Source organism: Abrus precatorius, unplaced genomic scaffold (genome assembly GCF_003935025.1).
Source record: "Abrus precatorius isolate BTA unplaced genomic scaffold, Abrus_2018 Scaffold6, whole genome shotgun sequence".
Taxonomy (NCBI): Eukaryota; Viridiplantae; Streptophyta; class Magnoliopsida; order Fabales; family Fabaceae; genus Abrus; species Abrus precatorius.
In genome coordinates this window covers 2,115,589-2,187,677 of record NW_020874406.1, presented here as the reverse complement: position 1 = coordinate 2,187,677, position 72,089 = coordinate 2,115,589, and the positions used below count along the sequence as shown (strand labels likewise).

At 31.4% G+C, this 72,089-nt stretch overlaps 2 protein-coding genes, 1 non-coding gene and 1 pseudogene across 3 annotated transcripts; 2 read left to right on the top strand and 2 right to left on the bottom strand.

Annotated features, from left to right (window-relative positions):
* Positions 1 to 12,730: 12,730 nt before the first annotated feature.
* On the top strand, positions 12,731 to 12,837 carry LOC113870576. Its single transcript, XR_003505597.1, has one exon. It is a non-coding gene; the product is annotated as a small nucleolar RNA R71 (small nucleolar RNA).
* A 40,201-nt stretch (positions 12,838 to 53,038) lies between these two features.
* LOC113869283 (auxin-responsive protein SAUR64-like) lies at positions 53,039 to 53,452 on the bottom strand. The gene has a single exon (XM_027505528.1). The coding sequence runs from the start codon at positions 53,450 to 53,452 to the stop codon at positions 53,039 to 53,041; it is 414 nt and encodes a 137-aa protein (XP_027361329.1).
* A 192-nt stretch (positions 53,453 to 53,644) lies between these two features.
* LOC113869282 lies at positions 53,645 to 58,324 on the top strand (annotated as a pseudogene).
* Positions 58,325 to 59,288: 964 nt separating this feature from the next.
* On the bottom strand, positions 59,289 to 59,717 carry LOC113869280 (auxin-responsive protein SAUR68-like). The gene has a single exon (XM_027505525.1). The coding sequence runs from the start codon at positions 59,715 to 59,717 to the stop codon at positions 59,289 to 59,291; it is 429 nt and encodes a 142-aa protein (XP_027361326.1).
* Positions 59,718 to 72,089: the final 12,372 nt, after the last annotated feature.

Sequence of the window (72,089 nt, the reverse complement as noted above, 5' to 3'; positions counted from 1 at the left end):
CGTCCTAGATTCATAGTCCAAGGGTATTGAAGGGAAGGCTGCTCTGTAAAGACTATAAATGTTTGAGAAATTGTACTATCTTATTCAAATTGTAATTTGTGATAACTAAATTATACAAAGGATTTTAAAGGCAGGATTTAGAATTTATGGTACTTGGGTCAATTTTGCTGAAATTATTTCATTATCGTCCTTAGTAAAAATTCCAATTTTATATGTATTCGTAGTGAGCTACATATTTTGTTAAAAATAAAGTTAAACTTTATCTAATTATCTTAAGTTTCAAAATTTTACTCTTGGAATAATATGAAATTTTCACAAGAAGAAATTTGTAAATTTTGTTATTATGTTACTATGGAGTTTAAGAGTGAAACTAAGTAAATTATTTTTTATTCATATAAAAGTTTGTTTATTTAAATAAAGAAAATGAAGGTGTTACAATATGCTTCTTTCTGTTCCAAAACGCATGAGGAAGGTTGTAACACCTTAATTTAATTTTCTAAATAAATAAATTTCACAAAATTGGGAATAATAAAATTTCATACAAATAATTTCCCAATGCATAAGTTCAGTAAAGTCTTTCAAAATAAGGATGGATTACAATTCATATCAAATCAACACTACAAGACTAATTTAAATATATCAAAATTTTCAAATAAATTTCTAAGTCCTACAGCAGTCTCATCTATCCCTTTACTGAGCCTAGTGCTGATCATCTTGGTCACTTGAAAAATAAATGTAAGGGTGAGTACTCTACATTATCACACACATAAATAAGCATAGTCTCACCTTGTCTATTTCATACAAAAGCAATTTCTAACATATTTTAAATCAGGCATCAACAAGTACAAAGCATTAGTTCCATCATTTCATTCTCATTCACACATAGCTGCGTTCACTGCACCATCAAACAATCCATATACACACGTGCGCTCACTGAACGTTAGCCACGCTCACTGTAGCACTATGATCTCAGAGGAAACTGCACTCTGGTTTTTGCAGAATCTCGCTACAGCGAGACTGCACGCAGAAATGCACCCCTCTCTATCACTCTCTCGCTGCAACGAGGGACCTGTCACTATAGCGAGAGTGCAATAAATTCACGCCCTTCTCCTAGGCCTTCTCGCTACAGCGAGAACACCCCTGCATTACACACTTAGCCAAATTTTCAATCAATTCTAGCCTAATCACAAATCCACATCACATTTCAACCACACTATACAGACCTTTTTACAATCATATTCATATATTCATACACGTCCATGTCATCACACATATACACATCACCATATATATATATATATAAATCAAACATACAAACATATGAAAATTCTATATATACTCTTATATTAATATATTAAAATATTATTACAAAAATCTAGGACATTACAGAGGTCAGAACAAATAGTATTTTGTATGGAATCTAGAAGAGATTGAATCTTTTTCTGAATTGATGAATTCTTCAGCTGTCTATCAATATTAATAAAAAAAAACTTCTTCTTTCAGAAAATTTATTTGATTAATTTTGTTTTGGATAAAATTGATATTTCTAGTAAAAGGTTTACTATAAAATTTGAAAGTTTTGTTTACATAAATGGTAACTCAAAATTCCTTCTTTTGAAATTTGAAGTGGAAAAAGAGCTTTTATAAACAGTGTTCCCAAAATAACCTCTTTTTTCAAATTTTTAACAAGGAGAAAGTTTGTTTCTACCTTAAAACCTTGGTTTTCAATAATAACTTTAAATAATTTGTAATTAATCTTAAGGTTTGAACTATTTGCAGTATTGAGTTTTTCAGAAGATTTTTCACAGTATTTTGTAAAAATTAATCCTTCTAAATTACAATTTGAATCAATCTTGTATCAAAGTGTCAAGAACAAAAACATCAATAAATATTCTAATATTAATGTAAAATTTTTGGATTTTGACCTTGTTGGATCAAATTCATGAAAATTTCTTCTTCAGGTAATCATCCTTTTCAAGAAGTTGTTCTTTCACAACTTCAGAGTCATTATCATCTTCAAGTTGTGAAAGAATAACTTGATGAATTTATTGTTGTTCTTTGATTTCATGAATCTCTTTCTTGAGATTGTTAATCTCAATCTGGAGATCCTGCATTGTGGTTGGTGTTACTTGTAATTTGATAGAGATACTAACTAGCAAGTGTACTAGGTAGTTGTAGCAAGTAATAAAAATAGGAATTCGATATGAGCCCCAAGTATCGTCCACAAGGATCTTATTTCAATTACTACTTCACAATTTAACAATTAGTTGAGCAAAGAAATTCATTTGAGAGGTTTGTAACATGTAAAAGTAAGAAATAAAAACAATAAAAGGTAATAAACTTGTTGTAAAAACAGAATACGAATTTTGTATTAAGAATGCTAAAAGTAAGAAATAGTTAGGAATCACTTCACCAGATTTTCAATTGAAATGTAATCATGTTTTGAACTCTTGAGAATTTTAATTGATTGATAATCAATTTCACTTCTTTAACCAAAGGACAATTCCTTGCCTCATTGATCCTAATACCTAATTAAACCTCCCTAATTCCTTAGGTGAAATTCAATCAAATATTGCATTAAGTTCTGGAAATTATAGGATTACTAGATTATGATACTTATTCCTAAGATCTCAATAACCTAGGCATATAATTCAGATCTGAGAAATAAACTCAATTTCCATTGATGAAAATTCCTCTAAATTCAATTGAATGAAGGATTAGTTCACAACCGCATTAAGAACATAATCATATACTCAATTCAATTAAAATCTCAAGATTCAATTCACAATTATATCACAACATCAAATCTGGATCCATAGATCCCTAACCAAAAAGGTGTAGAACAACATTACAATGGAAAAAGGAGAAATAAGAGAAGAAGAAGACAAGAAGCAAAAGAACATCTTCCAAGACCCAATCTTCACACTGATTCCTCTAGCAATGAAGCTTGAAAGTCACTCCCCATCTCTCTCTCTGACTTCCCTTGGAGGTTAAAACAGTTACAAAGTAAAAAATAACGAAAATGAACTAAAGTCCCATTTTCTAAACCTCTAACTTCTATTTATAAGGTTTTTCCCGCCTTTTTCCTGTCTACACATTAATCCCTGAGAATTCTAGCATCAAAGGTCTTCTAGAAGCTTTTAAAACTGATTTAAGAACTCAAATCGTTCAAAGTTGACATTTAGAAGTGATATTTAAAATTCTGTTACTTTTGCGTAGATACTTTAAGTGGTTGAAGTGTCTACGCGCAAGTGTTCTACATGGGAGGATCCTCACACATAGCTACTCTGAGCACTTGAAGTGGCTACGCGCTTACTGCGTAGCTACTCTGGGCACTTGAAGTAGCTACGTGCTCAATTGTGTAGCTACTTTGAGCACTTAAAGTAGCTACGCGCACTGTGCAATTCTGAATTAGCCTTGGGCGTAGCTACTCTGGGAACTTGAAGTGGCTACGCGCTCAATTGCGTAGCTACTCTGAACACTTGAAGTAGCTACTCTCTTGATCTTCATGAATTTTCTTCTTCAAAGTGTTCACTCTATGTACTCAGAGTGATTATGCCCTACACATAACACTTGATTCTTCATCTTTTAAGCTCAAATCCTCTACTTTCTTCACTTCAATCTTCAACTCAAATTCTCAGCTCAAGTTTCTGCACAAGGATTAAGTCATTTTAAGTCAAATTGTTCAGAATTGGACTAAAAATCTAAAAATCAAAACTATTTACACAATTATGAATATTAATCCAATTTTTATGATATTTTCAAGTTTATTTACTATTTAACTCTTATTTATTAACAAAATTATACTAAAAATTATTGTAAAATGTGTATTTATCACCACTCCAAACTTAGAATTTTACTTGTCCTCAAGCAAATTAAATCACATAAAGGGGAAAAATTCATCCACTAATTGAAATCAAGCAACAAAACTGACTTCTTCTTTTTTTCCAAAAATTTTCTATCTTCCAGTTCTATGTTTTCTAATTTCTCATTCTCAATCAAGTTATTGATCCATTCAATCATCATGACAATCACACTGAATTAATCACACAACCAACAAAAACTTGTCATCTGAGTTCAAGTAATTCAGTAAAGTTTCATGTGAGCAAAATTAAAAAACATGATTCACAGCTCACAAGTAGTATTTCCCTCATCACTCAGCAGTGTTTAGGCTTAATGTTTACTCTCAAAATCATCATTTTTACCACACTCTACCATAGGCTTACAAATATTCTCAATCTCCTCTGCAAATATACAGCAAGTCATATATCAAGAGGACTTTTTCAGGTATAATTGAAGTTAAAGGACAGGTAGGTGTTCAATCAATTAAGAAAACAATGTGGTTACCTCCAAACAGAAAATATGCAATTCAAGTAGATGAATATTCAAGACATAAATTGAGGTTACCTCATCTTTGTCATTCATCTAAATCTGCACAGAATTTTTAACTTTATGCAGCAGTTAAAGAATTATCATTGCATCAATTATGCATAGAGTTTCTTTTTCAATTCTTTTCTATTTTTCACATTTATTATTTCTTCTTTTCAACACTTTGCTTTTCATTTTTCTTTTTCGAATACTCAGAACTTTGTTGCTACCCACTCCAAACTTAGAACTTTGCTTGTCCTCAAGCAATGCAAAATAAGATGTCCACCCCAAACTTAGTTTTAAAAATTCATCTTTGATTAAACTCAAATTGCCTCTTTCTAATTTGGATAAGACTCATGGTTTTTCAGCAAGGCTTATATTGAGGTTTTTCAAAGAAACAGCTAAAGGCACAATAGGGCAAACTAGGATTTTCTCAAACATACGGGAGGTTCATTTAGGCTAGCTAAGCATAATCAAAGAAGGCCTCCATCATATATGTAAGATCTGCAAATTACATATTCAATCAAGAAACAAAGCAAGTTCTAGAAGTGCAGCAACAAATGAGATTAATTTTACATAACAAGAATTGTTATTCATGAGGCTCAATTCTCACCAAGGTATTTTAAAGTGAACATGTCAAACAATCAAGCTTACAATCAACTTTTTTAGAGCTAAATGCACAAAGTGGCAAGACTACCTCATTTTGAAAATTATAAGGGTGACAATCATGTGAGAATGGGAAAAACAACTTAACAAAATAAAAATCAGAATTCATAGAATTGCAATCAAATGCAGTGTATTCATAGAAGTCAGTTCATGATCTAATATAATATTTTTGTATTTTTTTTGGGAAATTTTCAGTGTATGTGAAGCTAAACTCATGAATAAGAGGTACAAAATTCACCCCCGCTTTCATGGCAGCTTGTGCAAGTGTCAAATCCAAGTGCTTGGGTGTTGTGTAATGGTGACATATTTTGCACAAAACACCAAGATTCCCATCAATAATGCATAAAAACATAATAGTCAAAAAAACAGAAATATAAAACTAAATGAAATTTGTACTCCATTACTACTAAAATAAGTTCAGAACAGCTGAAAATTAACTACTAAACTTGCAGAAATTAAAGTTCCTAAATGCTAAAAATTACATAATCTGAAAACTAAAAGAAAGCTAGTGAAAACTAAATTCCTAAACTACTCTTCTACATCCTCTTCATCTGAACTCTCTTCTTCTTCATCATCTTCTTCTTCACTCTCATTATTTTCTTCCATTTTAGCTCTTGGGGAAGTGTTGAAGCAGGTGTTAAAAAGAGGTAGATTGTTGAATGTGGTGGCTTTAAGGCATTGGACATTTTCTACTTTTGACTCATAAAGTTGCTCTTTTGTCATGCCCATCTTTTTACCAATGTTTAACATTATATTTTCCATCAACAGAATTCTAGCCTTGTTGCTCTCATGTAAGGCATTCTGCCTCTCAGCCAAGGAGGCTTGTTTGGCTAAAATTTTCTGCAATTGAGCATTGAGTTTAAGAGGAGAATCCTTCTTAAACTTGGTAGGAATTGATGAGGCAGCAGTGACTGGTGTGGTGGCATATATTTCCTTTATTATAGTTGTTGTAATAGGAGGATTGTCCTCACTCTTCTCATAATATTCCCTAAAATTTACTCCAGCATCTTCACAAAGTAGAGTAATCAACCCTGGAAATCCCAATGAGTCCTTTTTTGTTTTCAGAATTGTTTTCATGCAGCTGTTGATCACTTCCCCCACACTGTGCAATGCTCCTGAATCTAGGATCATGATCAGGTATAGTCCTTGAAGAAGGACCAGCTGAGAATCTTCCCCTCTTAGATCTTGGAGTTCCTCTAGGTGTGCTTACCATGCCTTTTGCTTAAATCACAAAGTAATATAAAAGATATGAATTTCAGAACTTGATAAAATTGTAACAAGTATTACAGCAATCTCAACAATTTTTCTAATTTGAAGCACAGAGAATATTGTGTCCAGGGATTACATACAATTTAAACAATTCATCAACAACTGTAATTCATCAACAATTCATTACAATTGCAGCAATGTATAGGTGCAAAATATATGTTCATGCTCAGCTCAACCCCTATTTTTCATGTGCAGTGTATTAATATGCAGAGTGATACGATCAACATGTGCAGAATCAACATCTATTGATAAAAATGTGAAATTTGGAACTAATCAGTGTAGTGTATTAGATGAAAAATTTTAGAACAACCAGCTCACAGATTTTAACTGCTAAAATTCACATTAGTAATTATAAAATTCATTCTGAAAACTCTTTTCTGCACAATTCATTAATCAAAAATTATTTTAGAACATTTCCAGTAATTTCAAACATTATTATGCAGAAATTTCACAAGAATTTGCTTCAGAAATCAGGTCTCACAGTTAAGTACAAGTGCAGCAACATTTCATACGAAAATCCTTCATACAACATTAATCTTCCATTAAAAACTATAATTTGAGCATGGAATCAACCTTATTAACCTTCAATTTCATATTCGAATCAATAATTTCACAGAAATTGTCGCTAATTTTAAATTCCCAAATTTTCCCCAATTCACGGTCTGAAGAATCCTAATTGGAAATTTCAAAATTGGAGACAGAATTACCTGGAATTGAAGTGCAGAAATGATGTAATCCTACTTGCAGATGATGAAGGAACAAATAATCAACAAAAATTCAGTGAATACTGAGTAGGAAAATCAAATCTTTAGAGCTGGGTTTCAGGGTTAGGGTTTGGATGCTTCTGCATTATCACTCTGAGCATAGACACGCTGGAAATTTTCTAGTGAATTAAACTTCAGCGTGTTTACTCTGAGCATTCAGAGTGTCTACTTAAATGGAAGTGTGTAAATCACGTGACCACTTTAAATAATTGAAGTGAAAACTTAAACTACTGACCTGTGCGCGTAGCCACTTCAAATGGATAGTGTAGTTGCGCCTTTTCTTTGTTCAAATGCACGTAGCTACTTCAAATAGATAGAGTAGCTGCGCCCTTGCTTCGTTCAGATGTGCACAACTACTTCAAATGGATAGAGTAGCTTCGCAAACATGTGCGTAGCTACTTCAAACGCCTGATGTAGCTACGCAGCAGCCACTTTTTTAGCTTTCTCTCTATAGCCTTGCGCGTGTCCACTTCAAGTGGATAGAGTAGCTACGCGCATGCTTCACTTCAAAATTCAAAATTCATGGACTTTTGCGTAGACACTTTATGCACTTGAAGTGTCTACTTGAATGATCAACTTCAGGAATGGACTGTTGCGCTTCAATTCTTCTTCCTCAAAATGTTAACTTACTTGATGAGCATCATTCCTACTACAATTCCACACATTGATCTTAATTGAATTAAAATCTGCAAACACAATTAATAATGTGATTCATTATGAAAATCATATTCCACCATTACTTTCAACTAAAAATTCAGAAAATGCAGAATTTTTAAAATTCAAAAATAACTAAAAGTAAAAAATCCTAAACTAGATTCTAACAAAAGTAAAGGGTTAGAAATGTGAGTTGCCTCTCACAAGCACTCTTTTAACGTCACTAGCTTGACGCCTCATATTTCTCATTCAAGAGAAATCAACTTAACACAAGAGATGTTCTTTGTGAATGCCTCTTCATGATAAACCTTCAACCTTTGGCCATTGACTTTGAATTCTCTCCCTGTTTTCTGATCCTCAATTAAAATTGCTCCAAAGGGATATACTTCTTTGATTAGAAAAGGTCCAGACCACTTGATCTGAGCTTTCCTGGAAATAATTTCAATCTTGAATTAAACAATAAAACTTGTTGTCCAGGCCTGAGCACTCTTTTCAGAATGAATTTATCATGGATCCTCTTAGTTCTTTCTTTGTACAGTTTGGCATTTTCATAGGCCTGTTGCCTAAATTCATCCAGCTCATGTAGCTGTAAAATTCTCTTTTCTCCAGCACTAGCTAAGTCAAAACTTAGCCATTTAGTGGCCCAATATGCTTTATGTTCCAGCTCCAAAGGTAAATGACTTGCCTTTACAAAGACTAATTGGTAAGGTGACATACCAATTAGAGTATTAAAGGAAATTCTATATGCCCACAAAGAGTCATCTAACTTCTTTGGCTAATCCTTTCTTGAATTATTCACCACTTTTTTCAGAATTTGTTTAATTTCTCTATTTGACACTTCAACCTGTCCACTTGTTTGTGGATGATATGGAGTAGCAACCTTGTGTTTTACATTATACTTTGCTAAAACTGATTCAAGATGCTTGTTGCAGAAATGAGCACCTCCATCACTTATGAAAAATCTAGGCACTCCAAATCTAGCAAAAATATTCCTTTTTATAAAAGAATTTACCACCTTGGCTTCATTTGTCCTTGTTGGAATGGCTTCCACCCACCTAGAAACATAATCAATGCCACAAGAATATATTCATGAGAGAAAGATGTGGGAAAAGGTTCCATGAAATCAATCCCCCATTCATCAAATAATTCCACTTCCAAAATATTTGTCAAAGTCAGCTCATGTTTCCTAGAGATGTTGCCTGTCCTTCGGCACTTGTCATAGCTCTCAACATAATTCTTGGCACCTTTAAAGAGTGTAGGCCAAAAAAATCCTGCTTGCAAAACTTTTGTAGCAGTTCTTGAACTCCCATGGTGGCCTCCATAGTCTGAATTATGACAATGCCATAATATCTCAGCTTGTTCATTCTGTGGGATACATCTTCTAAGTAGACCATCCACCCCAATTTTGAACAGATAAGGGTCTTCCCACACATAAAATTTGCTGTCATGTAAAAATTTCTTTCTTTGTTGCCAAGTAAATTTCTTTGGAATGAGTTGAGTGGCCTTAAAGTTTGCAATATCAGCAAACCAAGGCAGATCTTCGACAGCAACTAGTCTTTCATCTGGAAATTCTTCATTAATGTCTAAGGAATTAGAGGTTAAATTGTCCAATGGAAGCCTGAACTGATGATCAGCTACCCCATTTTCCTTTTCCTTTTTCTCTAATTTCCAATTCAAACTCCTGCAGCAACAAAATCCATCTCAATAATCTTGGCTTGGTCTCCTGTTTGGACAACAAATATTTAAGTGCAGAATGGTCAGTATAGACTATGACTTTGGAGTGTAATTTACTTGTGCAGAATTTAAGACTTTGCTGAAATAGTAAATGACATGCAATTTCCTATTCTTTTTCTGTCCTAGAACAGCACCTACTGCATTATCACTTGCATCACACATTAATTCAAAATGTAAATTCCAATCAGGTTTTGCAAGAATAGGTGCAGAGATAAGTTTTTCCTTCAAAACAGAAAATGCATGCAAACAAGAATCATCAAATACAAAGTCAGCATCTTTAACAAGTAAATCACTAAGAGGTTTTGCAATTTTTGAAAAATCCTTAATAAACCTCCTATAAAAACCTACATGACCCAAGAAACTCCTAACTCCCTTAACATTAATTGGTGGAGGCAGTTTACTAATAACTTCAATTTTTGCTTGATCCACCTCTATTCTTTTTTCTGAAATTCTGGCCAAGGACTATTCCCTCTTGGACCATGAAATGACACTTTTCCCAATTTAAAACAAGGTTAGTATCTTGACATCTCTGCAAAATAGTGGACAAATTAGGTAAATAATTATCAAAAGAATTGCTAAAAATAGAGAAATCATCCATAAACACTTAAATAATTTTCTCTACTAAATCAGAAAAAATGGACAGCATACACCTTTGAAAAGTAACAGGAGCATTGCACAATCCAAATGTCATTCTTCTATATACAAAAACTCCAAATGGACATGTAAATGCAGTCTTCTCTTAATCCATAGGGTCCACCGCTATTTGATTGTAGCTGAAATATCCATCAAGAAAACAATAATACGCATGTTCAGCTAGTCTTTCCAACATCTAATCAGCAAATGGCAATGGAAAGTGATCTTTTCTAGTTGCATCATTTAATTTTCTATAGTCGATACACATACACCAGCCCGTGACAGTCCTAGTAGGAATTAATTCATTCTTTTCATTAGGCACAATTGTTATCCCTCCTTTTTTGTTGACAACTTGGACTGGACTAACCCATTGGCTATCCGAAGTTGGGTAAATAATCTCTGCATCCAACAACTTCATTACTTCTTTTCTCACTACTTCTTTCATGGCTGGATTTAGTCTTCTTTGTGGCTGTACTACCAATTTAAAATGCTATTCAAACAGAATTCTATGCTTACAAAAAGCTGGATTGATCCTCTTTAAATCTGAAATATGCCAACCAATTGCAGACTTATGAGATCTTAAAATTCTCAGCAATTTCTCTTCTTCTTCTCCCTTGAGATCATTGCTAATAATCACCAGATTTTCATGTTCTTGATCTAAGAAAAAGTATCTCAAGTAAGAAGGCAACTATTTCAGCTCTAGTTTCTCAGTCCTCTCTTCCTTCACTTCATTTTTCAGTTCTTCCTTTGCTGGATTTTCCGAAAAAGGAACAATTGGCAAGGTGTCCAGCTACTGCACATATTCTCTCAAGTGTTCTTTTTTTACAGCAGCAGAATGATTCCCTGTAACTATTGTTTCCTTTAACAATGAAATTTCATCAGCATTATCAATAAAATGAAGGAAAGTAATAGAATCTAGAATATCGACCCTCATACAAGTAACATCATCATTGGGATGTTTGAGTGCCTCAAATACATTAAAAATAACCTTCTTATCCTGCACTATCAACATAAGTTATCCCTTTTGAACATCAATTAAAGCTCTCCTTGTAGCTAAGAATGGTCTGCCCAAAATTAAAGGAATGTCAGCATCCACTTCCATGTCCAAAATTACAAAATCTGCAGGAAAAATGAATTTGTCAATCTTAACTAGCAAATCCTCCACAACACCATAGGGATATGTATAAGATCTGTCCGCAAGTTGTAAAGTTATGCTAGTAGGCTTGACTTCTTCTATTCCAAGTCTCTTCATGATAGCAAGAGGCATGAGATTAATGTTGGCCCCAAGATCACATAAAGCTTTCCCCACAGTGCAATTTCCAATAGAACATGGAATGCTAAAAGATCCTGGATCTTTTAATTTTTTAGGGAGCTTCCTTTGTAAGATACACTGCATTCTTCAGTCAAAAGGACTGTTTTATCATTCTCAAGCTTTCTTTTCTTAGATAACAGCTCCTTCATGAATTTAGCATAGGAGGGCATTTGCTCAAGTGCTTCAGCAAACGGAATATTTATTTGAAGTTTTTTGAAGACATCTAGAAACCTCTCAAATTGTTTTTCTTGTTTTGGATTGGGCATTCTTTGAGGGTAAGGAAGTCTCTTATATTTTTCCTCATCAATAGGTTGATTAGCTTCCTCAAGTATTTGCCTCTTTGTCTTCCTTACAGCCCTTGGAGAACTCTCTTTTCCTGAATTTTCTCTTTTCAGTAAGGTAAAATTACCTTCATCTAGATCAGATTTTAATTTCTCCTTTGTAGCAGGATTATTTCCTCTTTTTTCAGCAGGTTTGGGACTCCCCACAACAGCTCCACTCCTAGTCATTACAGCTTGACATTATTATTTTGGATTAACAACTGTATTGCTAGGAAATCTCTCCTCTTCTCTGTTGGATAATTGTTCAGCCAGCTGTCCAATTTGAGTTTCAAGCTTCTTCATGGAAGATTCTTGATTCTTGAAGCTTGTTTGGGTTACTTTCATAAATTGTAGCATGGTTTCCTCTATCTCATTCAACCTTTTAGTCATAGGCTTGGAGAATTTTTTTATTCCTTTGAGGTTGAGTAGCTGGATTCCCTTGAAAATAGGATTGTTGTGATGTTGGACCTGCACTAGAAAAAGGTAAAGCAAAATTAAAATTCTTTGCAACAGAATATTGAGTGTTCCAATTGGAGTACTGCTGACTTCTGCTATTAGGATACTGAAAACTAGGTGGGAATGAAGGTTGTTATCTTTGAAAATTTTCCATATAATTAATTTGCTCTTGAGGTTCATTGGTAGATGCATCACATGCTCCATTAGCATGATTTCCTCCACAAAAATCACAAGTAAGTTGAGTATTCTGAATTGGAGCAGCATGTAAGTTGCTTATTTGTTGAGTTAGTGCAGCAATTTGTTTTGAAAACATTTGACTTTGCAGTTTGTTTTGTGCAAGAAAAGTCTCAAGAATTTTGGTTTCATATCCTCCACTCCTTGTAGAGTGTCTAGAATTAGAATTTTGATACATAGATGAAGCCATCATCTCTATAATTCGTTGAGCTTCTTCCAATGATTTAGTATTCAATGATCCTCTCGTAGCTGCATCAATCATGGTTCTAGTGGCTAGACTCATTCCATTATAGAAAGTTTCTAGCTGCATCCATTCCAGTATACAATAGTGTGGACATTTTCTCAATAATTCTTTATACCTCTCCCAAGCTTCATATAAAGATTCCCCTTCTTGTTGCATAAATGATGTAATTTCTCCTCTTAGTTTGGCAGCTTTAGATGGTGGAAAATACTTGGTAAGAAATTTATTAACTAGATCTACCCAAGTGGTGATGCTTCCTTGTGGTTGAGCTTGCAGCCAACATTTAGCTTTATCTCTTAATGAAAATGGAAATAGTCTCAATCTAATTGCATCCTCGCTAACTTCATTCATCCTTATTGTATCACAAAGCCGCAAAAAGTTAGAGAATGTAAGTTAGGATCATCCGAAATTAAACCATAAAATTGATCTTGCTGAACTAAATAAAGTAAAGCTGGTTTTATTTCAAAATGGTTGGCTTGTATGGTAGGTCTGACTATAGAGGAGTTGTATCCATGCATGTTAGGCACTGCATAATCCCCTAAAGTTCTCATCATGTTCTGTTCAGCCATTATCTTCTGTTGAGGTGTTGGTGGTGTAGGAGAAGGAATTTGAAGTTCTTCCGATTTAGGAGTAGAGGTGTAGATTCCAATTCTTGCTCTTTCCTTGCTAAATTTTCTGCTCTTAATTCGTTTCTCAGCCTCCTCAATGTTCTGTCTATGTCCGGATCAAATATAAGAGCAGTCTTGTTTTTTATTTTTTCCACGCATATAACACTAAGAAAAATTGAACACAGCAAAAATAGTAAAGGAAAATGATGAAAATACATAACAATATAGTGCAGAAAATTTACTAGCAGAATATCCTATGAAGAATTAAGAAAGAAACATAATATCTAAACATGTAACTACACACAAAATACAGTGGCACAAAAATTATACAAAACTGGACAGCAAAGGTGTACAGGAAAACTAGCAGAAAATGTAATACGAAATTCAATGGATAAAAATAAAATTTTCAAAAAGAAAATAGAGAACAAATAGCTCAATCTAGTTGTCTCCTTGCTACTAATGATATTGAAAATAAAGATCCCCGGCAACGGCGCCAAAAACTTGTTACTTGTAATTTGATAGAGATACTAACTAGCAAGTGTACTAGGTAGTTATAGCAAGTAATAAAAATTGAAATTCGAGATAAGCCCCAAGTATCGTCTGCAAGGATCTTATTTCAATTACCACTTCACAATTTTACAATTAGTTGAGCAAAGCAATTCATTTGAGAGGTTTGTAACATGTAAAAGTAAGAAATAAAAACAATAAAAGGTAATAAACTTGTTGTAAAAACAGAATACGAATTTTGTATTAAGAATGCTATATGAAAAATAGTTAGGAATCACTTCACCAGAATTTTAATTGCAATGTAATCATGTTCTGAACTCTTGAGAATTTTAATTGATTGATAATCAATTTCACTTCTTTAACCAAAGGACAATTCCTTGCCTCATTGATCCTAATACCTAATTAAACCTCCCTAATTCCTTAGGTAAAATTCAATCAAATATTGCATTAAGTTCTGAAAAATATAGGATTACTAGATTATGATATTTATTCCTAAGATCTCAATAACCTAGGCATATGATTTAGATCTGAGAAATAAACTCAATTTTCATTGATGAAAATTCCTCTAAATTCAATTGAATGAAGGATTAGTTCACAACTACATTAAGAACAGAATCACATACTCAATTCAATTAAAATCTCAAGATTCAATTCACAATTACATCACAACATCAAATCTAGATCCATAGATCCCTAACCAAAAAGGTGTAGAACAACATTACAATGGAAAAAGGAGAAGTAAGAGAAGAAGAAGACAAGAAGTAGAAGAACATCTTCCAAGACCCAATCTTCACACTGATTCCTCTAGAATTGAAGCTTGAAAGTTGCTCCCCATCTCTCTCTCTGACTTCCCTTGGAAGTTAAAACAGTTACAAAGTGAAAAATAGCAAAAATGAACCAAAGTCCCATTTTTTGAACCTCTAACTTCTATTTATAAGGTTTTTCCCGCCTTTTTCCTTTCTACACATTAATCCCTGAGAATTCTAGCGTCAAAGGTCTTCTAGAAGCTTCTAAAACTGATTTAAGAACTCAAATCGTCCAAAATTTGACACTTAGAAGTGATATTTAAAATTCTGTTACTTTTGCATAGACACTTTAAGTGGTTGAAGTGTCTATGCGCAAGTGTTCTACATGGGAGGATCCTCACGCGTAGCTACTCTAAGCACTTGAAGTGGCTTCGCGCTTACTGCGTAGCTACTCTGGGCACTTGAAGTAGCTACGCGCACTGTGCAATATTGAATTAGCCTTGGGCGTAGCTACTCTGAACACTTGAAGTGGTTACGCGCTCACTGCGTAGCTACTTTGTGCACTTGAAGTGGCTACGCGCTCAATTGCGTAGCTACTCTGAACACTTAAAGTAGCTACTCTCTTGACTTTCATGAATTTTCTTCTTCAAAGTGTTCACTCTATGTACTCAGAGTGATTATACACTACACATAACACTTGATTCTTCATCTTTTAAGCTCAATTCCTCTACTTTCTTCACGTCAATCTTCAACTCAAATTCTCAGCTCAAGTTTATGCACAAGGATTAAGTCATTTTAAGTCAAATTGTTCAGAATTGGACTAAAAATCTAAAAATCAAAACTATTTACATAATTATGAATATTAATTTAATTTTTATGATATTTTCAAGTTTATTTACTATTTAACTCTTATTTATTAACAAAATTATACTAAAAATTATGGTAAAATGTGGATTTATCAGTTGGTTTTGTGCATGAACTATTTTCTAATTTTTTGAAAATACTATTTAGATCAAACTTTTTTGTTGTAAAAAGTTCTTTTGGTTTCTGTCTTGTTTCCAAAACATCTTTAAGTTTATTGAGAAAATCTTTCTTTTTATGAGGGTCAAAAAGAAGATCTTGCTTTTTTGTTAAAACATTGACTTCTAGAATTTCATCACTATCAGAAGAAGATATTTGATCATCTTGTTGGATTTGCTTGATTTCCTCATTAGATTCTTTAGTAGAATTTTCTTCAGAGGATTCAATGAGGAGGTTGTTGATTTGATCTTCTATAGAAATATCAAGATTAAGATTACTAATCTTGTTCCTAAGCCTACAGTATTTGCTGATATGGTCAGGTTCTCCGCAGTTGCAACAGGTTACTCCTGTTTTGGGTTTTTAGAAATATTTTTGGAAATGACATCCTCACCAGGTTTCCTAAAAGGTTTTCTCTTGTATTTTCTTTTATAAGGTTTCTTTTTGGTTTCAACCTTCTTCTTAGGATAATGTTTCTTCTTTTGGGTTGGACAAGGAGGTAGACCAAATCGCTCACAGAAAGACCCTAACTCTCTCTTATTCTAGGCTTTCTCTTTGGCAAGTTGCCTTTAAATCTTGTCTTCTTGACAGATTTTTAAGGTCATCTTCTGGATAATGGAAATGAGTTAACCATAGCTAAGACTATCATAGAGGATTTCCCCATTGACAGAATGACTTCAGAGCTTATTTATAACTACTTAGGGAGGCTAGCTAAGAATTTTTCTTTCTAGAAAGATTGTTGGCTATCTTCTTTCGAGAAAACCCTAGACATGAAGGTATATTTATACTATCTGAAGTCACTTCAAGTTCTACACTTAAGATTGGACAACAATTCAACAAATCTATCTTTCTATAAAGATGGATTTCCTATGAAATGTTGGGCAATGGTAAAGAGGAGTATATTGATAGCATCAGAGATTTGCCCATCATTATCAGAGAATTCTCTCTTTCTCAGTTTCAGTGAGATAATTATTCTACCAATCTTTAAGTTGTCCAAAAAAACTAATAACAAGACAAGAATATTGATAATTGTATCTTCAGTACAATCATGAGAAGTTACATAGGCAGTGGCTACCATGGACATATGGTGCAGAGAAGTAATAATATTATACTCTAACTTACCATCTATGTTCCATTCATAGATGTTGTTGGCACTAAAACTCGAGAAACTGTGCTCATTGTTTTCTTCTATAAGAAGATCTGGAGCAGTAGCCTTATTATAATAAAGCTTGGAAGAAGATCTCTAGTTCTTACCAATAGTAATAACTAGATTGTGTAACATCCTTGTTTTTATTATTGTTATTATAGTATTGAATGTTGATTGTATGTATGAAATTAATTGAGTTTTAGAGAGTTTAAATCGTGTGAGCTGCAAGATATCTCGCGTTAGGGAGATACCTCTTGTTCAAGCGAGAAATCAGTGTCCAGAATCAGGCTCTCTAATGCTCTCTCGCTGTAGCGAGGATGTTCTCGCTGTAGCTAGAATGACAGACAGCAAAGTACAATTTTGTCTGATTTTTTCACTACAGCGAGAGGAGGGCTCGCTACAGCGATAATTTCTTGCTGTAGCAAGGATATCATGAGTCAAGGGGTATTTAAGGGTTTTCAAGTTAGAAAACTTGGATTACAATCGAAGTTTTGAGCTCTTCCTCTATTCTCTCGGCCTCTAACCCTTTCTTCTTAGAAAATCTCCCCAAAACCTCAACCTTTTTTTTGAATCCGAGCTTGGGAATTTCATCAATCAACTCCAAGTAAGTTCTTGGAGCTTTATTCTCTCTTTTTGGTTGTTTTCTATGTTTTCTCTTCTCAAAATGTTCTCTTTTGTAATATATAGGAAGATCTTGGTTCTTTCACCAAAACCTTCACAAACCCTCTTTCAAAACTTCGTTTCAAGGTAAGGAGGGCTCTATTTTTTAATTTTAAGCATAATAACTATTTGTAATCATGAGAGTACTTTATGTATGTGTTCTTGTATGATTTTTATGATTGATTGACATTGGATTGTTGTGAAAAGTATGTCTGATTGTTTTGGGGTGTTAATGATATATTCAAATAGTATATTTGTTTGGATCGTAGTCCGGAAGTGCTTTACTAAGCACGATCTTTCACTTGAGTAACGAGTTTAGTACGAAAGGGAGTATGGAATAAGTATAAAAAATTGAATGAATTTAGTGTGAATAGTTACAAAGATACACTGGGGTATAGAATTTGGAGATGATGAAAAATTTGGGAGAAATGTAGAATTGTGAGCGACATTCGCGCATATATATACACATTCTTTCTAAGAGTGAATGTGCCACATGGCCTCACACTCGTTTCTTGACTAGACTTTTGACTATACCTTTGCTAAAGGGCTCGTTATTGTATATGTTGTATCCGTATGCATGGGCTAAACAGCGACTATTTACCTAGTTGTGTAAGACCTCAAGAACTGCGGGAGGTATCGCATAATTGTTTTGTAATGTAATGATTTGTACTGAAAGATATGTATAGTTGATATATTGCTTTGAGATTCATGTTATTATGATTCCTTGTGTTCCATGACCATAATTGTGTTGTGATGTTAGTTTTTAAAAGTAATATTATGTTTAAATGATAAGATAAATGCTCATCCTTACTAATATTTATAGGAAAACTAGATGATGGAGTCTCAAGGAAGAGTTAGATTAATAGATAGTTCATTACATAATAGGCTTAATTATGTATTTAATGAATATCAAAGGTTATGTTATTTTAAGTTTACTGTTCTTGTGAAAAATGTACCTAGGACCTTTGTTATGTTAGAAATGGATTTCTTTTATAGAATCCCTTTTGATTTTCCTAGGAATAGAATACATCAGATCCTATGTATCTATATCTATAGAGGTATTGTTAGAACTCTAGCAGCCTTCACATATCTATTTACATATCATGACTACAATCATCTCAGAAGACCGTCCAGATGGACATTTGAGCGTGTTACTGGTACAGAGGTCACAGCTAATTCAGGTGATCATTACCTTAGGTTAGACAATGATCTTGATTCTGAAGATATGGTAGAGATTGAGAGCTGGCATGGGAATGAATAGCATCAACTTCTCAGTGTTAGAATGTATTTTGGGAACTGTTCTGGAAGTTAAATTTGCTTTTTGTGATGTAATTATTTTAGTCATATAAATATTATTTTGAGTCCCACCTGTTTTGACAAATATTTTGTAAATTACCGTATGAAATATGTATAAATGTAAACCTTGTACCAATGTTTGTAAAACTCTATTTCGAATAATTATGAATTATGTTCACTGCTATTTACTTAATATTTCTCAGATTGGCAGACCTTGTAAACAATCTTATTAGAAATAGATATTTTATCTATTTATACTTACAATATTTGCCATATAAGAAAATTTTATACATTATGTTGAGTTTGTATAAATAGAATAAATAGCTTTTAAAATTTAAAAATTTAGAATGTTACAGATTAACTTCTAAATTGGAAACTGAATTTGTTTCAGAGGGTTGTTCTGAATCAGTTTTGCTAATAATATTGACAATTTTAGATAAAGATCTAGTTTTTGGTCTAGCACTAGACTCTTCAGTAGATTGAGGTGTCTCTGGAATAGTAGTCTTAAGCATGCTAGTAATTTTGCTTAAAAGTTCACTCTAATCACCTAATTCTCCAAGGGATTTTGGTCTATCTTTTTTCCTAAGCTCCAAGATTTTCTGTTTGGCTTTGACGATTATCTTAAAAGGTTTGAAAAAGGATTTCTCTAAAGGAGTCTATGAAGATGATGTTCTTCCTTTTTCTGCTTAACAGAAGTAGTAGAGATTTTATCTTTACTGATCTTTTCTCCTAAAACTTGAAGGTATTTGTTGGTATAATTGGCCTGTTCCATGAGGCCTTGGATATCACTGGAGTGATAGACTCATCAGTATTTTTAATTTTGAATGGCATGGCCATTACTAGATTGCCTTCATTATCTTTTAATTTAGGCAATTGATACTGTGTTAAAGGAGGGAGTTCACTCTGAACTATTTGTTCATCTTTGATCTACTAAGAAATGACATTAGTAATAGGATTACTTATAATATCTTCCTGCTAAGGATAGTTTAAATTATTCTTGATAGTATAAGCATGAAACCAATCAAAGAATGTAATATTTTGCTCAACTTTTTCAAGAAATTTATAAAATTTCTCTTGAATATCATATCTATTAATACCCTTGTAATTATGAAAAGATACTCCCTCTAGGGTTTTCATTTCTCAAAATAGAAGTCTCTCCTAAGGGTTTCCTTATCAATAACAAACTTATGAGACCATATTATAAGGCTCATTAAGGGTTGAAAAGGTTGGAGATTGGATACTCTGATTTTTTTCTTCCTTATCAGTTTGAAAGGTTATTTTAGGGATACTAGAGGAGGTGTCTCAACCTTGTAGGTTTATATGTGACGAATCATGAGATACAAATCTAGGTATCTCAGATCTAAAAGTTTGGGATTTGGAGGAAAAAGATCTCATCACAGAGGCAAAATCTGATTGTTTGCTGAATGCTTCAATTCTAGAGGAGGAGTTTCTCCTATTGTAAGTTATTTCAACTTTTACAGAATTATCTTGAGATATCTCTTGGATTTGAGGAGTGTCACAACCCCCCCTTTTTTTATAAAATGGAATTTTAGTATTTCAATCAACAGGATAACAATGCTCCGAAGGCATTTTCATATAACCCAAGAATTTACATAAATATATTTATACATATACAATGAGAGCTTTATGAAGAGCTCAAAATTCAAGTTTTTGAATAATAATAATTACATCATTGAAGACTGTAACTAAATAGTCTAGACCCACTACTTAGACGTAGACTAACAAGATAAAATTATAGTCTTCACAAAACTCTTGACTCCATGCTTTCATCAGCCAAACCTTCCAGCATGAGAAGTAGCTATTGAACCTGTCACATTTACTCACGTACCACAGTACGATCATTGCCAGACACACACATACCAACATAGACAAAGTAACAAGGGTGAGCTTACGGCATAACAAACATGATTATAAAATAAAGATGTGAATATAATTGTTCATACAATTCATTATTCAACAATTCCTCAACACTTTACTCAGCAATACAATCCTTTTATTAACTCATTAAGTGCTAACAATTACGACAATGACAACAATATCAACTATATCAACATTAATAATAACATCCACTCAGCTCCACTAGCATCACAACATTATTAAGTCCAGAAGGAACCTACCCGGCACATTTGCCTACCGCTCGGCATATTTACCTACTACTTGACATGTTTGCCTACAACATTTCCATACTATTTCAACACCATCATATAACAAACATCTAAATATATCCTTCATTAATCAATCTCAACATAATAATTATTGTACCAAACAACATAAGATTCCATCTTATACATCGACAACAATCAAACCATTCCACCATGTTTACTTTAGGTTCTACCTTAAAGTTTTACTCATATATCAACCTATCCTTAGCCAAAATAACATCTTTATGTATATATCTACACATTTCAAAATTTGATGGGTAGATAAAACTAACTAGGGTAAGGTCCCCTTACCTGAAACAAGTTCCAAGATTGGACTTCTAGTGCGTCCCGAATAGATAAACCAAGAGTTTAGGTATAAAGTATGGCTCAAACAACTTAGATCTAAATCTCGATGAAATAGACAATCTCACTGTGTTCGGGAAGAAATTCAGCTTCAAAAAGGTTTTCGCTAAGAAGAAGAAATGAAAGAACAAAGAGAAAATGAGAGAGAGAAGCTGTCTGGTGAGAAATGAAGTTCTGGCACTGAGGTCCCCTTAAATACCCCTCCAGCTCGCGCGCTCTCACTTAAGCGAGCCAATCCTCGCCCACTCTCGCCTTGGCGAGAAAACCAAATAGTAGAAACTCTCATATTTTTTGCTATTCTCACTTGAGCGAGGAACACCTCGCTTGAACGAGCTGCATCTCACTTGGGCAAGATTACGTCTAGAGAGCTACGCATTAATCCTACGACTCCTTGCTTGAGTGAGAACCTCTCGCTTGAGCGAGACCACTTCTCGCCTGAGCAAGGGGACAGTTAGGGTAATCCTATCTTTTCTCGCTTGAGTGAGAACACTCTGAAATGCCTAAGCCTACACAACTAATCCTTGCTTGAGCAAGACACGCTGCACCCAGAACTCTAAATCTCTCTTTCGAGTAAGATAATATCAACTCTTAACCATACTTTCTAGGTTATTCTACACACAATATACTTAACAATCAATCTCTAACCTGCTCTGCACATCACACTCAACAACATCATAACACAGCATTTGATAATATGCTGCTCATTACCCAAAAATCATACAATTTTTACAATTGATAAACGAAATATTTTCTCATTTGCAAAAAGATTTGTCGTCAACCTTCATCAAAATATGCAGAAAAATTTATGTAGTCTAGGATGCAAGCCTAGGTCGTCTCCCATGAATCATTGGACGAGTGACCAAATATCAAACATGTAGTGTGCAATGTATTTAGAAAGCAAGTAAAAAAAGGGGGTTTTGTGATTTCAAGTTCAATCAACTTAAGCAGAAAATTAAATTGTAAAGTTCAATCGATAAAATGTAGTAACCCCTAGTTCATTCATATAAACTCTATCCCTATTCCTCTCAAGATTTAATACTTTTCCTCTCCTCCCAGAATTAGGTTGATTTAACAAGCGAAAATCAACCTTATGTTTTCATATGAATTAAGCAATCCAATGAACTCCAATCTCTTATTCCTTGATTACGCAATCTTGGAATTAAACAAGAATTAAGCAATTCAAATTTAGAATTTCCTTAAAACGAATTAGGGTTCATTACGCAATGCTCCCCTCATTCAACCATTAATTCGATTTAAGAGTTTGGGAGGAAGAAATTCATGGAAGAAAAAGATTTGCATTAACATTCAAAAACCAAGAATTCAAGAATCCATATGAACTCACTAGAGATTACAAGAAAATTAACCCTCCATGAGGATAGGTCTCACAAGTACAAAATGAAAGTAAAGAGAAATTAATAACATCAATACAAAAATCAAGAGAAGTAAGGAGATAATGTTAATCAAACCCTAGGTTGGACCCTTGGCTGTCACCCAAGGCCACCCTAGGCTCTCCAAGAGTATCCTAAAATTTGTGGTATATCTGAGAGAAAAAGTTCTGCAAAAGTCCCCGTACCCTAAATGGTAAAAATCCATATATAGAAAAGTTGACGCCTTCAGAGTAGTTACTCTCATTCACGACAGTGAACACTCTCGATCATAGTAATTACTATCGTTTACAAGAGTAAACACGCGCGAGCATAGTGATTACTATCGTTCACAAGAGTAAACACGCATAGGGTCCTGAACTCTGGGGCTCTCTGGAGTGTTTACTATCGTTTCTGAGAGTAAACACGCGCAGGTCTGGGTGCTTCCTTTGGTTCTGGAGTGATCACTATTACTTCTGAAAGTGGTTACTCTGGCCTGTCCTCTGGATCTAGCTTGCTGTAGTGTCCACTTTCACTTCTGAAAGTGATCACTTTCAACTCAAAATTTCTCAAAGGCTAAAAATCCATGGAAAAAGTCTAGAAATTCCTGCACAATTATTCAAATGATCAAAATTGCAAACTATATCTATGTAAATTAATGTAAATTAACCAAAAATTAAGAAACCTATGATAGTTGGCCAAAATGATGTTTTTATGTTATTTACACTTCCTAAGTTTACTTTTTCTATTAAGAAACATCAAAATGACAAGTAAAAATCCAATAAAAAGTGGATTCATCACAACCCCAAACTTAAGCTTTTGCTTGTTCTCAAGGAAATGAAAACTCAAGAAAGTTAGATGTAAAGGGGTTGGATTTGTCCAAAAAAAATTTCTTTCAAAATTTTCATTCCAAGATCAGCCTCTATTTGACACTTCCAATGTTTCCAAAATCGTGGATTCATTCAACACAGAAATCATGCCCAAATCAATTATTTTCAAGCAAATTCCCACTAAACTGAAACAGAAATCCAGCAAGGTTTATGCAATCCACACAGTGCAAAGAAATTATCTAGCTCATAAGATGGTGTTTCACTCTTCACTTATCAGTGTTTCAGGCTAAGTGTTTTCTCTCAATTCATGCATTTTGCCTCATCCTACCATATGCTTGCCCATATTCTCAATCTCCTTTGCCTAGATACAATGAACCACCTATCATAAGGGCTTTGTTAGTCACAAATGGGATTAGATTAGGTTCAATTTTTATCAAGGAAGGACAAAAGCTCAAGTGGGTTTATAAGAGGAGAGAATTCCTTTGAGTGAGTGAGTACAACAACTAAGAGCGGAATGCATTAAATGATGCAGCAAGTGAGATTCAAGCACTCTTTCACCATATTTTTCATTTACTTTGCCTTATGTGGGATTCTTTTCAACTCAAAATGCCTTGCTGTCTTTTTCTTTTACTTTCTTTTTCATTCATTGATCATCAATTTTTTATGGACTTGACAATCATTCTCTTTTTCAATTTCAAACATTTTTTTTTTACATGTATTATTAACATGTATGATATTCACCACCCCAAACTTAAGATTTTGCTTGTCCTCAAGCAACTACAGTAATAATCAGCACCCCAAACTTAGTTTCTTGCATTCACTCTTGATGCAACTCAAAAGAAATACCTCTCTTAAGGTAAAGAAATATGTTTGCAAACTAAGTTTGGCAAAAAAAAAAAAAATGTGGAACAAGGAAAATTAGGTGCAAGGGTGTGTGTGTGGGTGTGTGCAAAGAAGGCCTCAATCATCTAGATGAAAAATTGCACAATGCATATTCAATTAAGAAACAGGGCAAGTTCTAGAGGATAGATGCAACAATACATGTTATAAAGCACACAAAAAGAAATTAAAGGCTCAATTCTCTACCAAGGCAAAGGTGATAATTTCTTAGTAACATGTGAGTACAGTTCACCTTTCAAGAAAATATGTTCAGTATGGTAGGAATGGTAAATATGTACAAAATAAAGAATGATTGTGAGTTGAATGGGAAGTGCAATTAGAATATAAAATTGGAATTCCAAAATTGGACTAAATTAAAAACAAAAGCACAAAGGAAAAATTTATTTTTGTATGTTTTTGGCTATTACTATGCAAGGAATTTAGACTAATCAGTCATGAAATAAAAGCAAGGAGATCACTCCCTTTTCATGGATGATGGCTCACAATTCAGGAATCAAATTGATGCTCCTCTTGATGGGACTGAGGGCACACTCTGCAGAGAGACGCACAATGGATTCAGCATAAAAAGGAAGTCTGGAGACTGGACAGATATTTATATATAAAAGAAGATGAAAGCATCAAGTAACTATTGAAAGATAAAGTAGTAAAAGTAAAGCAAGAAAAGAAAAGTGATAAAGTGTAATAACTATGGAAATGGTGGGTAATATGTACAAGGAAATGAAATAAAAATAACTAAAAGGTAAATGACATAAAAGAAACTAAAACTAAATCAGGTCTTCATTTGAGTTGGAGGAAGAAAAACTATCAGCTGCATCCTCTCCTTCTTCCTTTGAGGAGCTTAAAGAAAGGAAAGTGTTCCAGCAGTCCTACCTCTTTGGTCCTTGAGGTGTTTCTAGGTGTATTCACCATTTTGCTGCATAGAGAGAAGTAGTGACTGAATTATGCAAGTTATAAGTAAGCAGCAACGGTGTGCAGTACATGCAATTCCATCAAATTGGGTGAAATTACAGCAAAAATCTATGCAAAAATAGTGGTTATGTAGTTTGGGCGTGCAAAGTAATCACTATGCATAATGACAGTAATCACTCCAGAGAGGTGGATGAAGTGGGTGAGCTGCACGTAATCACTACGGTTAGCAATAGTGATTACTCTGGTGCACGTAGTTACTATCGTTTACGATAGTAGTTACTCTGGTGCGCTTTTTTTTTTTTTTACCCTTAGGGGTGTTCTACGTGTTTATTATTATGCACAATAGTAATCACTATAGGGCTACCAAAATTCAAAAATGCTTAAAGTGCTTAGAGAGTAACTACTATCAGCAATGAAAGTGTTCACTACAGAGGGCAGAAATGCATATCTGAGCAAAGTAACTACTATGGCCACTGAAAGTGCTCACTACAGAGAGTGCAAAGATACATACCTGGGCTGAGAGTAACTACTTTTTTTTTTTTTTTTGGAAAGTGATTACCTTTATGATAAACTCCCATTTTTCTCCCCAAAGTGGTTACCTCAAACTCTAAAAGTGGTCACTCTTCTGCTGCACTTGATCCTTTCTTGAATTTATGCAGAAATTGGATCCACAATTTGTGTTCTTCCTCTGCAAAATTCAGATTATGCAAAAACGAATGTCAAATATCAAAGTAAAGTGCAGACTAGAATGTTTATGGAGCAGAATTCATGAGATATCCGAAACTCAAATGCAAGACCAATGCTAAATGTAGAAACTCAATTAAAAACTCAAATGCAAGAAAATTTTGTGAGTTGCCTCTCACACAGCGCTCTTTTAACGTCACTAGCTTGACGCCTTATGATCTTTAGTTCTAGGAGATACTTTTGATGGTAACAGTTTGAGTTGTATCCCTAGATATTCCTCCTTTTTCTCATAAATTTGCAGCACTTCATTACTTGAGAACATGGAAGAAATAACCGTGGAGGGACTTCCAGCTGCTTGATAAACTCAATGAGTTTCTCTTCATGTTCTTGATTGCCTTGATGTGCAGAATAGTGTGTACTCTTGCTATACTTTGGCTGCTGCACTCTTGGATATATAGTGATGTAATATCCATACTTCAACTTCTTAGGAAATGGCTTCAACTCAGATGCAGGAGGCAATGTAAAAATTGGAGCCGGATGTGCAGCTTGCACTTCAACAAATGCATCATGATTCATTTTTTTAGAATTTGCAATGGATGCATCATGATTTACTTTCTCAGTATCTGCAATAGCTACATCAAAATCACCATACACATATGTATCAATTTCAGCACAAAAGCTACATTTTGCAGAATTAGTACAACCATCACAAGTAAAAGAATCAGGATATTTGGCTAAGTTAGAATAATTAATACAATTTGAAAATTCAGAAAACTCAACCAAATTATCATCAACTAAATCATTCAACAAATTATCATGTAAAACTGAATGAAATGCAAGAGGAACAGGTTGCTCAAAATTTTCTTCTGCATCAGTAGCAGTGGCATTGGGAGTAGGAGCAGATTCTGCACTGCAATCACTTGCTAGAGCAATAGAATTTAGATCTTCATCTGTTGGTTGTAGCTCTTGAGAGTGTTGAATGGTCTTTTCTAATCTCAAGGTGTTGGCACTAGCATCCTCTTGATTGACAATTGATTGTGCAGATAGATTACTAGAACCTTGAGATTGCAAATGATTCAAAGTGGAAGCAAACAGTCCAATCTGATTTTCCAAGTTTTGAATGGATGCTTCTGTTCTTTGCTGGAAATTCAGATCGTTAATTGCCATTTCCCTCATCAACTCTTCCAAGGAAGGCTCATTCTTGGAAGGTGCAGCAGTTTGTGGTGGAGGTTGATATTGTTGCTGCGAAAAATTACCCCATCCCAAGTTTGAATGATTCATCCAACCTGCAGGCTCATACAATGTAGGACAGAAATCAGTATGATGTTCAGGTGAAGTACAGATTTCACACAACATTGTAGCCATCTGTGATAATGCTAATTGTTTGATCAAAGAGGCTAAATCATCTAGCTTGTTCTCTAGTCTTCTATGATCATCAACATGAAAAGTTCTCTCAGCCATAATATCTAAATAAGAATAAAAAGAGAACGAAGAAGTAGAAAAAGAATCAAAATTAAACTCACTAGATAGTAAAGATTATGCAGAGTGTGATGAGCAGAATGCAAAAATTATGCAGAAAAATCATGCCAAATAAAACAATATGCAGCAGAATTATGCAGCAGAGATAGTATGCAGAAAATGATGCAACATGCAGAAAATTATGCAAACAGAATGCATGCAAACTCTATGCAGAACTCAGAAATATCTACCAGAATTTTGCAGAAAATTATGTAGCAACAGAATAAATGCAGAAACAGAAAAATTATGCAGAAGTAACTAGGGAGTAATACAACTAAACTAATTCTAATCTATCTACTATGCAGAAATCAAAACAAAACTAACATACTAACATGCAGAACACAAAACATGTTTAATATCTCATCAAGCACCAATGATTCCCCGGCAACGGCGCCAATTTGATGAACGAAATATTTTCTCATTTGCAAAAAGATTTGTCGTCAACCTTCATCAAAATATGCAGAAAAATTTATGTAGTCTAGGATGCAAGCCTAGGTCGTCTCCCATGAATCATTGGACGAGTGACCAAATATCAAACATGTAGTGTGCAATGTATTTAGAAAGCAAGTAAAAAAAGGGGGTTTTGTGATTTCAAGTTCAATCAACTTAAGCAGAAAATTAAATTGTAAAGTTCAATCGATAAAATGTAGTAACCCCTAGTTCATTCATATAAACTCTATCCCTATTCCTCTCAAGATTTAATACTCTTCCTCTCCTCCCAGAATTAAGTTGATTTAACAAGCGAAAATCAACCTTATGTTTTCATATGAATTAAGCAATCCAATGAACTCCAATCTCTTATTCCTTGATTACGCAATCTTGGAATTAAACAAGAATTAAGCAATTCAAATTTAGAATTTTCTTAAAACGAATTAGGGTTCATTACGCAATGCTCCCCTCATTCAACCATTAATTCGATTCAAGAGTTTGGGAGGAAGAAATTCATGGAAGAAAAAGATTTGCATTAACATTCAAAAACCAAGAATTCAAGAATCCATATGAACTCACTAGAGATTACAAGAAAATTAACCCTCCATGAGGATAGGTCTCACAAGTACAAAATGAAAGTAAAGAGAAATTAATAACATCAATACAAAAATCAAGAGAAGTAAGGAGAAAATGTTAATCAAACCCTAGGTTGGACCCTTGGCTGTCACCCAAGGCCACCCTAGGCTCTCCAAGAGTATCCTAAAATTTGTGGTATATCTGAGAGAAAAAGTTCTGCAAAAGTCCCCCGTACCCTAAATGGTAAAAATCCATATATAGAAAAGTTGACGCCTTTAGAGTAGTTACTCTCGTTCATGACAGTGAGCACTCTCGATCATAGTAATTACTATCGTTTACAAGAGTAAACACGCGCGAGCATAATGATTACTATCATTCACAAGAGTAAACACGCGCAGGGTCCTGAACTCTGGGGCTCTCTGGAGTGTTTACTATCGTTTTTGAGAGTAAACACGCGCAGGTCTGGGTGCTTCCTTTGGTTCTGGAGTGATCACTATTGCTTCTGAAAGTGGTTACTCTGGCCTGCCCTCTGGATCTAGCTTGCTGTAGTGTCCACTTTCACTTCTGAAAGTGATCACTTTCAACTCAAAATTTCTCAAAGGCTAAAAATCCATGGAAAAAGTCTAGAAATTCCTGTACAATTATTCAAATGATCAAAATTATAAACTATATCTATGTAAATTAATGTAAATTAACCAAAAATTAAGAAACCTATGATAGTTGGCCAAAATGATATTTTTATGTTATTTACACTTCCTAAGTTTACTTTTTCTATTAAGAAACATCAAAATGACAAGTAAAATTCCAATAAAAAGTGGATTCATCAACAATCACATTACAATATATAATAATTCATACACTTTAAGCATACACAACACAATTCAAATGGAATAATGAATACACATAAACACACCGATCTAATAAGGAGCAGGTCTAGGAATAAAAGGCGCAGCCTTGTTCATAACCCACTTCTCTGGAAGAATGACCTCATCCAACTTGATGATTCTAGGAAGAGAGACATTAGCCTTTGTCATATCAGTTATAAACAAAGTAGTCTTTCCTTTCTGAGGTTTAAAAAGGACTCTAAAAGTACAAGAGTTCATGACCTTGTACTGAATCCTGCAAATCAAAGCTACGGGAATAGATCCATCTTTCATGTCTAAACCAAAAAAGGGAATATTAAGAAACAGAGAGTCCAAAATATTTTTATCCATAAGACTCACTGTCTTGTTAGGATAGCAGTTGAAGTAAATTGGATCTTGTCCAAGACTGGTTTCAACTGTTCCTATAAAGAAATCTTCAAACTTGTTGTGCCTAGTATCTCTAAGGCACATTAAGACTACAGTGTCTATACCTGTATCTATCAAAGGTTTGATTGCTACTTGGATACATCCTATGTGAAGGTATTTGTATTTTCTTTGGTGTTCATTTACCAAATGTCTCGATAAGAGATGAAATTTGTCTCCTATGTCTTGACCTAGGGGAATAATGTTTTCAATAGTTTTGATAATATAATCAAAACTATTTCTTTTGGTTTGTTTTTTAGGAACATATAATGTATTCTAAGGAATTTCTGGAATAATCCAGTCATCTATTCTTTAGTTGATCTCTTCAAATCATATGTGTGTGTGTGTGTGTGTGTATATATATATATATATATATATATATAAACATTATTTTGAATAATATAATTTATATTATCTCCTCCTGCTTCATACGTACCCTTATTTGTCACTAACGTTAATAAGTGAGAGTTATAATGCTAACGATTGTGCAACAACAACATCTATATATAACTCAACTACATTTCTTTGATGTCATTGTTAACATTCACTTATCACGCAATCAATGTCTTCGTCATCACATACATCTAAAACTGTGTGATTTTTACCCCTTGCATCAACTAAAATTTGTGAAATCAATTTAGAAATTACATTATTACTGAACAATCTTAATTTTCTATGTATCTTTCTTTAAACATTTCGAAGGTAATCACACATTATATCTTAATTATCTTTTTGTTCCCTTCAAAAGTTATACTCTCATTCCCTTCATACATTCTATCATTCTAAAATAGAATAACCACAATTTCATTTATCCCTACATATCAAAAAATTATTTATAATAAATTTAATAATAAAAAATTAATTATACTAACAAACACTAATAAAGATTGTTATTAAACAAATTAATTTAAAACACATCACTACCCACATATTAAATATTATAACTATAGTTAATAAATTTTATTCATAAAATAAGGAATTTTATTTATTTCAACAAGTATTAATCACATAAAATAACAATTATTTTTATTCTAAATACAAACATTAGTTACATTATAGTTTATTATATTAATATTATAATAATATAATTATAAATAATTTTTTTCTTCTAAATATTATTAATTCATATTAAATATAAAATTTTAATTTTAAGTTCATAATTCCAGAGATAAAACTTCTAACTGAATACTACTTATCTGAAAAGAAATTCTAAATTTACAACCTTCTCCCAAACTTTGCTTAGAGTATGAAATTTTGAGGTATATATACACACACTTTTATGTTGAGTAAAGACTACTAAGTAAAATGAAAATTCATCGCATGTTCTACCATACACAAGTGTTGCAATGCCAATGGCTAATATATAAGTATCAAAATTTAGTAACTAACACACAGGTATCAAAATGACAATAGCTGACGCATAAGTGTCAAAAAGTTTCTTTGACAACACTAATGACATGTGATTGACGTAAAGGCCGACACAAAAATGTCGAAAGTTCCTTTGACGACACTAATAACACGTGGTTAACATAAGGATTATGTTAGCCTTTAATCAATTGATACTAGTATTTTTTTTAATTAAAATTTGTGTGTCGCCATTTATAAAATCATCACTAACATTAAAAAAAAAAAAAGTGTTAGCTCAACCATAAACAACATTTGTGACACATAACTACTTTTATCCTAGGCAAAGAAAATGCTCTATAAACACCCTGTTCTAATAAAATATTTTAATTTTGTATTAATTAGGTAAAAAAAAAAGGAACACTTGAAAATCATTTAAACTATCTTTTTCTTTTTAATTTTCTGATTTGACTAAAATGCATATGTAAAGAGAATACTTTTCTAGTTCTTATGTTTTAATGAATTTCTAAATTTAGAATATTTTTGTTTTAATTTTTATTTTTTTAATAAAATTTTGTTTATAGTTTCTGTTGACAATGTTAAAATCTTGTTCGTGTTCATTTTTAGTTAAATTATATTGAATAGAGAAATTTAAAATGAAATTATTAGAACTAAAATATTAAAAAAAATATTTGAACAGATTTAAAAGAAAAATTTGCTAAAATATAAAACAGAGATAAAATTTTAAAAATAAATAAAAAAGGTAAAAACATTTAAATCTGTTGTAAAAGTATATAACTCAGCCATCATATACATGTGGAGTTTAATATACATCAATGTAGAAAATTTATATTACAACGTTTTTAGATTAATATCATATTGGAATTAAATTTCATATGAATGTGACAACTTTCTGTTAAAAAAAAATGAATAAAACTAATATAAGGCTTGCTCAGTAATTTGCAAAGATTAAACAGTTTTGAAAAGTTTTACTTTAGTTAAAAATTAAATGTTTAAATAATTAGACCATATTTGTTCTCAATTTTTAAAAGAATTTTTTAAAAAAATTGAAAATATATGTATTTTTAGTTTTTTGAAAAAAAAAAACTCTTTTAAAAATTAAAAACAAAAGTACTCTTATATTACATGAATTACAAGACTCCGACATATAGAAACATTTTCTTTATTATTTTGACGAAGTAGGAAGAAAAATGGAACCAAAAGTGAAAGAAATGGGTGTGAATGAAATGATCTTGCGAAGTTACCTAACAATTTCGAAGTTCATATATTTGAATTCCAACACGGCTGCAGGGAAAGGTTATACCTAAATTTTCAGATGAAAGAAACCGAAGACTTTTCCTCAACTTATGGATTTTATATGCCAAATTCCTCAACGTTCCTCTCTACAATTTGACGTTTATACAATAAAATTAACTAATCCTCGAATGGTTGAATAAATGTCAACATTAACACTTTCTTTGACATGAAAAAGAAAGTGAAAAGTGAGAGTTATTAAAATATGAAAGAAATTTAAAAGATAATTTTATTATTTTATTTACAAGAAATAGTAATGTTTAAAATAATCAAATAACTTTTTTATAATACTTAATGAAATTACATACAAATAAATATTACAATATGAATTAAGACCAAAATTTAAAAAAAAAAAATGTTTAAGATAAATAATTGAGTTTGACTTCAGTCTTGCAAAGATTGACTTAACCAGCTTGATTTATTTTTATCTTAAAAGATCATTAATTAAAATATTTATTTTAAATTTTTTACTATACACTTTTAAGAACTTATTATAGACCAACGGTAGTTGATCTAAGTAGCAAGTAACTTGGTATTACTTAAGCAAAGTCTCAGTTCAAATTTTTGCATATATAAAAGAAAATTAATAGTAGACTCACATTCAGGTGAATGAACTGGATCGGATCTGATTTACTTTAACGCTTCATAGATTATAAACTTTGTAACAGACATTATTTCATTTTTTTTAAAAGTATATTAAAATCATTTGAGATATAAAATAGTGATTAAGAAAAAAATAACAAATTATTATCAAACATACTATGTATAAAAATAATACAAAGAAAGATTTCTTAACTAAATTAAGAGAATGTTTTAAATATTATGTCTTACTTCCTATAAATTAGTTATTACTTCTTTAAATTAATGATAGGAAAAGTCTTATATTTAAGATTGTAAAATTTTTTTTTCTACTATTTTTTTTTAGAATTATTTATTATTTTTCACGTTTTTTAAAAATTTGAACAGTTTTAAATTTTTAATAATTAATATAATAATAATATTTAACCTTAAATAAGGATAAATTTAAAATATTGTAATTAATTTATCAAAATGGTATACACAAACAATTTTTAATTTATAAAATTTAATTAAAAAGATCTTGTAAAAAATACCAAAGAGAATATATATCATGAAGAACTCATTTTAAAAGATTTAAAAAATATTAAGTAAAAAAATTACAAAATTTTAGAAATTAAAACCGTAATTAAGTCCAGTATCAAGGACAATTTGAGAGAAGAAATACATAACACGCAAAATGGGCAAGGAAAATAAACGAATAATGTAAAAAGATTTGGATCTCATGATTTTATTTTTAATAATATATTAACTAATCATCTATCTTTTTATTAATTTATTTCCCTCTGGTTTCACACGTACCAAACATAATATGAAATTATATTTGATAAAAATAACTAATAACTTAGATAAATTTTTTAATTAGTTTATTAACAAAGAATATTTAATAAAATTAGATGTTAAACTGTACGTAATATACGATGATAAAGATATTTATATATCTTTTTATATAAAACATTTTTATTTAATAGACAAAAATATTTCTTGTAGCTCATTATGGTTTAAGGTTTTTTAATCAATTTAAATCTTAACATTTTTTCTCAGAAGTCATTTTTTTTATTAACAAACAATATAAATAGTTCAGTTATTGAAATAAATGATACAACATTAAAAGATTAATTTTATTTAGATAAATGCGATGATATTAGAAAAGTTAGTACAGGTTGGATTTTATTACAATATTAAGGACAAAAACAGAAAAATGACAAAAAAAAATTAAAATTTATGTTTGAAAAGAAAAATTGTAGTTGGAAGCTAGTGTGTTTAGCAAGATAAATAAGCTAGTATTTAATTTTATTTTGTTAGCTTAAAAGTTTGTTAGATTAAATTATACTTTTTTGGTTTAAAATTTGTTTTAATAACTTATAGCTTTTTCTTGAATGTCATTTAAATAACATTTGAACTTGCAAGCTCTTTTCTTTGTTCCTCATTTTTTCATTCTTATCTGATCTTGTTATATTTTTTTAACAACCCATTTAAATTTCACAAAGTTCTAATCAGACATTCTATAAAAAAAAAATATAATATAAATTATTAAAACTATATATATATATATAGAAAAAAAAAATTCTTACACTAGTGTAAGTCTAAAAACTCTTACACTCAATTTGAATTTTTCATTTAACTTACATTTAAGAGTACTTAAGATTATGCTCAAATATATATATATATATATATATATATATATATATATTATTCAAATAACTTATCAACTTTTAAATTCTTTTAAATATTTCAAATAACTTTGTTTTAGAGAGTTTATTTGTTTGTTTTGTTAAATATGTCCTAATCTAACTCATTCAAAATATAGTAATATTATTTTTTTATAATTTTTTTATTTAAATAGGTTCTTAAGTAGCAATAATTTTAAGATTTTATTCTTAATTTTTATTTTTTCTCCTTTTTTAATATCTTGATCTACATTGTTTATTTAGTTTTAAACTTTTAAAAATTATATTTTAAGATAATTTAAAAAAATTATTTTTAAGAAAAAAACTAAAAATAAAGTTTAGGTTAATAAGTAAATTTTTATTTTATTTTATTTTATTTATAAAAAGAAAAAATTGTTTTTAAATATTTCAAGTTAGTTGTGTTAACTTTTTATAATATTAAACACATGTCTCTTTTATTTTTCATTTTTTGATATCGCTTAAATTAGTTGTAAAAATATTTTATATTTTTTATGTTCTATAATTAATATTTAGAATATTACATACTTTTTCTTTCACATTTTTTTATTTTAGTACTCCGTTATGAATTATCACTTAGTCCCACCAACCCAATTGCGACAGAGTGAGTGGCCACTTCGCACCTTTTTGAGTGCCCAATAAGAAAATGTTGATGACTTGATGTAAACAGAAAAAAAAAAAAAAAAGTTATTATTTTTATGTTTTAACTTAGCTTTGATAAATTTAATTTGTATTAAAAATACTAATATTTAAGTATTTTTAAATTATTGTTTGTATTAAAGATATTGATTTTATTTAAAACATTAAAAGATAAATATTTTTCTAATAAATTATTTTGATATTACTTAAAATTAACTGTAAGAGTTTATGTTAAAAAAATCACTATTTCTTATCTATTATGAAAAATAAATACATATTATGAAATTAAATTAAAAAAGTTATATAATAAAATTTAAAATATAACAATATGAAATAAAGTTAAGATTTTTCGTAGTGGAAACTCCTTTTCACATTAAAGTGGCAGAGGGGGATCATTATTCTTGAGTTTGAGACCTAACAGACAATTGTACGTATCTTTATCTTTTAAGTGCATTACTACTTGTAATAGCCAAATGTATCCTTCATCTCCATTAACAAGAGTGCCACTCCTTTTCACCTCAAAAGATTAGGTTTGAATAAAATCAGCAGAAAAGTAATATGAAAGCAAAACAATTCATGCGGGAGATTTAGCTTCCTTTTTGTGTGCAGGAAAATAACGTTAAGAAGATATAATATAAGATTGAACAAGAGGTCATAAGGAATAAATGATTCATTTTAATTCTCTTTTAAAGATGTATACATTTATTTAAAAATAACCACAAATCTAACCCTGGTCTACAATTAATTTAAATCATTTATTATATTCTGTGAAACTATCAAAAGAATTTAATTATTGTGATCTTTTTGCCTAAGATTTCTATTCATTAATGAGGCAAAAAATACATCACTAAATATTTATGATTAAATACTATTTTTATTCGAGGGATGACTCAGTAAATTTTATAAAGCGGAGAGAAAAATAAACTAAAAATGCCAAACATAGTAAGTAAAACATCAAACTCACGCACTCATGATTAAAAGTTTTAGAACTTTATTAAATGATCTGTCATAAAGAGATATTTATATATAGAACTAAAATTTATTCGTTAAAAATGAGTGATATAATTGCACACGAGAATTAATTCAAAAAGAAATATTTTGATTTAATATAATTATATTAATTATTAATTAAAAAGGCAGATTTGCATTGTACTATAAAATAAGAGTGAGAAGGGTAGAAGTTCACGATGAGTAGACATTTGTGATAGCTCAACGGAGAAAATTTTAAGCAAATTTTGACAATTATGTGTGTACACCCTTAATTTTGTGGCCTTTGTATAAAAAAATATGAGTTTTGGGTGAAGGGTATCTCGTTGTGGCGAGATATCTCTTGCTGTAGCCAAACAAAAAAAAAAAAAATCCAAAATCAAGCATATTGATGCTCTTTTGTTATAGCTAGAATCTCTCACCGTAGCGAGGAGCTCTCACTGTAACTAAAATGATAGATAGCAGAGGAAAATTTTGTCCGATTTTTTTGCTGCAACGAGAGGAGAGCTCATTGTAGCGAGAATCTCTCACTGTAGTGAGAATTAGCTAGCTAAAGTAAAAATATCGCAAGTTAAGAAGTATATAAGGGCCTTCAACTTAGAAAACTTAGATTATAATCCAAAACCTCTACCTTCCTTTGTTCTCTCTGATCTCTCACCCTTTTTTTCTCAGAAATCTTTCTCTAAACTTCAATCTTCCTTCGAATCCAAGCTTGGAAGCTCAACTATTTAGATCCAACTAAGTTTTTTTGAGCTTGTTTCTTCAACTTCAATCTTATTTCTCCATTTTATCCGATCTAATAGTTTGTACTTTATGATACTAAAGGAAACCTTAACCCTGAAGATGTTATTCTCTACTGAGACGTTGTGCCTCTTTCTTGGATCTCTTTATACTTTGTGATACTCAAGGAAACCTTAACTTTTAAGATGCTATTCTTTACTGAGAATCTCTCACTGTAGCGGGAATCAGCTCGCTATAGTGAAAATATTGTAAGATAAGGAGTATTTAAGGGCCTTCAACCTAGAAAACTTAAATTACAATCCAAAACCTCAACCTTCCCTTTGTTCTCTCTGATCACTCACCCTCTTTTCTCAGAAATCCCCCTTTAAACTTAAATCTGCCTTCGAATCCAAGCTTGGAAGCTCAACCATTTAGATCTAAGTAAGTTTTTTTTATCTTGTTTCTTCAACTTCATTCTTATTTCTCTATTTTATCTGATCTAATGGTTTGTACTTTGTGATACTAAAGGAAACCTTAACCCTGAAGATGTTATTCTCTACTGAGACGTTGTGCCTCATTCTTGGATCTCTAGGAAAACTCGATCTGAGAGACTCATTTCCAAGTAAGGAGAGTTAATCTCAAACCTTAAGTCTTATTTATGTAGTTTAACATAGAAAGTTCAATTACTTGATTCTAAGCAACGAATTTGTAAGGTTTTCACATAAAATCATGGTGTAAAAAATGGATTTCCTATGAGAAAACCCCCATTTTTAACCCTAACTTTGGTATTTCATTTTGGGTAACAGAACCCTAATGATTCTCTAAATTGTACCTAAAAATGAAACTTTGGATGTGAGGAACCAATAATTTTATCCAAAGATCATTTAGATAAAATTTTATAGTGAAAAGATAAGTAACTAAGCTTCTGAGAAATTTTTAAGATTTTACTATTATTTATATATGAGTCAGTAATATTGAACTTTAGGATAGACGATCTTATTAATGTTAAGAAAGTGTGTATATTAAATTGTACGCTTGAGTTGAGTTCAAAGGTGTCCAACCTTGGACACATTATATTGATTTGTATGGTGTGAAATGGTTTGATGACTTGCTATGTTAGATGGATATGATACCATAAATACGAATGCTTGTTGATAATTGATAAATATTGAAATAGGTGAAATTATGTTATTGAAGAAAAGTGTTTGACTGTTCTTAAATGAGAAAGAGTGCCACGTATAAAAGTGACTTCATATTATTGATGGAAGTGTTAACTGATTTTAGAAGAATGTGTCATGATTGAAAAATTATGAGATGCGTGATCATAATGGGTGAGTCAAAATAGATTAAAAGATGTGATTATGATACAGGTATTGTAGTACATCGAGGGATGTATTATAATATATGTATTGTAATACATGGATTCATATAAATCATAACTCACATATTATGACATGCTAATCGATAAAAAAAATGTGAAAATGAAATGAGAAATACTGAGAAGGAGAAAGAGAGAGAGAGATAATAAGTATAAATAATCACAGAGATACACTAGGAGTATAGAAGATGGGGGTGATGAATCCATATTTTTACTGATATTTTAGCATAATTCTAACACATTTGATAAGAAAAATATATGAAGAAAGCAGGAAAAACTTAGAAAAAGAGAATGAATTGAAGTTTTCTTTCAATTTGTAGTTATCTTAGCAATTGTGGAATTTTTGCTTAGGAATTAAGTTTTTAATCTTGTTTTTGAAGGAATAATTCGAGTAAGGTTCATGTAAATGGAGGCTTGATGACAAGGAAGAGGAAAGTAGCAAGTCTGGACTCCAAAACACAAGAACAAGGAAATGCAGACTGGGCGTGATCACTATTGTCAGTGAAAGTGATCACTCCAGAGTTCAAAGAAGAAGTGAAGCCTGGGCGTTACTACTTTTGCCAGGAAAAGTGAGAGTTCCAGTGAAGCCTCAGACTCAGCATGCTGGGCGTTATCACTTTTATCATTAAAAGTGAGCGTTCCAAATAGGCAAAATATCAGGAAAGCTCTGCGTAACCACTATTGTCATCGAAAGTGATCGTTCCAAAGAGCCTTCAACTTGGTGAGTTGTGCATAGTCACTTTTATTCATAAGAGTGATCACGCGCAACTACTTGAGGTCTGCGGTGACACTTTTATCAGCAAGAGTGATAGTTCCAGAGAGCTCTCACATCAGTAAAGTTGCGCGTGGCCACTTTTTCTCAGAAAAGTGTTAACGCGCAACCAACTAACCTTCTGCGTAGCTACTATTTTTGATAAAAGTGATAACGCGCAAATCTGGGAATTTCTATAAATACCATATGCGCTCAGATTTTTAGGAGTTCAGTTTTATTTTCCATTTTTCTGTTAAATTTTCGTTGAGAGGGATTGAGAGAGAAGATTGGGGTCAAGTCTTGAAGCTTCCACAAAGAGGAATCGGATTGGAGCTTTCGACCATGGCTTTTTGGAGTTTTTCTTCTTCTTCTTCTTCTTTCTCTTTCTCTTCTCCCATGTTTGAGTAGTTTTCTTGTAGTTAGGGGTTTATGGAACTTGAATTGATGTATTGATTTGATTCTTGCTTCTAAAATTTGAGTATTTGGATTAATTGAGTTGTTAATTCTGCACTTTTACATAATCTTTGAATGGAAATTCATTTGATTAACCTTAGAGGAACAATTGCCAATGGGAATTAGATTTGATTCTCTGATCTAAATGAACAACAAGAATTAGGAGTTTCTTAGGGATAAGTACATTTAATTCTGCAATCCTAATGTTTCAAGTCTTAATGCAACATGAAATTGAACTTCACCTAAGGGATTAGGGTGGTTTAGTTACTTGTTAGGGTCAATGAGTTAAGGGATTAACCTTTGACTATTGATATGCGAAACTGATTGTCAATTAACCAAGTTCTTGAATTTTCAAAAGCATAATTGAATTAATATTGACATTCCCTTGAAGTAAATTCCTAACTACCTTTCAATCCATTTCTAATCCCACATTGCATTCATTGATTTGTTTTCTGCAAGTTTCCTTTACTCTTAATTATTTTGGTTTACTGTTGTTAGATGTTACAAACCTTATTCAATTTTCGTATGGCTCAAATGGTTACAATTTTGTGAATTGATACTTGAAATCTAAATTCCCTATGGAGATGATATCCTGATCTTAAAAATTACTCATTACTTGTTGCAATACTAGTGCACTTGCTAGTGTTTAGATTGCAAACAACAAGAGCAATTAACTAATCTGGAGAAAATAAGGGTGGTAGATGTCTTTCTATGATTGTGCAAAAATTTATGAAAAGAGAGAAAAAAGACATCACAGGTCACACACTCATTTCCTGACCTAAACTCCTGACTACACCTTTGCTAAAAAAGGCTAGGTCAGCACACGTGTGTATCCGTGTTGCTGCAGCTAGCCAGCAGCTATCTATGCTATGAAGTCCTCAAGGGATCCTAGGAAAAATGAATATGAAAGTGTAATGAATGTGAAATTGTGATGAACATGAAGTAGTATAGAGATTGTATGATTATGATATATGTATTGTAACATATCGATTAATGCTGTTACGATATATGTGTTGTAATACATCGACAGGTGTGATTATGACACATGTATTGTGACATATTGATTGATGTGATAGAATACATGTATTATGACATACAAATTAGTATAGAAAATGTATGTCATAAATAATCACAAAAATGATTATTTTTTGGATGTGTACTCTGCTCTGATAATGATTTATGCGTTTTAGGTGCTGTTATTAATTGATGTGTGTTTGAAATGTGTTAGCTAATATTTCCTGTACTACATAAATTTTATGTCAAATAAAGAGATTTAGTGGGCGGGAGATACTCACCCTTACTCATATTTTCAGGTAATGAAAGTGAAGAGATAAAGAGGGTTGGTCTGTTCTAGAATCATAAATCAGTGATATTGGAAGGAAGACTGCTCTGTAGGGACTAGAATAGTTGGTGAGATTATAATATTTCATCCTAATTACATTTCATCTTGATCAAGTTATGTAAATATTTCTTTAATGTCAAATTTTAGAATTTATAATACTTTGGTGAATTTTGTTGTAATAAATAATTTGGATATGTTCTTAATGATATTCTAAGCTTATATGTATACAATGTGAATAAAATAATTTGCTAGATGTAAATTTAAGTTTTATTTATTACTTTAAAGTCTTGAAATTATTCCTTTGTAAATTTTAAATACTATGAAATTTTATAAACTTTTTATAGAAAGAATTTAACTTTTATTTTTATTCAATTCTTAAATCCATGAAATAGAACAAAGTTATTTTATTTTCCCCTTTTATTATAAAAATTTATTTATTTACTTCTATACAAAATTGAGGATGTTACAGATACAGATTCAGGTTTGTGCGATTTGGATAGATAACATGGAGATGATAGTGAATGTGTGTAGATATAGCAGAGCTGGAAATAAATAGGAAATCACGAGACAAACTTAGGATGTTGTGCGTGCGAAAGTGTCGAAACTATTGACCGGCATTTGGACCAAAGTGGAAAGGAGAGGTAGTGCAGGTGGGTGAAGCTATACAAATATAGTGAAGGGGAATGGTGCTTTTGGAGGGCTAAATAAGATTACAGTGTGGGTACCTAAGAAAAAATGGTGTGGCACAACAAATTCCATGTTGATCAGGATACGATTGAGAGATGTTGTAAGCCGGTGGTAAGGTTACACCTGCCAAAAGAGCTCAATAATGTGGCTGACTTCCTTTTATAGGAATCCATATTGAATGTCAAGGCCATTACCATGGGTGACGATATGGCTCTGTTAGAATCAGAGGGTCTAAAAGATCTGGAGGAGGTTATAACTAGGTATAAAGATGACTTGTCTAAGTTATTTTATACCATTAATTGGTGGCATCCTCATATGGTGGCTATTAATAGGAGAGCGTGGGTTCGTTTGTACGATATGCCATACCATGCTTGGTTAAAGGCATTCTTTTGGAAGATGGTGTCACCACTAGGAGATCATATGTGCATGAACAATGATACAACTTCTCAAAGATGTATGAATTTTGCAAGAGCTCACCTAGAAACACAAACACAAACACATGTGCTGATTAATAAAGATATAAGAATTCATGTTAATAATCTCATGTTCTCAATTCAGATGGTCGAGGAACATGGAGGAGAATCCTTTTAAGGAGGGTGGTAGTATTATGATTCAAATACTTCATCATCAGAGAGTTATGAAGATGATTCATTAGATTTGGATGATGATGAGAAGGGTCGTGATCGAATAGTAATAGTCATATTTTAGTACATCTTTCTCTCCATGTTTTTGGTTTAATTGTGCTTCATTAGTGCATTATTTTGATGTGTTAGTAATTAATTTAGGATTTAAATATAAATTTTTCTTAATTCCTGCCATAATTTCTTATTTTGACACAGTTTCTTGTAAAGACCATATCTGGAGCTACAATACTCAGAATTAGACAAAATTGGTGTCCCTGGAAATATAAGATAGAGATCTACAACTTCTTTGTTGGGAGAAAAGCCCAGTTCGAGCATCTTCAAGTCCAAAATTGCATCACAATGTTGCGGCCCTGCACTAAAATTTTCAGAATTTGATTGTATTGTTGATTTTACTTAGTTAGGGAGTTGGGTCTTAATTAAGCCCAATTATTATGTCTTTTACTTAGTTAGGTGTTTAGGAAACTCATTACGGAGTTGGGCCTTAATTAAGCCCAATTATTTTATCTTTAAATAGAGGTTATGACTCTATGTACGAATCCTTATTTTTCTTTTTCCGCAATTTTTTTTAGAATTACAAGTCTTTATTTTAAATTCTTTCCTTTATTTTCGTCTCTCTACCTTCCATCTTTTCATATTTTCTGGTTTTGGCCGAAGCAAACATGATCATGAAGCAAGGCTAATCCATCAATCGGTTTAAGGTTTTAAGAACAACATTGCGTTTGAGTTTCGGGTTAGGTTCTATCGAATTCGCGCTTTTCCTCCTCTTTTCTGATTAGGATAATTAAGTTTTTCATGATATTAATTTTTCGTTTGCATTCTAAACAGAGAATGAGAATTTCAGATTTGAAATAAATGAATTCACCTAATTCAATAAATCAATTGTTCTAAATTTTGTTAGAGCATTGGATTTGCGATTGCAGTTCTTGTTTTGATGAAATTCATAATCTAGATTTAGATTTTGGGTTATTAATGTCGTATTGAATTAGTGTTGATTGGAAATTCGTTGGAATTATATTCGTGTAACAATGAGAATTGCGTTGTAGTGATTGAGATCTTGATTTGGTTGAATTTCATATTTCGTTTTGCTATAATTATTCCTTGTTCTTTTCTTTTCTGTTGTTTACAATTTAATTCGAAACAATCCTTCTCTAAGCTAATCTGAAATCATATGATGTAACCAGAAACAGAATGTATCTTATGTCCTTGTGAGATGACCTAGGTTTACTCCTTGTATTGCAAAATTTTTAAGAAAATATAGTTTGTTTGATACCATTGCGACGTGGTTATCAAATAGCAAAAAATGTAGCAAGAAAAAAAATAGCAACTAGAGATGGTGTGGAGGGTTTGAAAAAGGAGGAACAAGGAGTGGATTATCAGAGACAAAATTCACATGATTCCGTGTCAAACATTGCACAATATCAGGAGGAGTTTGAAAGTATGGAATCAAATTCCATGGAGAACGTAGTTGATACGCAAATGAAAGAGAATTAAAATTATGAAGTGAATATCAATAATAACTTGATTATCAATAATAATGTAGAAGTTGTCCGATTGGGTGAGGATGCGTTTGAAAAGGAGGTTGACTGAGGTGGGTCTTTGTTGGTCAAAACTTATTAGGAAGGAAATTGGTGAGACATAGGAATAGATGAGGATTATGGCAACTGAGTGTTATTCATAAGGACCAACATGAGGCAAAGATGTGGCACAAAAAGAGGCCTGATTATTGAGTCTTCTCATGGGTCAAACGAGACTAATCATGTATTGAGTCAAAGACTAGATTCCCTTTAATCCAATGTTGTTGTTGAGGTGGTAGTGTAGGAAAAAATTAATGTTAGGAGTGTACTTCGCAAGGCGAGGAGGAAGAAGCATAGCTCCAAGTTCCAGGCTAGATGTAAATTTATGAAAAATAATTCTATGAAGGGATCAAAGCTTGGGCCAAATGTTTGGGATACATCACAACATCGATGTTAAAGTGAGTATATTTTTGTTTCTCAGGCATGATTTGTTTCTAGTAAGGAGAAGTGGGAATTAGCAGCAAAAATATTGTGAATTGAAGAAGATATGGGTATGTTGGTCAACGAGAATTCTACAGATGTGGGTGTGGTGGTCGTCAATGAAAGTCCTAAATTTTACAGAAGGAGAAAATTGGAGAGATTATTAGGAAAGAAGGTATTGATATATTAAAACTTCAAGAAACTAAGCTTGAGGCTTGTTCTAGACAACTATATAGACAGGTATGGAATGATGATGACTTTGAGTGATGTGAGTAGCCTAGATTTGGAAGTAGTGGCGGTTTGCTTACTATTTAGAATGAAAAAAAATGGAAGCTACTTTTCACCTTTTGTGGATTGGGTTTTGTTAGTGTGTGCCTAGAGTGAAGACCGAACAGGAAACAAGTGAGAATAATAAACGTTTACTCTCCTTGTCGATTGAGTGACAACAGAAAGTTGTGAGGGAACTTATGTATGTCTAGACATGGATTAGGAAATGAGTTATGGTGTGTTTTGAGTGATTTTAACACAATACGAGGCCGTGAAGAAAGAAAGAAAAGGAGGGAGGGGTTCAGTGAATGCTAATGATATAATAGAATTTAATCAATTTATCGTCAATATGTAATTGGTTGACTTGCCGCTTATGGGAAAGAAATTCACTTAGATATGTGGGAGCAATGAGGTAATGAGTAGACTAGATAAGGTGATGGTCTCAAAGGATTGGTGTGACGTGTGAAAAAATGCAATAGTTTGGGTTTTACTGAGAGACTTATATAATCAATGTCCATTGTTGTTAATGCATAGGGTAGATGACTGGGGCTCAAAGCCTTTTAAGTCCAACAATTGCTAGATAGAGCATGTCACTGTTCACAAGGTGGTTAATAAGGCATGGAATGACAATGTTAGTGAGTAATGGGCAGCAAAGCACATTAAGGGAAAGATGACTAATGTAAAAATTGCTTGGGTTAAACGGGAGAGTATGCATGCCAAAGAATGAAGGCGGTCTACAGGTGAGAAATGTTGAATTGTTCAATTGGAGCTTGCTGGGTAAATGGGTTTGGAGAGGATTAAAGTCTCCAAACTCATTATGCTTTGATGTGTTACGAGCGTTGTATGAATCATGTGCTGATATGTTAATTTCTTTAAAGGTAGTTCATAGTGTTTTAGATTGGTGGAGAGACGTGGTGTGGGTCTATAAGCAAGCCGGTTGGTGGATAGATTCTAATGTCACACAAGTACTTAGCGATAATTGTTCTTTTAGTTTTGGGAATGATAAATGGGCAAGAAATATTGCATTGGCAAATTTATACCCAAGACTGTTTTTAGCAACGACTAATAAGAAGGCGCGAGTAGTGGATAACGAACGATTTGAGATAGGCTAATGGGTGTGGGAAATTCCTTAGATAAGACAACTGTTTTCATGGGAGGAGGATTTATAATAGCAGTTGTGAAAAACTATGGAGGGTAAGAGGCTGAGAGAAAATGAGAATGACATATTGTAGAAGTGTAATGGTAACAAGAAATATAGTGTGCAATTCATTTATCACTACATTCATCATTTCTTCACTGTAGGTAGCGATTGGGAGTTGTGTCTAATGTCACAAAAAATTAAAGGAAACTAACTAGCAAGTGTACTAGGTAGTTGTAGCAAGTAATAAAATTTAAAAATTAACATGAGTCCTAAGTATCGTCCTCAGGGATTAGTTCTATCAATTACCACTTCACAAATCAATAACTAGTTGAGCCAAACGAATTTGAAGTATTTTGAATCATTTAACAACAAAAGCAATAAACTGTAGAAATCAAAAAAATACAGCAAAACAAAGTTACGAATTTAGAAATGAAATGATATATCAATGAAGTTAGGATTGATTTCACCTTTTTATCAATTGCAAAACTAAATGAGATCTGAACTCTAAGTTCCTTAATTGATTGATGATCAATTTCACTAGATTAATCAAAGGACAATTCCTTGCCTTATTGATCCTAATATCTAACTAAACTACCCTAATTCCTTAGGTGTAATTCAGTCAAATATTGCATTAAGCATTAGAAATTAAGAGATCACAAAATCATGAATTCTTATCCCTAAGATACCCATAACCTTGACATTCAATTCAGATCTAAGAAATAAACTCAATTTCTATTGATGAAGATTCCTAAGTTTAATTGAATGAATAATTAGTTCACAATGGAATTAAGGATAGAATTAAACATTCAATACAATCAAAGTCTTAAAATCCATATCCATAATCAATTTACAACGTTAAAATCGGATCCATCAATCCTTAACAAAAAGAAATCAGAACATGTTTGTAAAAGAAAAAAGAGAAAGAAAGAGTAGGAGAAAAGGAGCAGAATTTTTTCATAAATGTAATCCCAAGCCTGATTTCTCAAGGTCCAGAGCTTGGAAGTCACCTAATCTCCCTCTCTAACTCTCTTAAGGTGTAGAAATGAAAAGAAAATAAAAAATGGCAAAAGACTTCTAAATCTGAACTCTTAACAGCTATTTATAATTTTTTTTTCCTTCTTTCTATGTTGGCACTTCAATCACTGAGATTAATAATTTAGAAAGTCTTCCAAAAACTTCTAAAGTTGAGATAGGAACTCCAAACGTCCAAAGTTGACAAAAGTGATTTTCAAAATTATGTTATTTTGCGTGAACACTTTCATGACTAGAGTGTTCACGCGCATGTGTTATATGCAAATAAGTCTTGTGCGTGGCTACTTTAAAGTAGTCAGAGTGAACACACGCAACTCTGCGTGGCTACTCTATGTAGTCAGAGTAAACACGCGCAGGGTTCAGGTCCAATTAAGCCTTTGGCGTGGCTACTCTTAGTAGTAAGAGTGAACACGCGCAAGACTCTTCAAGATTTCTGTTACTGGAGTGATAACTTTCAGCACTTAGAGTTGTTACGCACTTGATCTTCATAGATTTTCTTCTCCAAAGTGTTAACTCTATGCACTCAAAGTGGCTACACCCAGCACTTATCATTTGATTCTTGATCTTTAAAGCTCAATTCATTTACTTTCTACACTTCAATATCAACTTCAAAGTCTCAGCTCAAGCTTCTGCACAAAAATTAAGTCTTTTTAAGCCAAATTGTCCAGAATTGGAATAAAATATAAAATTTTAAACTACTTACACAATTATGAATATTAATGCAATTTTTATGGTATTTTCAAGTTTATTTATTATTTAACTACTTATTTACTAACAAAAACTAAGCTAAAAATGTAGTAAAATGTGGATTTATCATTTAGTGCATGTTTTACGTAAGATCTTGGAAGGTCAGTGCACCGACGAAGGTAGTGTATTCATTTAGCGTCTATTGCTTAATGCAGTCCCGGTGTGGAAGAACTTGACCAAATATGGATTGACAATTTTCTCGTAAGCTTGTGGGTTGTGTGATATTAAAGATGAGGACATATTGCATCTGTTTTTGCATTGTGGTGTCTCCATGAAACAGTGATATATAGTGCTTGAATGGTTTAGTGTCAGTTTATATTTACCTGAAAATTCGCATAAGACTTTACTAAGCATGTATGGAATCTAATGTGAAAGAAAGAAATGAAAGGGAGTTGTAATTATATGGTTTGTAGCAATATGAATAATTTTACTTCAGCAGAATAATATTCAGTTCAATAATATTGTATTAAATGCTAGTTACATTCTTAGAAGTGGATTGCAGTAGAACCTTTGAAAAGATCGATTGTATATATAAATTGGATTAATGATCTCTTGACATGTATTGTAAATTTCCTTTATAATTGTAATGGGTTAGAGTACTTCTTATACTCTAAATTTGTCCTTAATAAAATGTTGATCTTTAACAAAATAAAAATAAGAATTATTAACTAATAAGGCAACATATTTATTGTAGGATAATTAAAATTATTTTCCCTTTCAACCTGATTAAGAAAAAAAAAATTATCAATGTTACCATTTAATTTAAAATTATTATAAAATAAATTATACAAGTTAAGAAATAGTTGATATTTTTATTTTATTTTAATATATGACATGTTATTCAAAATATAAAAATATTTATATATGTTTAAATAATTAAAAATTTAATATATAGTATTATTAAGATAACACTATACAAGTCAATGATTAAATTTGTATAATTTTTTTTAAAGTAATATCAAATGTAAAATTTTACTCAATTTGATACAGGATCGTAATCTTCTTCCATTGGTTATATAATAATAATAATAATAATAATTCTGACATTATTATAACAAATTATTTTCTACATGTTATATATTTTTGTAAGTTTGTTAATTCTAAATTAATTTTATAATTTAACTCGTTGTGATTATTTTTTAATTAAAAATGAGAGCCTTTTAAGCAATTGTCTTAAGAAGCAAAGGTTAATAGTACATTCTATATGTAATTTTAAAAATTTTAAAATTAATTAAAAATAAGGCTTACTGTGTATTATTATTTCAATGATTTTAAAACTAATCTACAATTTTGTTATAAAATGAATTATTTAAAATCAAATAGCAAGGTTTAAAACATCCTGGGCTAAAAGTATTTTTTAAATAATGTATTAATAATATACATTAATTTCTCCTTGTTAATTAATGGATTAAAAAGAGATTTAAGAAACTTAGGTTTAATTCACTCTTAAAAGTTATATAATATTATGCTTCTATTTCTCTTAAATAATGTAAGATATTTTAACATATTCTTTTTATTTGAGACTAGACATCTGAGCAACCTAATATTTAAACTAGTTAAATTCTAATATAATATTAAAAAATTTGACTTAATTTACTCTAAAAAATTAACTCATTAAAAGAAAATTGTCCTAGCTCTTATAAATAATATTCTGACTTTTTCTAATTAATGTGTGATATCTTAATAAAGGGTGATTGAAAAAATAGTATACAATAGTTACTGTATTTAAAGAATAAATAGAATTAAACTATCTAGCGAGTTTAGTTAAATTTTTAAATAAATATTTATTTAATGAAATTTATAAAAAGTTATTAAAATAAAGAAAAATATTATTATAGGAAAATATTAGTTTTTTAAAAGAAAAAATTGACCTGTATTGTATAAATTTTTTTCCAAATAGACATTATAGCTATTTTGGACGTTTTGCGAAAAAGTCCGGAAGGGAACCAATTGGATTAATTGTTTCAGTATCGGAACATTGTCCATTGCACAATGTGAATCCATTGTGGCATTGGGTATATCATATCGTATTTTCGTTTGAAATCTAAGCCTTTGTGGAGATTATGATTACATGTACAACCTTTTCTAGACACATTGCACCACTATAGAATTTGAGATTAAAGTTACTTCCAGAAGCACAACTGTTAACAAAGCTGCAAAAGGCGAAATTAATGCAGCTATTGCCAAGTCTAGGTATGTGCAAATAACCTAATCTAAATTAGTCGCAACGCCTTCTTATTCAAAGGCCCTTTTTTTCTAAAAAAGAAACAATATTTAACTATTAAAGTGATAATCAAATTATTAAGGTAAGCACGACACAAATATTTAATGTTATTTTCGTATATGGGAATGGAAAATGTGTAAAAGTTCGCTTCATTTTGAATTGAAACCAATTTGCTCTCGTGGAGGACTTGACCCAGCTTATTTATTCATTTTAAAATACCGATGTATTATAATCAATTATGTGATTTTTATTTTATTTTTCAGTCCATAAAAACTCGATTAACGTTTGATATATAATTTTAAAATACAAATAAATATTAATTATGAAATTATATATCTAGTTTATCTCAAACTTGATATTCGTTAATACGTATCACTAGATAAATTGATAAATTTGATATTTATAAAAAATTTATAAATAAAATAATTTTTGTTGGTTAGTTTTAATTTATAATAAACTGTTAACGTCGATTAAAAAATTAATATAAATACCATCGTATGAAAAAAATTTAAGGCTTTTTCATCAGACAAAAAGTTCTGATTTGTTATATCGATTATTCAGAAAGTATTTTTATTTATTAACGGTATTAATTTAGAAAAAAATATTTATTAATAACAAATAAATTTTTAATAGTGTCAATGTTGTTTACGTTTGTTATTAACATTTTTCATCAACATTTGTCAATATTTACTAATAATTTAATCTTTGTTATATCAATAATAATAATAATAATATACATTATTCATCATCTTTATTGAGTTTGTAAATGAAAAATATATAATATTCGTCAATGTCATATACTAATAGGTCAATAGAGAAGAAAATACAAAATGTAGTAAGATAATCTTTGTTGAGTCTGTAAATAAAAAATATGCAATGTTCGTCAATATCATGTATCAATAGGTTAACTAATGGAGAAGAAAACATAAAATGAAGTAAGATAAAATCATTTATACATTTGATAAGAGTTCATGTTTGTCAATGTTTGTTGAGATTTTAGCAAGCATACCAAGCTTTTATTTTAATAAATGAGTATGAGTGTCGTATTCACAGAAATTGGTAGATGCATTCATAATTTATACTATCTTAATTAAAGTTTATAACAAAAAATATTAATATTTGGACATTGTTCATGGGGTGAGAATTTTATAAATTTAAAGATTAAAATTTACTATGATATAAAAATATTAGCGTTTAAGCTAGGATTAAATTTCATCATTTATTCTCTTCCATATTTTGATGAATAAATATTTAGAAATTGTTCTATAGAAATATATGCACTCTCTTAATGTTTCATAATATTAATTCCTCAAATACGAGGTCTCTAAGAATATTCAATAAATAATGATTCCTCAAATATTCAATGAATCTTCCAGCATTATAAACAAAAGTTAAGAAAAAATTAATATATTAAAACTTATCTCTAGCATCATAATATACCAAGTGAAGTTTCATTTAATCCGATTCTAAAGTTTATTTTTTAACTAAACCTTGGATGCTAAATTAAAACACTATTATTTAAAATAGAATCAAGATTTAAGAATAAAATAAAATCACTAACATCTATAAAAATTGAGAATTATATATAAATCATCAAAATATTTCAAAATTAAAAAATTACATCTAATCCCAGAAAAAGTTTAGTCGCTCGTAGCATCGATTTATAACAAGAGAAAGAAAGATAAAGAATATAGAGAGGTTCCTCAATCTTCTCCAATAAATGCTCTAGCCTTCCACTTGTTGAATTGCTTTCTCGCTTCCAATATTCTCATTTCTTTCTTATTCTCCTTTCTTTAAAAGCAAAATAAATGAATTTTTGCTCAAGTTAAAAATTCTTGCTCAAGTTAGAAAGGCATTCTTACTTAAGCAAGTAGTTCTTATTTGATCAAAAATTAGACTGAGACTCAAGTTTGTTTCACACATTCTTCCTCAAGTAAGGAATTCTCACTTGATCAAAATTGGATCAAAGTTAATTCTTTCAGTCTCCTTTACCTTTATCCTCATTAAACTCTTATAAATCAATAAATTTAAAAAATAAAAAATAAAAAAAATTCTCATCTCAATCTCTAAGTACAATAAACTACTTATATTCAAATTCTTCTAAATTAGAACAAAATTGTAATCTAAAGTCAATAAATGTTCAAATTCATGTAAAAACTTACTAAAATTTGATACTTATCAATGGTACAATCAAAAACTTTTAAGAATCTTGAGAATGTAAGTAAAAGTTTATATTTATTATCTTCAATTTATATGATTTTAGTGACGCATGCTTCTGAAATATTTAATTTTGAATTGATTCACGATTTCAGAAATAAACAATATAAAAATTTTTTTATATTAATTGTTTTATCGTAAACCTTAAAATTATATAACTTTCAACACAAGATTTTAATTTATGCTTTATTTATTTATTTCATATGACTTTTTGAGATTTATCTAAATTTTTTTTCTAAAATTTCCACATATTTTCTATTTTTCTTCCTAAATTTAAAAATAATTAAAATACAAATTGCTTTCTATATCAATTATTTTTATAACTAATGTTAAAAAGTTATTAATATTTTAAAAAATGTCAGTGCATATTTTATTAAATCCATTACTTAGTGATCAATGTAATAATCTGTTGTAGAGCTTCACTTTTTTGTACTAGTGTTAGTATCCATTTATCTATCTATATATATGATTTGATACGTAATATAAAATATAATATAAATGAGTTTAATTTTAATATATATTAAAGTAAAAATCTTACATTAACAACTAAAGAGTTTAATTAATATACGTAATCTTACACTGACCTTGTTGCTTAACCCTATAAAATTATTATTAATTAAGTTATATATGTAAATTTTATTTGAAATTTTAATTTTATTACGATTAATTTTTTTAAATAAGATTATCTACAATTTAGAAAAAAATATATTCAAATGTTAATGAATAAAAGCAAATTAAATATAAAGATTGAGTAGAAGTTCTTAGGCAAAGGTTTCATCTGGTCAATCTTTGTAAAAACTTAGAAACAACATTAAACATCTTAAATATTGTTAAAATTATTCAAAGATTGTCCTTGCTTATTTTGATATTTAAATTTTTCAATTTTATGTACTTAGGCTTGTATGAAAAGAAGCGTTTTAAACAAACTTTTTAAACTCCACGTCATTTATGATGCGAGAAAATATTATTCACATTTTAAATTTTATTAATCCACATATGCAGGGTGGGTGTCTATATATACCCTACAAAGTTTTGGGGAAGCATAGCAATCCCCGAGTTATATAGAGATTTCCAGTAAATATCAAGAATTGGTGACAGTTGATCGTATTGCAACGATGAATGCATAACTCATCTACTATTACATTTGTCAAATTGGCTAAATTGATAGATGAAATCAACTCAATGAATAGGTTAGCAAAAAATGAAATGAAGTAAAATCATCACGTACGATACAAATTCTTTAGTAGCTGCATAGCAAAATTTGATTTGGTGGATGATGAAGATCCAAATATGATTGGCATCGACGAGTTATGGACATTAACACAGCTTCCTCCAAATCCTTAGCTACGTCTCTCTGGGTCAACGTTATTACGTACTCTATTACAGCGGCTTCACAAGGCAACGTTAAGGGCACGTTGCTACGCAGACCGAACTCTTCTTCTGCCAACTTGAAGAGCTCTCTGAAGATATTTTTTTTCAAATACAGTAATGGAAGCACAAAGCGCCTCTCATCTGTGCTGTATACGACAAAGTGACCCTTCTCTGCCTTTCCCCACACCCTGTGATCTTCTTGTTTTTTTGCATTTTCTTGAGTCTTTAGCCATAGGATTTTCTTCCTTTGGTTTGTGGTCTGTTTCTGCCATTTCCTAGCCATTTGGATGATTTTCTTGGTACCAATCATTTATATTATTAGTACCTTTGATAATGAACTATATGATATATGGGAAACTAAGGTATAAGAAGTGGGTTCCTTATATAATGAGAGGCCCACAAACAATGTCTTCAATGCTGCTGAAATTAATGAAACCGTGTGACATGTACAATAAAAATGTACTGTAGAATTTACATGGATGGACGTTGTGGAGGGAATAAACTTATCCAGTTTGTCCCAAATCAAGTTGGCATGGAAGGGTACAAGTTTGGACTTGGAATGTGGCCATGAACCATAAGAAAAACAAGCATTATTATTTATTATTATTCAACATTAATGGAGAAGTGCCTATAAATGGTCTAGCATATATTTATGCATTAAATTGTGAAATTTGTAGGCATTCGCCGACTAATGGACAAGGCATAGTCACTATGGTGATGGCCAATTGAGAAGGTAGGGAAACCGGACATGTTGGGGCCGGATTGGTTGGCAAGTGTATGGCATCAGAATTGCATGTTGTGATAAAGTTTCACATGATTTTAGATATATAGCTCAATAAACTTTATAAAAATTAAAATATTCTTTTGCCTCATAAGTTAAATTTTTAATGTGATTTAGACTTTAAAGTAATATTAAAATATAGAGTAAATTCAATATTTGATCACCCTTTTTAGTTAACATTTTCTCAGTGCATCAAAAGTTGATGATCCCTCAAGAAAATAGTTCAAGAGGCTTACGCTGCTCAAATAATTGCACGGATAGAGTCAGATTGGTATCCACTTGTTCCAGTGTGTGCCGGGCTATGCTCCTCTACCATATATTACCGTTTGTCAAGGTGAAGCCTAATACGTATTTGTGAATGAATAATCGTGAATGGAAGAGGGGTAACATGAACCTTTTTCATATTTTCCCTACAAGGAAAATGATTAAGCGTACGAAACATTTTTAAAAATAGTTACAACTTAATTACTATTTAGGTTTTTATTTATTTCAAAATTTAAATAAATATTATATTTTAATCCTTACTATATGTGTGTGTTAATGTTTGCTGAATTAATTGACGTTTGCTTTTAGTTGTTGAAGAGAGCCAACAAAATATTACTGTTAAAAATAAAGGAGAATATATTCTTATGTGTCCAAAAGTAAAGAGGGCAAATGAAGTATTTATATATGTTATATGAAAAAAGAAGGGCATATTTTGTGACTAACATGTTTACTTTAACTTACTTGAAAGCAATTATATTTCATCTGTACATTGTTTAATTATGATTTAAGCTCGTAACCATATTTAGTACAGTAAGTTGTGTAAGGAAAAAATAATCATTTTTCTTTCTCTTTCAATTTTATAGATGAAACTTTTAATTTTTAATTAATTAATTTTTTATACATATATTTTGTCACGTTTTTTAATATTTTCTCTTTTTGTTCAATTATAACATCAACTATGTATTTTAATGTCTCTCTATTTTTTTCTTGACTATCTATTTATTTTGTTCTCTCCGCCCACTTTACACACTAAAAAAAAAGTGTCAACCTATAATTTTCCTAAAAGGTTATTGAACAGTTGTCTCTCTTTTTTATCACATCACCCATTATATCTTAATAAGAAAAAAAGGAAGAAAATCGGAGTGCATTGGTTAAAATCAAGCAACGTTATGGTCTACCAAAATGTTTTCTCGATATTGAATTTTCTTCAAATCCATTTCGTCATTGAGTTTTTATAATTGTGTGAATTTCATATGAGTGTTATTAAATAATTTAGATGTAGTTTTTATTAATAAGGCATGCGTAAAATTCATGCAGGATAACAAATAGTATATTAAAAAAAATATGTTTTGTTTGTTGGTAGATTCCTCATCTAATAGGGATGCTTACTCAGAACGTGCTTTAGTCACAAATAGAAATATTCGCTGATAACCACAGCCAATATTACTCATTTAACTGCGTGTAAACATACAATTAAGAGGCTTAGTTTGAAGGGAATCATAAAATCAGGTACATTGATGTTAGTTTAAGGAAACTAATCATGCCCTTGGATTATTTCTTACCATAAAATCATGTAGTATATATGTGAACAATTATATTCTATTTTTATATTTTACACACTCATTTATATGTTTTCTCTCTCTCCTCATGTTACGTCAAACTAATATAACGGGGGGATAGCACTGAGGGTTCCCAAGGGCCTATGGTGTGCTTTCTTCAATGTTCAACAAACATTTCCTTTGATGGTTTGTCCCAATACGAATGCTACGGAAGCACTTTTACGGACACAGTACTAAGGACCCTATAATCAGTGGCGTATCTATACACATGCATCTCCTCAATTTTGATAAATTATTTTTAATAATATAATTTTTTCATATTTTACATCTTCTAATTTTATATTTTTTTATATTTTTTTTTACTTTTATAATTTTAAATTTATAAGTTAAAGCTCAAATTTAAGTTCAAATTAAATTAATTTATGATTCTTTCAGATGAAACATGCTAAAAGTTAAAATTAATTAAAAATAATTTTTTATTCTTACTTTTTTATCTTTCTTTTCCAACACATTTGCAAACTTTCTTTTTATTTTCTTTCTCTAATAAGTTTATAAACTTTTCCTGAATCTCTATTGTCTATTAGCCTAACTTATGGTAAATATCTACACAAAATTGTCAAGACTTACTGTTTCTTCTATTTGTTGAATTAAATATTCTTTTTTTTTTTTTTGAAAATCTGAAATAGAGGTTATAGGTTGCGACTCTTTATATTTTCTATTTCAAATTAAAGTCAAGTTAAGATAAGTTAGATTGCTCCTCTCCTCTGCCATTGTTCAATAAAAACTTGCTTCTATATATATTTTTTAAATGTTTGCTAAGCAGAATTAATCTTTTCATTTAAACTCTATTAATCTCATATTAAAAAATTATCATCCTTAAAAGTAATTTATTATCATGATCATTTAAACTATGTTCAATAAAAACTTGCTTCTATCCATTTTGTTTTTAAACTAGATACAATTATCATCCTTAAAAGTAATTTATTTTATACTTGTAGTTGTATAATTTTTTTTTATGTTTTATTTAGGACATTGCTTGTACATTTTAAGAATCATATTAAATTTCTTTTTTTTATAATATTGTTGAATTATTGAATTTAGATTAGTTTGTTTCTTCATTATTTCAAATAGGTCATGAAAAATTTTTATAAGAGGAAATTACCTTCAAATGAGTAACAATCTTCATCAAACCCTAAAGAATCAAGTTCTCAACCACAACAAATTGAGTTCAATTTAGAAGACTTGCCATAAGATCCAGGAAAGCGCATAAAAATTTTAACCTATCATCCTAATGATCATGATAAGATTCAAAAAGGATATTTGCAAAGAGGACCTTGCCAACCTACTCAACATAACTTTCTCCAAAGAAAATTTGGAAGTTCTTTAAGAAGATTTACTCCGTCTTGGTTTAATGAATTTAGTAATTGGTTGGAGTACAGTATTGAGAAAGATGCGATATTTTGTTTATGTTGTCATCTTTTCAGGCCTGATTTTGGAAAGCAATATAGTGGGGACACATTTGTCACAAGGGGGTTTATAAGTTGGAACAAGAAAGAAGCACTCTCATCTCATGTTGGAGGTTCTAATAATGCTCATAACATTGCTTGGAAGAAGTGTCAGGGTTTGATGAATTAAAATCAACATATTGAAGTTGCAATTTCTAAGCAATCTGAATAAGTTCGTGACTTATACCGAAGACATTTGACTGCATCAATTGATTGCATTCGGTTTCTATTGAAGCAAGAATTAGCATTTTGCAGCCATGATGAATCAATCAATTTTATTAATCAAGGTAATTTCCTTGTACTTCTCAAGTTTCTTGCAGATCATAATGAATCAATAAATCATGTTATCTTAGAAAATGCACCTAAAAATCATCAATTAATTGCTCAATTGATCCAAAAGGATATAGTTAATGCTCCTGCATTGGAAACCACAAATGCTATTATTAATGATATTGGAGAAGAATTGTTTGCTATTATTGTTGATGAAACTCGTGATATATCAAATAAAGAACAAATGGTTGTTACTTTACGGTATGTTAATAAAAGTGGAAGTATTGTTGAGCGTTTTGTTGGCATGGTGCATGTTAAGGATACTACTATCTTATCATTGAAAATGGCAATTGATGAATTATTTTGCAAATATGGGCTTAGTGTGTCAAGAATTTGTGGACAAGGGTATGATGGTGCTAGTAACATGCAAGGTGAATTTTCTTATCTTAAAAGTTTAATTAGTCTTGACGGAGAATCTATCTGCATTTTATGTACATTGTTTTACTTATCAATTACAACTTACACTAGTTGTCATTGCAAAAAATACATTCAAGTTGCCTTTCTTTTTAATTTAGTGTTCAATTTGTTAAATGTTGTTGGAGGATCTTGCAAACAACATGACATGCTTTGTGAAAAACAAATACCCAAAGTTAGAGAGACATTGAAAAAAGGAGAAATTCTCAGTGGGCAAGGTTTGAATCAAGAAACTAGTGTCAAACGAGCTACTAATACTCGATGAGATTTACATTATGGAACTTTGATAAATTTGATTTTGATGTATTCTTCAATCATTAATGTTCCTGAAATTATAAAAGAAGATGGATCAAATACAGATCAAAGAGCCGAAGTCAATGGTCTTTTATATTTAATAAAAGATTTTGATTTTGCATTCACGTTACATTTGATGAAAAAAAGTCTTGGTTATTTCAAGTGAACTATCACAAGCATTACAAAGAAAAGATCAAGACATAATCAATGCTATGAATTTGGTTAACATCACAAAGGAACGATTACAAACTATGAGGGATAGTAGATTTGATTCTTTATTGAAGTAATTTCATTCTGTAATGTGCATACTATTCATATTCCTAATATGGAAGATACTTTTTTGTCCAAGGAAAGATCATGACGCAAAGCTCAAGTTGTCACAGTAGAGCATCACTATCGAGTTGAATTATTTTATACTGTTGTGGACATGCAACTTCAAGAACTTAATGACGTTTCACAGAGGTAAATCCTCAGTTGCTTCTTTGTATAGCGTGTTTAAATCCAACTAATGGCTTCTCTGCTTTTGATAAAAGAAGACTAACTGAATTTGCCAAGTTTTATCTACATGAGTTTTCTTTAAGTGTTTTAGTGATGCTTGATAATTAACTTGAGACTTTTATTATTGATCTGTGTGGTAATGTCGATTTTGCATCCTTGAAAGGAATCACCAGTCATTTAGAGAAGTTGGTTGAAATTAGAAGACATTTATCCACTTGTCTATCTTCTTTTAAAGTTAGCAATGATTTTACCGGTAGCCACAACAACAGTAGAAAGGGTCTTTTCTACTATGAAAATTGTGAAAAACTAGCTGCGCAATCGAATAGGAAATGCTTGGATAAATGATTGTCTAAAAACTTATATCGAGAGAGATATATTTAATAGCATTAATAATGAGCTAGTCATTCAATGATTCCAAAACATTAAATCACGCATAGAATAATTGTAAGATATGTAATTTTTTTATTATTATTTATTATCAATATCAAAATTTTATTATTGATATAATTATTTTTATATGATGATGATATTGTTAGTCTTTTAATTTTTTAAAATAAAAAATTTGCACCCCAGGTTCCTAGATCACCAGTGACTACAACTATATCTATAAGGAGTTAAAATTGAATGGGTGAGAGAAATTGCAACTCCTTCTCATATTTAACTACAAAACCGGTTCTGAAGCATCAGAACAAGGAATAAACGCTTCAGAATATCTATATCTATAAATATGTATACACAAGTATCAAAATCGCTTCAAAAACCATAAATAATGAAATTTTCTTTGCTCTGTCTAAGATCATGAGAAGAAGAAGCCTCATGGTGACATGCAGCCATTGAAGCGATCAAAGCCTTCTCCACATCTTCGGGGATGCGTTCTTGAACTAACGATATTACATAGTCCAAGAAGACGCTATCACAAGGTAAAGTAATTGGTCCGTTGGATGGTAACCCAAACTCTTCCTCGGACCACTTGAGAAGCTCCTTGAAGACGTTGGTGCTAAGGTACTTGAGGGGAACCACGAATCGCTTATGATCGACGCTGTAAACAACGAAGTGGCCCTTGTTTGTTGCTGAAGAATTCACATCCACTTGGTGTCTCGGGTATGAAATTCTTCTACGCTTTCCAGCTGCCATTTTTTGCCACTTTCTTGCCATTTCAATAAGCCTTTTTGCGCTGATCATGGTTGAAATTTCTAGGGACTTGAGCTTTGTAGGTGCAATGCAAATTATGATCGAGGTTGTGTTGAATGAGATATCACTGACTATCGTATATATACTCACAAAATTAGACAGTACCATATGCTATTGTATCCAGCGTGTTATGGTGATATGGTGCATGGCCACGTGGAGTCATTCACAAACCACATGACAGGAATTGAGCCTGTGGGCAATGTGTTTGGTCTATGACATAATATTGATGATAGAGAACTCTCGTTGTAGGCCATTTATCCAATGGAAATTACGTGCCTCATAAGCTAAAGATGCTTTATCATTTTCGACCCAGCATTAATGTTTTAGGCCCAGCTAACTAAGCCCTTCTAGCAAGCATTCGGCCCTGAGGTAACATGTACCTAAATAATTCTAAGATGATCTTGAACCCACTCTATAAACCACTGTGGGAAGTGCATGAATGTAAACAAAGAACATAAACTAAAACAGTTATGTTTGTAGTCCAAAATGTAAAAATCTTCTATACATTTATCAGCTTGTCTACTGTCTAGTACTAATAACACCACATGCGGCTAATTGTTTTTGTCATCTACAGTTTCCTATCTTCGTCAACAAAACTGTGTACAACTTTAAAATATCATTGACAAACAATTATTCTGTGAAAAATGCAATTTTTTTCTATAACACCTTTTCTTACATAACTAAAATATTTTTCATTATCACTTTTCTTGCATGCTCTTTCTTTCTTATATGTTATGAACAGTGTATGTGTTCCACTATAAATTATATGAGACTCGTCTTGTAGGGAAAAAGCGGAACTTTACATTCTCTACTTGAGAAATTACTCACATGAGTTTTATTTAAACTATTGCAACTACCCTTGTTTCACACGGGTTACTTAAAATATAAATGTTGTATATATAAATATTGGTTTGTCCTCACATTGTGAATTTTTAAGTTTTAGTTCTTTTAAATGAATTCTTTTGTTTTATTCGTACTTTTTTCTAAACTTTAATTTTTAATCTTTATTATTAATCTAATTCATTGAAATACTAACAAATGTTAGTTTTTATTGAATCATGTCAGTAAAAATAAAAATAAAATGATTCGCATAAAAGAATAAAACAAAAGAATTGATGCACTTTGTGGTGCAATCTTGCAGTCATGTGGGCTTGGGCCTTCTTGTATTGCCTTATTTGGACCTGGCTTTGGGACTTTTAATGCATGCCCCAACTGACACAAAAGAAAAAGGAAATTTGGGCAAATGCACTTTTGTTGACAAAAAGAAAGATTGTGCACTTTACGATGCCAGAAGACACAGAACGTTTGTGGACCAAGGAAAAAAAAAAAGATGCAGAACGTACACAAACCAAAAAGTATTGATTCATCAATTGTTGGAGACTCTACCATACAAGTGAGGGTCATAAGCTTAGCCGAATAAATCTTCCCATTCTAATAGGCAAACGATGACGGAAGTTTTAAAGTTTTGCAATAGCGTAGAGCATGTAATCGTTGATTGATTGAAATTAAGTTTATTGATTAAAATTAAGTTTAATAAAATAAAGTTTATTTTGAGATTAAGATTATTTTGATAAGGTTAATATTTATGATACAAGATAACGCGGTTATACGTACATCATACGAAAAATAACATAGAAAGCGAAAGAAGATCGCACATCTATATTGCAAATCGTTAAAAAATATTTTTATTTATAAATAAAATATTTAAATTTATATTTGAATTATGATTCATATTGAAAGAGAATTTAAGATAATATAAGCTATACGTAAATCTCTTATAATTGATTAGATAATTAAAAGTAATGTAAATTATACATCGATGAAGAAATAAAATTAAGTAATTAAGTATTAGTTATTTAATTTATCAAAGTTAGAAATATGACTTAAAAAAATTTAAAATATGAAATTAATTCAACTTAATGAAAGAAATAAATACATTTAAATTGATTAAAGAAAATATTTATTTAATAAAAAATTTAAGACTTTATTTAATAAATTTATATTGAATAAGACTCAAGGTATCATAGATATACAAAATTTTTAATGATTTAAAGCATATAGAGGTAGAGACACTACATAATAACACTATAAATCGTTGCACTAATATGATAAAAATATTCTAATTAAATAAATGAGTTATTTTTTATAATAGAAAAAAAAATTTAATCAGATAATACATTTTAATTAAATAAAAATAATCATGTAATTAATTAATTTTAAAAGTTAGATTTAATCTTTTATATATATTAATAGTATATAAAACTTAAATTAACGTTACTACATATAGGTCTCAATGATTCACAATATGTAACAGTAGAGATGCTACACATTAATATTGTAAATTATTATAATAATTTATGTATTTATTTATTATGTAATTATAAAATAAATTAAATAAAATATCTAAATCAAATTATGCTAACTTTATACAATAATAAAATAAAAATAGAGACCTTAATACCAAATAAAAAAACGTATTATAATAGAGATAATAATAAATTGAATTTTTTTTATTTTTATATATAAAAAAATAATTAAATAAATTATATATGATTAATAAATGAAAGCATAAAAATAACAATAGTAAAAAAAATAGACATAAATGTTTTATTATTCTTTTTTTTATAGAAATTTTTAATTTAAAAATGACTAATTTAAAAAAACAAAATAATAAAATATATTAACATATAAATAACATTCTACTTATTTATGAATATAAATATTTTTAATAATTAAAATATGTATTTTAATTTTTTTAACAATAATATAAAGTTTAATTTTATATATATATATATATATATATAAACAAGAAAAGGTAAAAAGACCAACGTGGAGTCGCTGGCCGGATGTAAAAAAATTTGGTACAATAAACAAAAGTTTGGCAAAAGTGAATAAATGAATATTATAATTGTAATGTACATATCATGCCGCAGAATAAATGAATATTGAAAGCATTAGAAACAAGAACGAAAAGCCATATCATGGTGTGCTAGTCGAATCAAGCCAAAAGTAACTCAGAACATTAATGTTACTACGTGTTATATTCATAGTTTTTATATGATATTAAGTAAGTTGCATAATATCGGGGAGAGGCATTACTAAATAAACGAGATACAGTTCTCTGCAAACTAAGGATATAAGTAGAGATTTATCATACCTGAGGAGGAACTTCTTCAACACAAGAAGTCGAGGATGAAAGTAAGCTAAACAAAAGATAATCAATCTTCATGGATTAAAATTCTTTCTTTTATTTATTTTTATTTTTGCTCTTTTCTCTATATATATTATCCTCCTCCTCTTCTAAAATTTTTTTTTCTCTTTTCAATTCTTCTCCTTCTATCTTTTGTTCCGAAGAATCACTTTTTTTTGTTCTCTCTTCTTTCAGATCTCTCTAAAATTCTTTTTTGTAAGAGAAAAATTGTGTTGCTCTCTTTTTTTCTCCGTCCAGATCTCTCATTTATACATTTATACTAGTCTTTATTTTTTACTTTTAGGGTTTAACAAAATGTCAAATTCAAGTTTTTTCTCTTTTCATATATAAAATTGTTTCTTGGTATTGGGTATAAACCTGCACAGTACAAGATTTCTATTTTTAGGAACCAATTCCCTTTTTTCAAAGTTTGTTCATTTTACTGTAAAACAATTTTACTGTTTTATTTTTATATATATATTCTTAAAAAAAATTTGGAGGCAATACATAGGAAGCAAAAATTAGTTTTCATAGTTGTCCCTCTTTACTCAATTCATATCAGTTAGAGACATTTTCAAGCAGGAGTTGATAAGAACTAAGTAAAGAAGTGAATCAATTTTTGTCTGAAACAAACAGGGTACACAAGAAAAGTAAAGACAAACATGTTAGAACATTTAGCTGTAAGTGAAATAATATGAGAGGCTGTCAGAGGAGTCACAATTTTTGGTGATTTGTGTTGAACAAAAATGTGAGTCAATGTTGAACTTTGACAAAACAAAAATTGCCAAGCAAATACTGGGCTTAAACACAAAGATAAAAGGTGGAAGGTGCGAGTAAGGTTCTGGATTTTGACAAAAGGTAAAAGGTGTCAGTCAGATTCTGGGTTATGAAAGAGCAGTAGAAGGTGTCTATTAGGTCTTGAGTTTTGACAGAAAAGTGAAATATGTCAGTCAGGTTCCAGACTTTGACTGAGAAGTGAAAGGTGTCTAAGTCTTGAGTTTTGACAGAAAAGTGAAATGTGCTAGTCAGGTCTAAGCTTTGACAAAAAAGTAAAATGTGTCAATCAGGTTCTGGACTTTGACAAAAAAGTGAAATGTGTCAAGCAAGTTCTGGACTTTAACAAAAAAGTAAAGAAATTTTGACAAAAAGTACCAAGAAAACCGGTCAAGTTCAGAACTTAACATAAAATAAAAGGTTAGATAGCCTTAGGACCTTAATAGTAAGAGTAAAACAAAAAAGTAAAGAGATCAATCAGTTTTTGAATTTTGATGAAAGGTAAAGTACCGAGTCAGATCTTAGACTTAGAATAGAAAGTTGTAAAACAGGTGCTAAACTAATGCAAGATGATGTCAAATGATGTGATGATATCAAAACAACTTTTTTTTCCCTAGGGATTCAAATTTCTCAATCCTTATCAGAACAAACACGTCAAAGTTTTTGAATGAGTGATTGTCTAGATCAATTCCTTCATGAAATTGGAGCTGGATAAGACATCAATCAAATTGGGCTGCTATTTATTTTTTAGTAGTCATAAGGAGTCAACTTCTTATGTCATGCTGAACTTATCAAAAAATTTGTCAGACTTATCGTGTAAATTTTTAGAGCCTATTATTGTAATTGTATTTTGTTATAATTGACAATTTACATGTTTCCTTTTAGTATATAATTACTGAAATGACAATAAATCATTGATTAATGTTGTTGAAGAGTTTGACTAAACAAATTAACAAAGTGGTGTATAAACTGAACGAAAGGTGAGAAAGCCAAAGACAAATTTTTTTTGAAAACCAGGATAACTATAATGAGAAAATGATTGATGAATCCATATTTTTACTGATATTTTAGCATAATTCTAGCTCATTTAATAAGGAAAATATATGAAGAAAGCAGAAAAACTCAGAAAAAGAGAATGATTGAAAGTTTTATTTTAATTTGTAGTTATTTTTGCATTTGTAGAATTTATGCTTAGTTCTTAAGGAATTTATCTTGTTTTGAAGGAATAAGCTGAGCAAAAGTCATAGAAATGGAGAATCAATGGGAAGGAAGAGGAAGAATGGCAATGTTGGACTCCAAAATACAAGAATTATGGGTTGCAGCCTGGGCGTGATCACTATTGTTAGTGAAAGTGATCATTCCAGAGCCTAAAGGAGAAGAAGAGCCTTGCGTAATCACTTTTATTTACAAGAGTGAGCGTTGCCAGTGTGCGTTATCACTTTTGCCAGCGAAAGTGAACGTTCCAGAGAAGACTCTATTCCTGAGGAGCTGCGCGTTGTCACTTTCGCCAGCGAAAGTGAGCGTTCCAGAGGCACTTGTATCAGGACAGCTTGCGCGTGGTTACTATTACTCACGAAAGTGATCACGCGCAACCCTTGACCTCCTGCGTTGCCACTATTCTGAATAAAAGTGAATGTTCCAGAGAAGCCTTCAACTCTACAAGTTGCGCGTGGTTACTCTTGCTCTTGAAAGTAAACACGCGCACTACATTAAGCTTCTGCGTGGTTACTCTTGTGAAGAAAAGTGACAACGCGCAGAACTGGGGTTTCTATATATACATGATTGAAGCGCGAAAACGGGGGTTCTGTTCATTTTTTCAGTTTTGTTAGTTAGTTTCTGGTTAGAGGAAGTGAGAGAGAGGAGTGGGGATTCAGATCTTGGAGCTTCACGAAGAGGAATTGGAGTGGAGCAAGCTTCCATGGCGTTTCTGAGTTTCTTCTTTTCTTCTTCTCTTTCTTTTTCTTCTTCTGCTGCCATGGCTATGTAATTCGTTCATAGTTAGGGATTGTAGATCTGAAATGAACATGTTGAATTGATTTGGATCTGGATTTCAAGCTTTGGAATAGATTGAGTGATTGATTCTGAATTTCACGTGTAAATTGAATGGAAATTTGATTAACTAAATCCAGAGGAACCTTTGTCAATGGAAATTGAATTTGTTCTTCAGATCTGAACCAATCACCGAGATTTTAGTTTTCTTAGGAATAAGGAACTTTGATCTTGCAATCTTTTGGTTTTTTACACTTAAAGCAATATTGAATTGAATTAGATCTAAGGAATTAGAATGGTTTAATTGAATGTTAGGTTCACTGAGTTAAGGAATTAATCTCTGAATAGTATAAAGTGAAACTGATTGTCATTCTTTCCAATTACTTGTTAATTCAAAACTTTATTGATTAAACATTGGAGTTTTGGTGAAGCAATTCCCTAGCTATGGTTTCTCCCTCTGTTATCACATAATTGTGTGTTCATTGTCTTGTTTTCTGCAAGTTCATTTTACTTTTAATTGTTCCAGTTTGCTGCTGTTATAGGTTACAAATCTCATTCCAAAATTCGTATGGCTCAAATGGTTATAATTCTGTGAAGTGGTACTTGAAACCTAAATTTCCTGTGGAGACGATATTTGGATCTTAAATTTACTCATCACTTGCTGCAATCCTAGTGCACTTGCTAGTGTTAGATTGCGAACAACAATGATGAACTTACAAAGATGACTTACAACATAAGTAACAAAAAAAACAAATATATCAAACAAAGAATCAGAATAACTACAAAAATAGTGAAGTATTATACCGATTAAGTGACATCTCTCTCACGTAAATTAATGGCGTGTAAAAACTGATTACTGGGCAAGTGTACCCGTTGTCAGAGTAATATTATAAAAATTGAAGTACCAAGTGTCATATCCACAGGGACTGTTATTAAGAAATTCTTCCTTAATTGCGTAATTGTTAATAGATATAAAAAATAAATTTTGTTGATGAAATTGCTAAAAGTAAAAGAATAATAAATTAAAAGGAACAGATATTCTTATAAAAATAAATTATTGAAGATTATGGCTAAAGGTATTCAAGGAAAATAGGCAAGTATCTAGACTGTAAATCCTCCTAAGTGTCCAAATAAATGAAATTCTTTTTCAACTACTTAGTTCCAAACCCTTATTGCTACAGGAAATTCTAAATTAAATCAATATCTTTCTCAAGGATAATGATTCCTAACTCTCAGTTGATCAATCAGAATCTCTTCCTTAATTAATACCCCTGGGTTGCATTAGGTTCATTATGAATTTCATATTAGGTTTAATCCTAATACAGAAAACTCACGTCTTTCTATCTCTAGAAATACATTCAAGTCTTTTTAATTGAGCAATTTAATTCATGCAGGAATTTTACTCAAATTCAAACAAGATAGAAGAAAATCGATACTACTCAATTAAACCCAAGAGAAAAGAACATGAAATAGCATTAGAAGAATTCCAGAAAATTTAGTCAATTAGGATTCATTATGTCTAAATACTCAAAGGAAAATTAGAACCTAAACATCTTCAAACTAAAATTACAAAAGAGATGAAATAAAATGCTTGATCCCTGATAGCATGCATTATTTGTGCACATTTTCAATCCTTTAGAGTGTGTAAATTACCTTTCATGTTCCCTTATTTCACAAATTATGGCATTTCCTAGTTAATTGGATGATGGGAACTCAATTTCAATTAATGTCTAAATTCTGTTTTTAGACCTGCACTCACTGTTTTGATCGTAACTTTTTCCACAGATGTCCGTTCGGTCTGATTCCAGTTGCATTGGATTCCTCATTTTCTGGGCTATAAAATTCATGTGCAGAGCGTCCAAATTGGAGCTGTTTTCTATTTTCTATGAATTTTTAAAGTTAGGAAAATTGTGCAGGAATTTTGTATTCGACTTTTGTTCTTGTAATTTCATTTCATTTGTATTAACATTTCATTAGCTTGTAATTTGGGCTGTTTAATCACACTTGTGGGCCCTTCTTTTTAGTGTTGGATCTGATCATAAGTGGTGCCTATTAATTTGTTAGAGGCTCCACTTTGCAAAGGTTTTTTTTTTTGTTTTTGTTTTGACACACTTTTAAAATTCGGTTTTGGCTCCTAAAATTCTCTCTCGAATTCTCTCTCTTCATCTTGGTGTGACTTTTCATTTTCTTCTCTCTTCTTGACTTGGCTGAGCATTGGATTCAATGGAAGGCTAGGCTTCTTGGATTGATACACAAGGAATAGGGAATTGCAAGGAAGATTCAGAGTGGCTCCAAGTTTGAATTCTCTTTTCTCCTCTTCTCTTTCGTTTTTCAAGATATTGATAACGTTTGGGGATAGGAATTGAATTGAATTGCGATTGTAGTTTGATTCATGAAATTGAATTAGATTGATAGATCTATTAGTCAAATTCGTAATCTAGTTTGTTAGCAAATTCGATTGAATTAGTTAATGGATTAGATGTTCAAATTACGGAAACAATGAAGGATGTTGTTTGCATGAACCTATGACTTGTGGATCAATTAATTCTCATTTGATTTCTCTTTTATTCCAAAATTTTATGCGTTTGATCAGATTATTCTTAAACTCTCAAAATTCCCCAATCTTTTGTTTCATTTTAACAATTCGGCAAAGAAGAATTAGATACAAACGTGTCCTCAAGAATTCGACCTTGGTTGACATTATTCTACAAATAATTGCGAAAACCTTGTGCATTTGATAAGTGTTCGACAAAGCTATATCAATCCCATCCTCCAGCCGTCTCTGAGTCTTTCTTCCCTTCAAAATTGTCTCCCCTAGGTTTCTTTGCCAAGTTCCTCTTTATATGAGTGGCCCAAGGGCTCATCTTCTCGCACAAATTTAAATTCTGACGCATGTTAAAAGACACGCCCAAGTACACGGCCATGTACTTTGGTCGTGTACATCTCTGGTCTCTAATAATTGCACTTCACAGCTTTCTTGAAAAGTACACGCCCATGTACACGGCCATGTACTTTGGCCGTGTACATCTCTGGTTTTGATAATACACTTCAATTGACGCGACCAATGAGATATACGCTCATATACACGGGCATGTACTTGCCCATGTATATCTCTGGTTCTTTGTGTGTTTTAATTTCCAATATCTTTTAAAGCTTTCACTTCTTGATCCTTTTTTCTGAAATATAAATAAAATGAAATTAATAATAGTAAATTCTCTCAATGAATAGCTTAAAACTCTCAATTATCATTTATGAATTACAATGTAGGATCAAGTATAGAAAGCATTTATCAATTAATCATCCATTAACAAAACTGCCAACTAAAATTACCCTAATATGATATTTTGAACTCATCTCCTATTCAATTCAACTTCAACCTCTCAAAATTGTCCCAATTTAGTGTTCTAGTCCATTATATTTCTCTAATTTGAAGCATTTTCTTGCAACTAAAGTATGGTGCACCTTTCTTCTAAAACGTCCTTTTAGGTTTTCAGTTTAGTGTAAAATTTATTTGACCTTATTTTTGCCTGAGCTGCTCTTTCGAGTTTTCAACTCACCAAGTCGCTTTAACTTTTGCCTAGGTCGTACTTTCGAGTTTTCAACCTAGCGAGCTATTTTCTTTACTTTTTTCTCCTTTTTTTTCTAATATTTTTTAAGCATAGTATTTTTTGACAATATCAGAATTGATGGGGTTTGGAAGATCTTCCCCATCCATGTTTGTGAGGATCAAAGCTCCTTCTAAGAAAGCTTTGTTTTTACCATATAAGGTCCTTCATAATTTGGAGACCACTTGCCACGATAATTGTGACATCCAGGTGCTAAGCGAGGGCAGAGAGTGATCGCTGGTGCATTATAGCATAGATAATGAGCAACTCTTGACAAATTTTGAAGCGAGGGCGGGGAGTGATCGCCTGTGCAATGTGACATGGACAAGGACCGACTCCTGTCAGGCTTCTGGCGGTAAAGGACACATGAATGAATCGAACTTACACTAGAATGAGAGAGATCCAAAGACTGTGTATACAGTTAAAGATAGATTAAAGAAATTGATTAGGACCACCTATACAAGCAAAATGCATTTACTTTTCGGTGGCCTATCACTTAAGAACTTCAAAGTTAAGCGTGCTTAACGGTTTGTAGGGACAGTCATCAATCCCAAATAAGTAGCCCCTAGTGTATCGTTGAACCATTCATAGTTTCCAACATATTCATATTCCAATCATTCTCGTTCACAAACATATCACTTAAGAACTTCAAAGTTAAGAATCATTCTCGTTCACAAACATATCACTTAAGAACTTCAAAGTTAAGCGTGCTTAACTTAAGGGAATTATGAGATGGGTGACCTTCTAGGAAGTTTCCAGAAAATGTGTGAGTGAGGACAAAGCACCCTGAAAAGTCTTATGTTAGTTTGTAGGGACAGTCATCAATCCCAAATAAGTAGCCCCTAGTGTATCGCTGAATCATTCATAGTTTCCAACATATTCGTATTCCAATCATTCTCATTCACAAACATAATCATACAAACGAATTCTAAGCATAAGAGATAGGGTAGAGCCCCCCTTACCTCAAAATGAAGACCCAACAGGAGATAATAGCAGAAAATGTTTGGGAAACCTCCATAAGAACTCAAGAAAATGACAAAAGGGATGGGAGACCAAAAACCCTAACTCACAAAACTTACCTCCAAACATTCCAAACATTACCTCAACCTTCAATCTTTCTCACAAACAGTTTTGGAGGCAGTTTAATCAGTAAAATAGGGCTAGGAATTGTGAGGATCAAAAGAGAGATGAGAGAAAGGGTAGGAAATGAAGTTCCCTGATCCCTAAACCCCTCAAATACTCCATGGGTCACAACACTCTCGCTACAGTGACCCCTTCTCGCTACAGCGAAAATCTCAGACGACTCTGCACTTTGGTTTCTGCAGAATCTTACTATAGCGAGACTGCAACCCAGAATGCACCCCTTTCTATTGTCTTCTCGTTACAACGAGGAGCTTCTCGCTACAGCGAGAATGCAACAGAATCACCCCTTTCTCCCAGGACCCTCTCGCTACAGCAAGACTCCTCTTGCTGTAGCGAAAATGCCACAATCTCATGCTCTACGCCCAAGGCCTTCTCTCTACAGCAAAAATCCTCTCGCTACAGCGAGAATGCCTCTACAGCATACACTTAGCCTATTTTTCAATCCAACTCCAACGCAACTACCAGTCAACTATTCTCAATCAATTTGAATATATTCGTACATACTTATTCACAGCATAACACAGTTAAATACACATCCACTTCTCATTTCAATCACACTATACATGTATCTTCACAATTATATTCACATCCAAATCATCACACAATCAAATGCACATTCAAATATCAATTTACATATTTATTTTAATAACTAAATAATATTACAAAATTTGAGGCGTTATAATAATCTTTTTGTGTTGGCAAAATCTTTCTGAGCACCTTATCTCCCTCACTGAATTCTCGTGGACAAACTTTTTTTGTCAAAAGCTTTCTTAATCCTTCTCTAGTATAGTTGACAATGACATAATGCATTCAACTGTTTCCTTATAATGACATTCAATTGATCGAAACGAGATTGAACCCATTCTGCCTCCTCCAATTTGGTCTCCATCATTACTCTTAAAGAAGGAATTTAAACCTCAATAGGAAGTACTGCTTCCATTCCATATACCAAAGAGTATGGAGTTGCCTCAATTGAAGTACAAACTGAAGTTCGATATCAATGTAAGGTAAATAGTAACATTTCATGTCAATCTCTGTATGTCACCACTATCTTTTGAATGATCTTCTTAACATTTTTATTGGTTGTTTCGACTGCTCCATTTATCTTTAGGCAATACGAGAGGAATTATGATGTTCAATCTTGAAATTGTCACACAATTCTTTCATCATTTTATTATTCAGATTAGTGTCGTTGTCTGTTATAAACTTGCTTGGGAGGCCATATCAACAGATCAATTCTTTTTTAATGAATCACACCACCATATTTCAGGTCACACTAGCATATGAGGCAGCCTCGGCCCATTTTGTGAAATAGTCAATAGCAACCAAAATAAAGCGATAACCATTAGAGGCTTTAGATTCAATAGGTCTAATAACATCAATTCCCCACATTGAGAAAGGCTAGGGCGATGATAAGACATTCAGAGTTATTGGGGGAACATTATTATTGTCAGCATGTCTAACATTTATGACATGTCTTCACATAACGAAAGCAATCGGCCTCCATTGTCAACCAATAATATCCAACCCTTAGAATCTTCTTTGCCATGGCATGAGTCTCAAATGAACCTTCATGAACCTCTTCTATGATCTTTTGTGCTTTTGTAACATCCACACATCTGAGCAAAACCATATTATGATTCCTTTTGTAGAGCACATCTC

What these genes read in the sequence shown, in the direction of transcription:
- LOC113869283 (XM_027505528.1), bottom strand. Translation starts at nt 53,452, where the DNA reads ATGGCTAGGAAATGGCAGAAACAGACCACAAACCAAAGGAAGAAAATC.
- LOC113869280 (XM_027505525.1), bottom strand. Translation starts at nt 59,717, where the DNA reads ATGATCAGCGCAAAAAGGCTTATTGAAATGGCAAGAAAGTGGCAAAAA.